Here is a 60948-nt window from a genome sequence, read left to right on the forward strand (position 1 = left end):
GACACTACACCACTGATCCTGATCAAATGTACCGATGCATTTGATCCTTCAGTGTAAATGCACCTAATGTTGAACCCCTCCCCACCCTCTCCTCTCCGTCTTCTCTGTCTCCCCTCTTTCTCTCTCCCCCTTCCTCTCTCAGATGGACCCTCTGCCCAAGTCCTCCTACAGGCCCCCCCCGGTGGTGCCCAGGGAGCAGAACGGCTCCGGCACCAACAAGTTCTGCTACTTTGTGTGCAGCGAGCCGGGCCGGTCCTGGGTCCGCTTGCCACCCGTCACCCCAGCTCAGATCACCATCGCCCGTCAAGTGCGTCACCTGCTCACTGGCCGGCTAGACGCGCCTGTGGTCACCTACCCACCCTTCCCCGGCAATGAGGCCAACTTCCTGCGCGCCCAGATCGCCCGTATCTCTGCCGGCACGCAGGTCAGCCCACTGGGGTTCTACCAGTTTGGGGAGGAGGAAGGCGAGGAAGAGGAGGAGGGCGCAGCGCGGGATGGTTATGAGGAGAACCCCGACTTCGAGGGCATTCCCGTGCCTGAGCTGGCTGAGACCCTGTCCAGCTGGGTCCACCACACGCAGCATATCCTGCCACAGGTACCACCCCACACGCACTGGCCACTGACCACACGTTTAGAAATGTTTTTTTGCAATTCTTTTATTATTGTGATCACTATTTTATTATGATTTTGTAACTTTTAACTTTTCTGTGATTTTCTTCGTGCCTTTTTCTTGTTTTACTTTTCCCATCTCTCTACCTGGATTGTTTGTTAGCCTACTGGATTTTTGCTGGATTGGATACACGTTAAATACTTTTTTTCTGTAGTCCTACCAACACAGATACCTGAAAATACAGTTAGGTCCATAAATATTTGGACAGAGACACAATTGCCATTAGTTTGGCTCTGTACGCCACCAATGGCGTATGCAACTCCGTATTGAAACTCACAATTTAATTAATGGTAATGAAGCATGTTATGGCATGGGCATGTATGGCTGCCAAGTGAACAGGTTCCCTTGTATTTATTGATGATGTGACTGCTGACAAAAGCAGCAGGATGAATTCTGAAGTGTTTAGGGCTATTATGTGCTCAGATTCAGCCAAATGCTTCAAAACTCATTGGACGGCGCTTCGCAGTGCAGATGGACAATGACCCGAAGCATACTGCGAAAGCAACCCAAGACTTTTTTAAGGTGAAGAAGTGGAATGTTCTGTAATGTCCAAGTCAATCACCTGACCTGAATCCAATTGAGCAGCATTTCACTTGCTGAAGGTAAAAAACTGAAGGCACAATGCCCCAAGAACAAGCAGGAACTAAAGACAGCTGCAGTGCAGGCCTGGCAGAGCATCACCAGGGAAGAAACCCAACATCTGGTGATGTCTATGGGTTCCAGACTTCAGACAGTCATTGACTGCAAAGGATTTGCAACCAAGTATTGAAACTGTGGTTGCACAGACTTGCTCAATGAGCGAGTCAGCCCTGGGTCTTAAAGAAATGGGTTCCGCCAATTGGGAACCAATGCTCTAGAGACCCACTGGGCACTGTGTATGTACATTGTACTGTACACCCCTGTCTCTCCCCCAGGGCCGCTGTGTGTGGGTGAACCTGGCCCAGAAGCCGGAGGAGGATGTGGAGGAAGAGGGGGAGGAGGAAGAGAAGGAGGAGGAGCCCGACGAGCCCGAGCCTGAGGTGGGACCCCCTCTTCTCACCCCCCTGTCCGAGGATGCAGGTGAGACCCCCACAGTGCTGTCTCCAGTCTGGGCACTATGCAATAATAGGGTGATTGTGTTGAGTGATGTGTTAATGTGTGTCTCCTGTTTGTCAGAGGTGAATGGCACCCCTCCCTGGAGCACGTGTGTGTCGTCCTCGCTGATCCCGCAGTTCGCGATCGCCGTGCTGCGCTCTAACCTGTGGCCCGGGGCCTACGCCTTTGCCACCGGCAAGTAAGACAGCCCTCTGAATCCCCGTCTGTCCCTGTCTCTCACTGTGACTCTCCCTCTGTCTCCCTGTGTCTCTCTCTGTCACCCTGTTCTTATCTCTGCACCTCCATCCTATCCAAGAGCCTGATCCCCCTCTCCCTCTCTCAGGAAGTTTGAGAACTTCTACATCGGCTGGGGTCAGAAGTTTGAGGGGGAGAGCTACACCCCCCCGGTGCCCCCGCCCCCCCAACGAGAGTACCCCAGTGGCCCCGAGATTACGGAGGCACTCGACCCCACTGTGGAGGAGGAGCAGGCCCTACAGGCCGCACTGGAGGAGCAGAGAGCAGCGCAGGAGGAGACCGAGGAGCTGGAGGGAGAGGAGGAGGAGGAGGAGGAAGATGACTGAGAGGGGCAGAGGAGGAGTAGTAGGATTGAGGGGGAGAGGAGAGAGAGGGAGGGTGTGGTGGGAGAAAAGAGACAGAGAGATGAGAGATAAGGACTGAAACTGTGCACGGTCCTGTGAACATCATTATATTTTACGGAACAAATAAAATGAAATAAAAAACACCTCTCTCTCTCAGAATTTGCTTCACATGCTCAACAAGGAGCTGAACACAGCTTACACAGGGTAGACTGCCGTCACCTCACAACATTGACCGAGTGACACTGAGACCACACCAGTCTTTTGCGTTGTGTGTAATTCCCCAGGTCTAACAGCAGAGGGCAGGAGAGTGCTACACCGCCCTTCCGTGTTCTCTTCACCGTTCGCCTCCTCCGTTATTACTTTCTGTCCCCTTTCTTTCCTATATTTCAGTCGCTGTGCAGCACATATTATGTGGGGGATGAATGCATTTTGTATTTTGCTTTGTTTAGGTCGTGTGTGTGCGTGTTTTCTTATATTTTCTTATATTTTATTACTCCCGGCCTAGAATTAGAAACAAATTAAACTCCAGAAGCATTGTAACAAAAACATTTCTCCCTCCCTCCCTCCATGCTGCCAGTGATGAATTATAGAGCAGTGTTCATCCTCTCTCCCTCCCTCAGTAAATCGCAGCACGCCTGGCTACCGCTCTCTCTCTTTCTCCCCCATCCCTTCCTCTCTCCCTCTCCCTCACTCACCTTCACCTCCTCTCTCTCTCTCTCTCTCTCTCTCTCTCTCTGTGTCATAAATGATTCAGTCCATCAGTAGAGCATGACTGTTAGCATCAGACTCATCTCTCCATCATTCCCCCTTCTCTCCCTCCCTTCCTCCCCTTCCCCATCTCTCTCCCTCCCCCAACCCCTCTGCCCCTTCATTCTCTCCCTCTGTATTCCCACGCCCCCTCTCTCCACCATATCCCTCCATCTTTCTCCGTATCTCTCTCTCTCTCCCTCTTCCTATCTCTCTTCCCCGCTTCCCTGTTCTCTCAGGTGTGCACTACATTCCTCCTTCCCAGGTGTGGGCCTTCCAGCTGCAGAGGTTTTATGGCATAATTGGCTCCAGGTTCAAATCCATTAGTGACACCAAACTCACTCCTTCCCTCTCCCTCCCTCTTTATCTCCTCTCTCTCTCCATCTCGCCATCTCTCCTACCTCCTTTCTATCTATTCTCCTTTCTCCCTCCAACCCTCTGTTCCCCCTCCCTCCCTTCCCTCTTCACCCCCTCTTCTCTCTCAGCTCAGTGTGTAATCAATTTGCCAGTACATTACTCTCCCACTGAGACCTGGGGCTTCTTTTCCATTGCACTCTCTCTCTCCCTCCATCATTCTCTCTTTCTCTCTCTCTCCATCCATTGCACTCTTCCACAGCCCCTTCTGTTTCTTTCTCTTTCTATCCAATCCCCTCCCTCTCTCTCTCTCCTGTCATTGCCTTTACTGCTGAAAATAAAATTAACTTGTTTTGCCACAGTCATTAACAATAACCATTAACACTAATGCAACACATTCAGACCTGCGCAGCTTAGAGGGAGGGCTGTGTACGTGTGTGTGTGTGTTATGGTGCATGTGTGTTTAACTGACCGTGATTGTGTGTCTCTGGCCGTGCGTGTGTTGGTAACGATTCGGCAGTGAGGGGTTAAACGTGTCTGACTTAGATCTCACTACTGAGAGAGAGAGACAGAACGCTAGAGAAAGAGGAACAGAATACTTAAAGTCTGCAGAGACCATTAAAGAGAGAGAGGGAGGGAGGAAAGGGGGGTGGGCAGAGGGATGAGAGAGTGGGGGAGGGAGAGAAGGAACAGGCAAAAAGGGAAAGGAGAGAGAGAAGGTGATAGAGGGAGAGATGTGCGATGGGGAGAGAGAGAGAGGATATACTGACCGACACACTGACAAACAGATACTGACTAAACGATACATTGATCAACAGACGCACTGACTGACTGAACCCTCCACCCAACCTATACTGTCCGGCCCTGTCGTCCCTCTGTCCGCCTGTCTCAGTGTGTGCAGAGCAGTGTGTAATTGTGCTGGCTCAGTGTGAGAGGGCTGCCCGGTGCTGGTCTGTGTGTCTGGAGCTGTCAGTGCTGTGCTGAGGTCAGTGTTTATTGGCAGGGGGGTCTGGCACAGCAAAAGAAGGTGGGAACCATGCCAGACAGCACACTGGACTACAGCAGCTCCCACAGTCTGACACACACACACACACACATGCGCATACAGACACTCATATTCTGACACACACAGCAAGCACATGTACTGCAACTTATTTTAGTTCATGTCAGTTTATGCAGTCGCATTACAGTCTGTGTGTGTGTGTGTGTTGGCAGATTATCATTCAGTAATCAGCTCAGCTTTTGTGAAGAAGTTAATTACAGAGGTTGCCTGCTTTCTCCCTTTTCCCTCCCACCCCCTCTGTTCATCTCTCCCTCACCCTCTTTCCTACATGTATCCCACAATCTCTCTGTCACCCTGTTTCTCCCTCACTTAAATAGTAGTAGTAGCAGTATCATCAGGCAGTACAATCTTGCAGCCTGTAAACACATTTTTGCCACCTTTATCAAACTATGAAGGAACAGAACAAGTTATTAAAATAATTATAATATATGCAGCTGTTTTGTGCAGGGAAAACCCTGACCATTCCTTACCCCACCCCTTCCCCATCCAACCTCACCTCTGAAACCATTACACCCCACTAGAAAATACAAAAAAGACATGAATCCATCAGTCTTACATTAAAACAAAAGCCTGCAACCCAAACCCCACTAAAACCCTAAACTCCCTCCCCAGTAAACATCATAACACCCCATTAAATACCACTGTACTTCAGCAGGCTCTAGGACCCAGATCTGCAGTCCTGACGAGCATAAAAAGACGGAGCACAGTTAAGGACAGGGAGGGAGGGAGAGAGAGAGAAAGAAAGAAAAGAGAGCAGCAGTTTTTCTTCAGTCAGTGCAGCGTGTGAATGTGTGTGTGTTGTGTGGGGCTTTGTGTGGATGGGCTGGCGTCAATGCTGGTGGTATAAATCCACTTTTCTTTAACTGGATTACTGCCCTTAACCTGCTACTCCTGTAACTGCTGCTGCTACTACTGCGGTGACACCTAAGGAACAGAGCACCCAGGACAGAGGGAGTGAGCGAAGGAGAGAGCGAGAAGAAAAGAGAGAGAAGAAGAAGGATGGGAGAGAAAGAAAACACTTATACCTGACAGCAGTACAGATAGGCACTCTTTTCAGTACTGTAACTGTAAGTGAGGGACGCCCACAGATTTCTATGCTTGTAAACAATATAATCACACTATTGTGTAATATACCGATTAACGACAGAGAGACACACACAAGCCTATCTGTCATAGACTTGCAGCCAATACAGACACACACATATTTATATACACACAGGTAGACCAAAGCAAAAAAGAGACACACACACTCTCTCTCTCTCTCTAAAGGAGCCAGATGTCACTGCATGTGTCTGTGTCAAGTCTCCCCCTTCCTGGGAATGTCATACTGGGATTTTTGTATTTTGGGATAGTTCAGATAGGGACGGTGTACAGCGCCCCCCCACCTCCTCAATCTGTACTAACCCCCCAACCTCCCTCCCTCCCTCCTCTCTCTCTCTCTCTCTCTCTCTCTCTCTCTCTCTCTCTCTCTCTCTCTCTCTCTCTCTCTCTCTCTCTCTCTCTCTCTCTTTCTCTGTGGTATGGGCCACAGTACAGTAGCAGTGTGTGTGTCTGTGTGGAGAGGAGCTGAGCAGTGCAGTCACACTCTCAGCGCAGGTAAGACCAGCATTATACCGTCTCAGAAATGTCACGACTTACTTAATGGCTTTGTTTGTTAATTCACTTATACATTTATTTATTTTTATTCTTCCTTTCATGTTCCATTTATTTGCATTTAATTTTCCTCTTTCTCGAACAATCGCTTTTTTCCGCGCTCTTCTCGTTCTCCTTCCTTCTGTTTTCTCACCGTGTTCCATCTGCTTTCTTTGTTCGTCCTTTCTCGCTTTTTGCCTTTTCCTCGTTTCATTTTTCCAGTAGTTTATTTTTCTCTTCTCTTTCCTGCCTCCTTCCCTCTGTCCTGTTTCTCTTGTTGTTTTCTGTCCATCTGTTCTGTGTGCTGTGCTTGCCTGTCCTGGGGACGCTGAGTTTCTGCCATGGGCACACATCACAGGCTCTGTGTTTTTAAATAGCCCAGAATGGAGGGGGAGAGAGTGACACAGAGAGAGGAAGGAGGGGTGGGCAGGGAGAGAGGGAAAGGGGGATAGGGAATAGGAGGTGAGAGGGACAAGGAGAGAGAGAGAGAGGACAGAGGAGCCAGTAGAAGAGGGAGAGAAGGAATCAGGTAGGGAAAGAGTGGGAGAAAGGGACAGGGAGAGTGTGGAGAACAGAGAAAGCGAGTGAAGGAGGGATAGAGGGAGGGAGAGTGAGAGAAGGACAGTGAGAGTAAGGGACAGAGACCCAGGCACAGGGAGAGCAGAGTGCCTGTTCTCTTATATTACCAGGTGTGTCTGTTTCTGTGTGGGTCTCATTTTGTTTGAAGCAGACTGTACAGTTGCTGTACTGCTGCTATGGAGTCACTGTACTGCTGTAGAGCCACTGACTGGACTGGACTGGGCTGAAAACAGTACAGTGACATCACCATAGGGTATTAAATTGTATTTTGAACTGTTGTCATTTTCAGTTTCTGTTCCTGGACTCACTCTGACACAAGAAGCTGACCGCACTGCAGCCCTGCCACCTGGATATACACAGACTGTGAGTAATAACAATGACAACTACCATAGCAATAATAACGTCCATTCCATAACAATAATAATAATAATGACTACATAGTGTGCTCCCCCCCATCCAGAGAGAGGGAGAGGGATAGAAACAGAGGGAGGGAGAGAGAGCAGTCCAGGTTAGCGTGGCAACCCGCAGACGTTACAGGATCAATAAGGCAATCACAGACTGATCAATTCCAATCACAGACTCATCAATAACGCAATCACACTGCCATTACCACTGAAACCGACAGCCTGACTCAATCACACGGTCCCCACAGCGCTGGCTCCAGTCTGGACTCTGTACTATACTATAGTCCCCACAGCGCTGGCTCCAGTCTGGGCTCTATACTATACTACAGTCCACACAGCGCTGGCTCCAGTCTGGGCTCTATACTATACTATAGTCCCCGCAGCGCTGGCTCCAGTCTGGGCTCTATACTATACTATAGTCCACACAGCGCTGGCTCCAGTCTGGGCTCTATACTATACTATAGTCCACACAGCGCTGGCTCCAGTCTGGGCTCTATACTATACTATAGTCCACACAGCGCTGGCTCCAGTCTGGGCTCTATACTATAGTCCACACAGCGCTGGCTCAAGTCTGGGCACTATACTATACTATAGTCCCCACAGCGCTGGCTCCAGTCTGGGCTCTATACTATACTATAGTCCCCACAGCGCTGGCTCCAGTCTGGACTCTATACTATACTATAGTCCCCACAGCGCTGGCTCCAGTCTGGGCTCTATACTATACTATAGTCCCCGCAGCTCTGGCTCCAGTCTGGGCTCTATACTATACTATAGTCCACACAGCGCTGGCTCCAGTCTGGGCTCTATACTATACTATAGTCCCCACAGCGCTGGCTCCAGTCTGGGCTCTATACTATACTATAGTCCCCACAGCGCTGGCTCCAGTCTGGGCTCTATACTATACTATAGTCCCCACAGCGCTGGCTCCAGTCTGGACTCTATACTATACTATACTCCACACAGCGCTGGCTCCAGTCTGGGCTCTATACTGTACTATAGTCCACACAGCGCTGGCTCCAGTCTGGGCTCTATACTGTACTATAGTCCACACAGCGCTGGCTCCAGTCTGGACTCTATACTATACTATAGTCCCCACAGCGCTGGCTCCAGTCTGGGCTCTATAATATACTATAGTCCCCACAGCGCAGGCTCCAGTCTGGGCTCTATACTATACTATAATCCCCACAGCGCTGGCTCCAGTCTGGGCTCTATACTATACTATAGTCCACACAGCGCTGGCTCCAGTCTGGACTCTATACTATACTATAGTCCTCACAGCGCTGGCTCCAGTCTAGGCTCTATACTATACTATAGTCCCCACAGTGCTGGCTCCAGTCTGGGCTCTATACTATAGTCCCCACAGCGCTGGCTCCAGTCTGGGCTCTATACTATACTATAGTCCCCGCAGCGCTGGCTCCAGTCTGGGCTCTATACTATACTATAGTCCCCACAGCGCTGGCTCCAGTCTGGGCTCTATACTATACTATAGTCCACACAGCGCTGGCTCCAGTCTGGGCTCTATACTATACTATAGTCCCCACAGCGCTGGCTGCAGTCTGGGCTCTATACTATAGTCCCCACAGCGCTGGCTCCAGTCTGGGCTCTATACTATACTATAGTCCCCGCAGCGCTGGCTCCAGTCTGGGCTCTATACTATACTATAGTCCCCACAGCGCTGGCTCCAGTCTGGGCTCTATACTATACTATAATCCCCACAGCGCTGGCTCCAGTCTGGGCTCTATACAATACTATAGTCCCCACAGCGCTGGCTCCAGTCTGGGCTCTATACTATACTATAGTCCCCACAGCGCTGGCTCCAGTCTGGGCTCTATACTATACTATAGTCCCCACAGCGCTGGCTCCAGTCTGGACTCTATACTATACTATAGTCCACACAGCGCTGGCTCCAGTCTGGACTCTATACTATACTATAGTCCACACAGCGCTGGCTCCAGTCTGGGCTCTATACTATACTATAGTCCACACAGCGCTGGCTCCAGTCTGGGCTCTATACTATAGTCCCCACAGCGCTGGCTCCAGTCTGGGCTCTATACTATACAATAGTCCACACAGTGCTGGCTCCAGTCTGGGCTCTATACTATAGTCCACACAGTGCTGGCTCCAGTCTGGGCTCTATACTATACTATAGTCCACACAGCGCTGGCTCCAGTCTGGACTCTATACTATACTATAGTCCACACAGCGCTGGCTCCAGTCTGGGCTCTATACTATACTATAGTCCACACAGCGCTGGCTCCAGTCTGGGCTCTATACTATAGTCCCCACAGCGCTGGCTCCAGTCTGGGCTCTATACTATACTATAGTCCACACAGCGCTGGCACCAGTCTGGGCTCTATACTATACTATAGTCCACACAGCGCTGGCTCCAGTCTGGACTCTATACTATACTATAGTCCACACAGCGCTGGCTCCAGTCTGGGCTCTATACTATACTATAGTCCCCACAGCGCTGGCTCCAGTCTGGGCTCTATACTATACTATACTATAGTCCCCACAGCGCTGGCTCCAGTCTGGACTCTATACTATACTATAGTCCACACAGCGCTGGCTCAAGTCTGGGCACTATACTATACTATAGTCCCCACAGCGCTGGCTCCAGTCTGGGCTCTATACTATACTATAGTCCCCACAGTGCTGGCTCTAGTCTGGGCTCTATACTATACTATAGTCCCCACAGCGCTGGCTCCAGTCTGGGCTCTATACTATACTATAGTCCCCACAGCGCTGGCTCCAGTCTGGGCTCTATACTATACTATAGTCCACACAGCGCTGGCTCCAGTCTGGGCTCTATACTATACTATAGTCCACACAGCGCTGGCTCCAGTCTGGGCTCTATACTATACTATAGTCCACACAGCGCTGGCTCCAGTCTGGACTCTATACTATAGTCCACACAGCGCTGGCTCCAGTCTGGGCTCTATACTATACTATAGTCCCCACAGCGCTGGCTCCAGTCTGGGCTCTGTACTATACTATAGTCCCCACAGCGCTGGCTCCAGTCTGGGCTCTATACTATACTATAGTCCCCACAGCGCTGGCACCAGTCTGGGCTCTATACTATACTATAGTCCCCACAGCGCTGGCTCCAGTCTGGGCTCTATACTATACTATAGTCCCCACAGCGCTGGCTCCAGTCTGGGCTCTATACTATACTATAGTCCCCACAGCGCTGGCTCCAGTCTGGGCTCTATACTATACTATAGTCCCCACAGCGCTGGCTCCAGTCTGGGCTCTATACTATACTATAGTCCACACAGCGCTGGCTCAAGTCTGGGCACTATACTATACTATAGTCCCCACAGCGCTGGCTCCAGTCTGGACTCTATACTATACTATAGTCCCCGCAGCTCTGGCTCCAGTCTGGGCTCTATACTATACTATAGTCCACACAGCGCTGGCTCCAGTCTGGGATCTATACTATACTATAGTCCCCGCAGCTCTGGCTCCAGTCTGGGCTCTATACTATACTATAGTCCACACAGCGCTGGCTCCAGTCTGGGCTCTATACTATACTATAGTCCACACAGCGCTGGCTCCAGTCTGGGCTCTATACTATACTATAGTCCACACAGCGCTGGCTCCAGTCTGGGCTCTATACTGTACTATAGTCCACACAGCGCTGGCTCCAGTCTGGGCTCTATACTATACTATAGTCCACACAGCGCTGGCTGCAGTCTGGGCTCTATACTATACTATAGTCCCCACAGCGCTGGCTGCAGTCTGGGCCCTAAACTACTGTCCACACAGCTTTGTGTGTCTGTGCTTATGTGTCTGCCTGTGTGTGTGTGCATGCAGGGATTAAGCACTACACACAGAGACTATAAATATTTTGCTAGAGCACACACTGCAGTGAATCAGTGGAGATTCAGAGGAACACCAGTTTGATAAATGGTCTGTGTTTTGTTTCAGAGAGAGGGAGAGGGAGAGGGGGGGTGAGAAACTGGGGGGTAGAAGGACATTTTTTATGTAGAAGGGTGCAAAGAAAAAGGGTGAAAACAGAGAAAATGAAGGAGGAGAAGAGTGACGAGATGGAGAGAGAAAAAGAGGGAGGGAGGTGGAAATCAGGAAAATGGAGAGAAGGAGTCAGTGAAAGGGTGAAGGGGAGAGTGATGATGTGTGCTATGATTGCTTTGGCAATTCTTCAGAGAGAGAGAGAGAGAGAGAGGTGATAAAGAGGCAGAGAGAGGGAATGGGAGTGAGAGAGAGAGAGGGGTGATAAAGAGGAAGAGATAAAAATGTCTGAGAAAAACCAACTGGAACAGAAAGGACAGAGAAAGGAGAGAGATGGATGGGTTAAGGATGGAGAGAGAGAGGGAGAAGGAAGGACAGAAAGATTGATGTGTTAGGGAGAAGGAGAGAGTGAGTTTGACTGCGTGTGAAAGAGAGGAGAGAGAGAGTGGATGGGTTGTGCAGAACCAGAGTGCATAAAGAAAGAAATAGGGAGATGAATTTGTTCGAAGCAGGGAGAAGCAGAGGAAGAAAGAGAGAGACAGAGAGATGGGGATGGGGGGAGGAGAGGTGCTCTGTGGAGGTGTCTACAGTGATTTGTTGTTCTTTCCTTCCTGCTGCTGTTCTGCTGATGAGCTGTGGGGGGGTGGGGGGTGGCACAGTACAGCTGACAGGGAGCTTTTCATGGAGAATGAGCAGAGAGGGGGGGCTGTAATAAAGCTGAGTGCTTCTTTCAGAGAAGGTAGCGAGGGAAGGAGGGAGGGACCAGGGCCCAGACTGGAGCCAGCGCTGTGGGGACTATAGTATAGTATAGAGCCCAGACTGGAGCCAGCGCTGTGGGGACTATAGTATAGTATAGAGTCCAGACTGGAGCCAGCGCTGTGGGGACTATAGTATAGTATAGAGCCCAGACTGGAGCCAGCGCTGTGTGGACTATAGTATAGTATAGAGCCCAGACTGGAGCCAGCGCTGTGTGGACTATAGTATAGAGTCCAGACTGGAGCCAGCGCTGTGTGGACTATAGTATAGTATAGAGCCCAGACTGGAGCCAGCGCTGTGTGGACTACACTCACCTAAAGGATTATTAGGAACACCTGTTCAATTTCTCATTAATGCAATTATCTAACCAACCAATCACATGGCAGTTGCTTCAGTGCATTTAGGGGTGTGGTCCTGGTCAAGACAATCTCCTGAACTCCAAACTGAATGTCTGAATGGGAAAGAAAGGTGATTTAAGCAATTTTGAGCGTGGCATGGTTGTTGGTGCCAGACGGGCCGGTCTGAGTATTTCACAATCTGCTCAGTTACTGGGATTTTCACGCACAACCATTTCTAGGGTTTACAAAGAATGGTGTGAAAAGGGAAAAACATCCAGTATGCGGCAGTCCTGTGGGCGAAAATGCCTTGTTGATGCTAGAGGTCAGAGGAGAACGGGCCGACTGATTCAAGCTGATAGAAGAGCAACTTTGACTGAAATAACCACTCGTTACAACCGAGGTATGCAGCAAAGCATTTGTGAAGCCACAACACGTACAACCTTGAGGCGGATGGGCTACAACAGCAGAAGACCCCACCGGGTACCACTCATCTCCACTACAAATAGGAACAAGAGGCTACAATTTGCACAAGCTTACCAGAATTGGACAGTTGAAGACTGGAAAAATGTTGCCTGGTCTGATGAGTCTCGATTTCTGTTGAGACATTCAGATGGTAGAGTCAGAATTTGGCGTAAACAGAATGAGAACATGGATCCATCATGCCTTGTTACCACTGTGCAGGCTGGTGGTGGTGGTGTAATGGTGTGGGGGATGTTTTCTTGGCACACTTTAGGCCCCTTAGTGCCAATTGGGCATCGTTTAAATGCCACGGCCTACCTGAGCATTGTTTCTGACCATGTCCATCCCTTTATGACCACCATGTACCCATCCTCTGATGGCTACTTCCAGCAGGATAATGCACCATGTCACAAAGGTCGAATCATTTCAAATTGGTTTCTTGAACATGACAATGAGTTCACTGTACTAAACTGGCCCCCACAGTCACCAGATCTCAACCCAATAGAGCATCTTTGGGATGTGGTGGAATGGGAGCTTCGTGCCCTGGATGTGCATCCCACAAATCTCCATCAACTGCAAGATGCTATCCTATCAATATGGGCCAACATTTCTAAAGAATGCTTTCAGCACCTTGTTGAATCAATGCCACGTAGAATTAAGGCAGTTCTGAAGGCGAAAGGGGGTCAAACACAGTATTAGTATGGTGTTCCTAATAATTCTTTAGGTGAGTGTATAGTATAGTATAGAGCCCAGACTGGAGCCAGCACTGCAACATTAATCTCTGTGTTGCTTTGCAGGAGAGCATGAGGGACAAAGAGAGAGAACTGCACTGCAAGAGAGGACAAGACAGCAGAGGACCGCAATTGGGGCGATAAACTCCATCTTTCAGATCTGCAGTTGGGCAATAACTGTGCAAGCTCCACTGGGCTGCAGACACAACACACATACACCAATCAACAACAACAACTACAACTACTACTATTACAGACAGACAGCATCCTGAGGAACACTCCCACTGTCACACCCCCCCACCCCTGGGGCTACAGAGAGCCGGCGGTGGCCAAAAACCACAGGCATTTGACAGACACTTGAAAAAAGAGAGAAGGAGAAAGAGAGACAGAGAGAGAAGAGGAGACGGAGAGACCGAGAGAAAAAGAAACAGAGGAGTACAGAGGATTTGGTCTCTGCTCTCTTAGTAGGCCCTCTGCGAGGGAGGGAGGGAGGGAGTGAGGGGGGCAGAGGGGGAATTTTAGAGGTTATTAATGCCCCAAGAAACTGCCCTCCTAAATCCAAGGGTGCTTCACTGACACACTGCATCCATCTTCATTATTATTATTACTATTATTAAACGACAGAAACATCTAATTTTCTGTAACCCTCTTTCTTTTTCCTCTCACTGCCCTCCATCCTTGTCCCCTTCTCTACATCCCTCCATTCATCTCTCTCTCTCTCTCTCTCTCTCTCTCTCCCCCCCCCCCTCCAACTCTCAGCTCCTGACTCCTAAGAGAGCTGGACGCAGGCTGGCTAGTGTGTGTGTAAGCGCTTTGTCTTTCTGTTTTGTGCTGAACGAGGGAACAGTATTTATAGGATAGGCAGGTAGGTTTAACACTCAGCTCCTCTGACAGATACACTGACTGCTGCACAATTCTGGCCTAGCAGTCTGTCCTGCCTGCCTGCCTGCCTGCCAGCTCAGAGCTGCTGGGACAATCTGCTATTTAGCAATTGTGCACTGTCCCTTCTGATCATACACTGCACAACACAGGGTGACTAAAATCTACATGACACATTAATTTTATATATATAAGATAGAAGCAAGGTTTAAATGATGTATGTAGTATTTGTCCTTTTCTCTCTCTAAGTTTGTAGTTTTGAGTGGCAGTCCTGGTCTTCTCCTGTCCCGCACAGCTATTGAGCAGACAGAAAAGCGCTATACAAATTAATTAATTGGTGAATTGGTTAATTGCAGTTTTGTTAGAATACAAGCACACTTGTCTTGGCTTAATTTGTTTGATTGTTTTGTTTTGTTTTGATTTGTTAGTTTTTGTATTTACATTTCAGTTTCCTGCAGCCCACTCTGCTCCGGTTTAAATTGGGGGCGACTCGACTTGCGTTTTTGAAATAGATCAGAAACTCAAGCCAGGGAGAGGGGGAGAGGGGGAGAGGGAGAGACAGAGAGCGAGAGAGAGGGAGAATGACCGAGAGAGAAACGGAGAGAGAAATGGAGAGACACAGAGAGAAGCTTTTCCAGGAAACCGCAAGGCTGTATTTCTCCGTTTATGTTGCAGTGTTTGTGTGGCTGTGCCGTGCATGTGCAGGTCAGCGTTGACTGTGCGCTCAGCTCTGTGGGGTCAGGGTGAGTGAGGGGCAGTGGTCAGCACTGTCATGCCCGCACTGCAGCCTCCCCAGGACACAGCCACCCACAGTCTTTCCACATGGCTGCACTGGACACTGCCAAGCCACTGCAACACCCAGCCTGCTAGTATGGAAATAGTTACCTTTCATTGACTGTAACTAGTTCTCCATCTGTCTATCTGTCATTATATGTTCCTTCTTTGTTTTCCTCAAACCTCTATCTTGATCACATACTAGTATTATACAGGTGTACATTAACAATAATATAAATATAATTAATAATTTAAAACAATATAGAGAGAGAGATTTGCGGACTGATTTAATATCATTTTCTTTATATATTCTGTGAGATGCGGGCAGGGCAGTCCGTGAGCCGTCCCTGGTCCTGAGTGGTGGGAGAGGACAGGATGCATGCACCGTCCACAGCTGCTGTCTCACTGCACTCTGAGGGGGGACAGGCAGGGGGTTGCACTCAGCACTGAGAGAGAGGACGAGAAAGAGAGGGGGAAGAGATAGAAAGAGAAGCTGACTGTATCCTGTCTGCTCTGCCCAGCTGCGGGGAGTGGGCTGGCCTAGTTGTGGATTATTCTGTTGGTTTTGTGTTACTTTTATTTAATCTGGGTACCTAGACCTGCTCAGGACCAGGGACAGCTCATGGACAGAAGGACAAAGAGACAGGTCCCCAGAAGGACAGTCCCCCAGACAGACAAACATTCGGATAGTCCCGAAGCTGCATAGATACAGTGAGGGAAAAAAGTATTTGATCCCCTGCTGATTTTGTACGTTTGCCCACTGACAAAGAAATGATCAGTCTATCATTTTAATGGTAGGTGTATTTTAACTGTGAGAGACAGAATAACAACAACAAAATCCAGAAAAACGCATTTCAAAAAAGTAATAAATTGATTTGCATGTTAATGAGGGAAATAAGTATTTGACCCCCTATCAATCATCAAGATTTCTGGCTCCCAGGTGTCTTTTATACAGGTAACGAGCTGAGATTAGGAGCTCTCTCTTAAAGGCAGTGCTCCTAATCTCAGCTCGTTACCTGTATAAAAGACACCTGTCCACAGAAGCAATCAATCAATCAGATTCCAAACTCTCCACCATGGCCAAGACCAAAGAGCTGTCCAAGGATGTCAGGGACAAGATTGTAGACCTACACAAGGCTGGAATGGGCTACAAGACCATCGCCAAGCAGCTTGGTGAGAAGGTTGGAACAGTTGGGTGCGATTATTCACAAATGGAAGAAACACAAAATAACTGTCAGTCTCCCTCGGTCTGGGGCTCCATGCAAGATCTCACCTCGTGAAGTTTCAATGATCATGAGAACGGTGAGGAATCAGCCCAGAACTACACGGGAGGATCTTGTTAATGATCTCAAGGCAGCTGGGACCATAGTCACCAAGAAAACAATTGGTAACACACTACGCCGTGAAGGACTGAAAACCTGCAGCGCCCGCAAGGCCCCCTGCTCAAGAAAGCACATGTACAGGCCTGTCTGAAGTTTGCCAATGAACATCTGAATGATTCAGAGGAGATCTGGGTGAAAGTGTTGTGGTCAGATGAGACCAAAATCGAGCTCTTTGGCATCAACTCAACTAGCCGTGTTTGGAGGAGGAGGAATGCTGCCTATGACCCCAAGAACACCATCCCCACCATCAAACGTGGAGGTGGAAACATTATGCTTTGGGGGTGTTTTTCTGCTAAGGGGATAGGACAACTGCACCGCATCAAAGGGACGATGGACGGGGCCATGTACCGTCAAATCTTGGGTGAGAACCTCCTTCCCTCAGCCAGGGCATTGAAAATGGGTTGTGGATGGGTATTCTAGCATGACAATGACCCAAAACACACAGCCAAGGCAACAAAGGAGTGGCTCAAGAAGAAGCACATTAAGGTCCTGGAGTGGCCTAGCCAGTCTCCAGACCTTAATCCCATAGAAAATCTGTGGAGGGAGCTGAAGGTTCGAGTTGCCAAACGTCAGCCTCGAAACCTTAATGACTTGGAGAGGATCTGCAAAGAGGAGTGGGACAAAATCCCTCCTGAGATGTGTGCAAACCTGGTGGCCAACTACAAGAAACGTCTGACCTCTGTGATTGCCAACAAGGGTTTTGCCACCAAGTACTAAGTTGAAGGGGTCAAATACTTATTTCACTCATTAACATGCAAATCAATTTATAACTTTTTTGAAATGCGTTTTTCTGGATTTTTTTGTTGTTATTCTGTCTCTCACTGTTAAAATACACCTACCATTAAAATTATAGACTGATCATTTCTTTGTCAGTGGGCAAACGTACAAAATCAGCAGGGGATCAAATACTTTTTACTTTTTTTTGTAGACAGTGGGAGAGCAGACAAGTTCCACAGAAGGACAGAAGGTCGGACAGACTGTGGGACGGTTCCACAGACAGTCCCTCAGTCAGGGGGCTGGTGCGCGGCCCCCCCCAGGCGCTGTGGCGGATGGTGCACTGTGTGTCAGCCAGCAGGGGGGGGGAGCCTAGCAGCATGGAGGAGCACGAAGAGCTGCAGTGCCCCCTGCTGTCAGGAAGCCCTCAGCATGGCGGGGGTGGGCTGTTCAGGGGCGTCCTGCCGTGGGTGGAGGAGCAGAACAAGGAGAAGGAGCAAGAGAAGCAGAGGGACAGAGAGAGAGAGAAGACGACACTGCCCACCCTGCTGCCCCCTCTGTCTTGGAGGAGTAACTGCCCCCCCCAAGAGCTGCTGGACCCCTGTGCCCTGCCCAGTGCCCTCCAGCCCTTCTACCCTCCACCCATGCTCTGGGGTGACCCCCACACCCTGGGGTTACACAGGAAGGAGTACCTGGAGACGGCCTTTGTGGACGTGCCGCCCCCCCCCTCGCCACTGGGACATGGACTGCTGCTGCGGGGGGGCGGAAGCGTGGCAGGGACATCGGGGGCAGACGTGGTCAGTGTGTCCTGCAGTCTGGAGGATGAGGATGATTTGCTGCCAGACTACGAGGTGAGAGAGGCCAGCACTGACGAACTGAGACGCACACTAAGATTATTATTATTATTATTTATTTTTTAGCAGATGCCCTTACGACTTACAAAATATAAGCACAATACAAAGTGCAATAATACAGTGTAATGCAAGGCATAATACATTTTACATTAAGATGCATGCTGACACAGTCTGACGCATCTTGACACACTGAGAGTTGCACTGAGATCCACAATGAGACACACTGACACATTGAGACACTGAGGTACACTGACACACTATTATTAGTATCAATAATATTATTGCAGAAGAACAAGGCAAGAGAATTATGTAACAGAATTCCTTCTTTGTGTGTGTCTGTGCGTGCACCTGTGTGTGTTTTTTTGTGCAATCTTAACTGATGAAGGGAGGGAGGGAGGGAGGGAGGGTAAAACATGATGTTACAAGATGTGAATTATTCATAACTCACATCTGCCTGAAAATACAAGCAGGAGAAAGGGAACGCAATTATCACAGAGATAATGTCTGTCACTGAGTTAGTGTGTGTGTGTATGGGTGGGGGGGTATCTCTCTCTCTCCCTGACACTGTGTGTCTTTCTCTGTCTGAGGATCTCTCCCTCTCTGTCTCTTGGTGCTCTTTCTCTGTGTATTGTCAGGACTCCTCTGGTCAGTGTCCCTCTCTCTCTCTCTCTCACTCTCTCTCGCTCTCTTTCTCTGTGTTGTCAGGACTGCTCCAGTCTCTGAGTCTCTCTCTCAGTCACTCAGTCTCCCCTGCTCCCTGCCTCACTCTCTCCCTCTCTCTCTCTGTGTTGTCAGGACTCGTCCAGTGAGTGTCTGAGTGACTCTGACAGCGAGAGCAGCTTCTCCCTGCTGATCCCTCAGGACCACCTCGGTCTGGCTGTGTTCTCTATGCTCTGCTGCTTCTGGCCGCTGGGCATCGCTGCCTTCTACCTGTCCCAGAAGGTGAGCCTGTCGGCACCCAGCCAGTGCTCAGCCAACACACAGTCAGTAGTTATACAAAAAAACTAAAAAGACCAATATAGTACAGTTCAGTGCATTAATATTCATCCTAGTTCACTACAGCAACAGTACAGTCTAGTCCAGTCCAGTCCAGTCTCTCATTGGTCAGGGGAAGTTGTATCTAACTGGAGTTATTCAGTACTGGAGGGACCACTTGTGACGGGGTCCGTCACTTAACTGACGGACCCCTAAATACAGTCCAGAACAAAATGCACGAATTAATCAATCAATCAAAAAATGATCCTTTAATTAAATCAAGCATATTCTAATTTGTAAGTGTAATACAATATTTTAAGGAAATGATTATAATTTCACATTACCAGTGTGTGTGGAGGAGGCAGATGGGAATGACAAAACTCTTTTTAAATTGGAAGTTGAGTTTGAGAGGGAGTTAAGGGGGAGAGGAGAAGGAAGGAGATCAAAAGATTGTGAGAGAGGTAGTCAGTCCATGTGTCAGTGAATCTCTCAGTCAGTGTATCTTTCTCTCGCTCTTTTTACTGGTGTTTTTATTGTCAGGCATATTTCTGTGCTGTGGACATGTTTTTATTGTTGCTTGAAGGGGTTTATTGTAAATTATATATTTTTGTAGAGTTTTGTGGGAATTGTATAGTGTTGGGAGATGGTTATTGGGGTGTTTTTATGGTTTTAGTAGAGCTGGTTCTGAGAGATGGGATCTTCTAATCTGTTCCTTGTCTTTGATCAATAAAGGGGTTAAAAAGTCTCTCTCTCTTTCAGACTAATCGGGCCTCAGCGCAAGGTGACTTCGGGGGGGCGAGTGCTGCGTCCCGCCAGGCCCTGTGGCTGGCCGCTCTGTCCATCCTATTCGGGGTCGTGACCTACGCCTGTGCCATCGCTGCCCTCATCTCATACCTGTCCGGCAAACCCCCCTGAGCACCCAACCCCCTCACTGACCAGCCGACTGACCAACTGACCACTGACTGTCCACCTGACTCATTGACCTAATACACGGACTGACTGACTGACCCACAGACCGAGCAACTGACTGATGGACAATATACACTGATTGACTGACTTAGACACTGACCAACTAACTGACCTCCCACACATCCTTGACCCCACCAACTGCACCGGACTGGAGTGCACTGGACCCATATGGACAGGCCTGGATTAGTCCAGACTGAACTGGTTTGGACTGGACTGGACTGGACCAGACTGGTCTGCACAGCACGTTCTCTCACATAGCCAAACCATGAATGTGCAGCACACTCAACAACCATAACAGCAATGCAAGTAACACAGAAAATGAAGACGTGATGAGACAGCGCCCCCCCACTCTGCTCAGGCACAGCAGGGAAACCGCATCTCCCAGCAGCTCAGGAACACAGTCACAGAGACTCGGACATTCGCTCTGGCACAGCTGGGGAGGACTGGTAGAGAGGGATACACAGGCTCCACAACCAGGAGCAGGAGACAGGGACACACTTCAGGAAAACCGATTGTGGAATAACCTTGGAATAAAAGCAAGGTGATATTCTGGTAATACTGGGAGAGAGACAGACCGAGAGAGAAGGCTGCCAATGTGCCACACCTTCAAGGATGCTACAAACTAATAATGTGAATCTGTCCAGGGGTCAGCGAGAGGTGAGCTCTGTCACAGCTGGCGCATCTGGACTGCAGTGAGTCCAGGTCAGAGCCCTTGAACCCCGGTCCTGCAGGGGACAGTGTCCCATCTGCTCTGTACCTCTCATTCTCTCTCCCGCCCTCATAATTACTCAATTAACCTTGTTAATGTATCAATTAAGACACCCAATTTTATATCACATTGTTTTAAGGCAGGGGTTTTCAAACTGGTCCTGGAGTACCCCCTGCCCTGCTGGTTTTGTTTTAATTACTTAATTTAATGGTATATTGCTTTGTTAGGGCAATTAAGGATTCAATTAAGCAATTAAGACCTCAGTTGGAATAAAAACCAGCAGGGCAGGGGGTACTCCAGGACCAGTTTGAAAACCACTGTTTTAAGGTCTTAAGGTCTCTTAAGGGCCATGGATAGCTTCAGAGTTTGTGTTCTGATGCTGGTGCTGTGCACTACTAACCTGTCAGACAGTTTGCAGCCTGTAAGACAAGCAATGGAATTCATTTACTTTTCATCTTGATCAGACCTATGCAGCTGCTGAGAGGTGGTGGGGGTTTTCGGTTTGGTTTTTGCTCCAAGTTGACCTGAGCTTTTGAAAAACAATCTTTCGCACTTCCCAGAAAAGAGCCTGTTTGCATAATTATTTTTTATGGCAATTGAATTTAAAAGCCCACCCTGCTTTTGCTGTGCTATACTGTACTGCTGCACAACAACAATAATGATAATGATAGTAATAATAGATAAAAACACGATATTACACTGACAGACACCTGCCTTGGGTTTCTAATGAGAATGAGCATCTAAAGAACGGGGGTGGGGGTGGGTAATAGAAATCTTAATACACACAGTTGGACAGAAGAGAGAGGGAGGAAATGACAGAGAGACAGTGAGAAAGGAAATACACACTATAGGACAGGAGACGGTGGGGGGAGGGGAGGGATGGGGGGTGGCACGCAGCTATACAGTAAGAGTTTTGGTGTCAGTTTGTGTATCACACACACACACCCCACCCCGCTGTTAAAGTGTATGTAAATATGCAATTGAGGAGTAATGATACAAATAAAAAGCACTTGATTAAACCTGCTAATTTTCCACAATTATTTCCAGATAATTGCCTTAATATGTGTGTGTGTACAGTAACACACACATGCTCTCACACTAACACAGGCTGTGAACCTCACTCATTTTTCATATTTTTTTTAATTTTAAACAACATACAAAGAAGGGATGGCATGGGGGGACAGAGGGATGGAAGGAGAGGGGGGACGAGATAAGTGAAGGGGTGATAGAAGTGAGGGAGGAGGGATGGGGGTTATAGTATCTTGGAGTATCTCCTCTTTACTGACTCTCTGTAGAAGTTGAATATCTTCTCTGAGGCTCTCTGACTCACTGCTATACACTGCTGGAGCTGGAGAGAGAGAAAGGGAGGGAAAGAGGAGATGATTAACAGTACTGTACCCTGCTGGAGAAAGAGAATGTGAGAGAGTAATGGACTGATAGAGAGGGGAAAAGTCACTGGACTGACCTCGCTTACTGAGAACGACCCCTTGGTTGATGACATCATCACTCTGCACTCAGCACTGTCGATGGCAAATGTCATCACCGCGCGACTCTCCTGCGGGGAGGGAGAGGGTGTCAGTGTCTCAATCTCTCAATTTAACCCAGTTTGTCTCAGTATGAGAGGTGTATCTGTGTGTCAGTGCGTGACACTGTCTCTCGTTGGGTCAGTCAGTGTGTCACAGCGTCTCAGTGCGAGTGGTCAGTACCCTCTCCTGGCTGGCCGTGGGGTCTGTGTGGATGTGGCCCTGGGAGTCGATGGCACAGGTCACCCCACAGAACAGGCAGCGCATAGGCAGCCCCGCGTCCATCAGGGCCATACAGGCAGCGTTCAGAGAGCAGGACAGGAGCTGGGGTCCTCGCTAAGGAATTACACCAACAGAGAGAGAGAGAAGCAGAGAAAGGAGAGACATGGGGCAACCGAAAGAGAATCACAGAAAACAAGACCAAGAAGCAGAAACAGAAGGAGGGGCCGATGGAAGGATACAGAGCCGTCGTCATGAACAACCTGCAGGACGAGAGTGAGGGACGAACGCGGGTGGAGGGAGGTGAGGAGAGCTGCCGCACATGTCTCTCTCACATACTGCTCCTGAGAGCGCTCCCTCACTCCTGCAGAGAAAGGGAGAAGAAAAGAGATGGGGGGAGAGAAGGAGAGGTTAACACTCACAGCATTGGACTTCGCATTTATCATTGTAACCTGCTGCCACCTTGTGGGTAGTGGCACACAGTACACCTATAGTGAAATGTAAACATGAGTTCATCAGTTCTTTCCTTCCATCCCTCTCCCTCTCTCTGACCTGGTAGTCCCACGCTGGGCTGTATAATGACCTCCGTAGTGGCACGATTGTGGATCTCCTTACTGACCTTCACTTCAGCTGGCCCGTACACCCCGGCCAGCACACTGGTGTCCCCTGCAAACACACAAACTCTGTAACACACAATGTAATGCTCTGTACACCCTCACCAGCACACTGCTGTCCCCTACAGACAGACACAAACACACACAGTGTAACACTGTACATCCCAACTAGCTTATTGCTGTCCCCTACACACACACTGCACACTGTTGTACCTTACAGACACACACATACTGTAACACACACTGCCCACCCCTGCCAGCACACTGCTGTCCACTAGATACACAGTGACACACCTCACCAGCATCTTGAGAGACTGAAAGGCACACAGATTATTATTACTATTAATATGATTAATAATATCGTTGTCTAAATATGTATTATTCTGTCTGTCTGACATCAATGAAATACTGCAGGTGGGTCAACAGTGCAGTACCAATACCAGTACGAGACGGAGGGGAGCGTGTTGTATCGTACAGTATAATACCAAGAGCCGGAGCGGTCATGAGGAGCCTCTCTCTCACCCTGGACAAACGAGGCCGAACCATCGGGTCGCGACAGCAGGTTCTGTTCGCAGCCGAACTCACGCAGAACCGCGATCGGCTGCGTCGAGTTGCCGTCCACTTCCATCGTGCGTGTGAGAGATATTTTCCGTGTCGCAGGTCCTTGACGTCATCCAGATAGACCACTTCCACAATCTAGGACCTGGACACTGAATTATGACGTCTGGAGCTCCCGGGACGCCATTAAGGTGCTGAATACGCTTGTTTCAGGTAACATTGCACATAATACCGCACCTGTGAGAGTGTGATTTTGTGCTTTAAGGGGATAACATTATTATTATTGGTCGTAGTAGTTAAATCATCATTATAATATCCTGCCTACTAAACGTTTTTGTACACAATATTACAAATATAACAATATAACTACTATGTACCGTATAAAATATCACGTATATATGGTCGTTTCTTGTATCGCAGATTTAGGCGGTTCTGCACAGATCTGCAGAATCCCACCGATCCCGTTGGTGGAGCCGCGCAGATCCACGCAGAACTGCGGACATCTGCGCTACAACAGCGCGTCCCGTATTCCGTACAGCGTTGTGCTGCTGCAGATACAGCGTTTCCAGACGCGCAGGGGTCCACCCGTTTCAGCGCTGAATGGAACAGTAGGGCTTTGAGCTGCCTACATTAAAATACACAAAATAACACCACGCTTTTACCAATATTTAGGAAAATACAACCAAAGAACGTGAGATATCCACATTTACAATTAATCGAATTAAGTCGTATTTTATTTTCAGTATAAAACATATTTTTCTTGATACAGTATATTTGAACACACTCATTAACGAAGGACCCTGTGAGTGCTTGGCTCTATGGCTTTCTCTGTATCTCAGGCAACATCAACGGGCAGACCTGATATTCAAGATGGCGGCGGTCGCCAGTCTGCGGAGTTTCTGCGGAATTGGCGTCGGTACAGTCCGTCAGCATGCAGGCCTCTCTGCCCGGTACCGGCTGGGACACTACAGAACCTTCCGGGTCAATGTGAGTATCTGGGGAGAAGAACCGGGCATAGATGAGCGGAACCGCATCGTGGCGTTTCTCCCTGCCGAGCTCGCTGTAATTCTGATAACCCAGTGAAAGTCAACACAGGATTTTAAAATAAACATATACAATATTATTATATAGTATTATAATAATTATGACGATCCTTTCCATTATGATTACTACAGTTATAAACGGTGCATTTGGTATTTTTAAAATTAGCTGTTGTTTTGCACAGGAATTATTGCTGTTATTAATTGCATTCTTGCAGTTGTTGCTCCTGCTACACAAATTGCAGTAGTAGCGGTGTAGTACTTAAATACTAGTGCATTGCGCATTTGATTTATGTTAAGGGATCGTGTTACTCTGTAAGAGCTGATATCAACACTGCAATCAAAACAAATAAGTATGCCATCAGAACTGCAGTATTTATCATGTATACATCGTGTTTGTATATACATCGCCATAGGTGGGCGCTGTGCATGAAGGAGACACAGCGGTGTGTGGTGCGTCTGTGTTTTCGGACAATGTCAAAATGATACACTGTGCGCGTCACTGCCAGCTGGGCGCTCCTGGCCGCCGATTGGTCGATTACGGGGGCGGCGGCGCTTTATTCTGGCTCTGATCTCAACCGCACTTCTTGGGACAGTCATTCGGTGTGGGACAGCTGACGTTGTTATTGTTATGATCATTTCAGTTGACAGATAGTGACATGGTGCTGAGGCTACACAGTGTAGAGTGGTGTACAGTGCTGACAAAACACTGCAATCTACTCTAGTACAGCTAAAACAAATGACATTCTACAAAGCTTTATTGGCCTGACTAAGTTACATCAGTGTTTCCAAAGCATTGACACACAGGTCCAGTGTTCAAGAACTGGGCAATTTGAAGCAATAAATACAGTACATGTATAGTTAAGACTAATACATAATTACAGACATTTTTACAGAAAATATAATTAGATATGAATTGTTGAATACACAGTTTACACAGTGTCATGTGTCTCTCACACACTTCTCTCTCTGTCTCTCTCTTTCTCCCTCCCTCCCTCTGTAGGCATGTCTGTCCCAGCAGACCTTTGACTCGGTGGAGGAGCGCCCACAGTTCCCCGGTGCGTCGGCGGAGTTTGTGGATCGCCTGGAGTTCATCCAGCCCAACGTGCTGTCGGGCATCCCGGTGTACAGAGTGATGGACAGGCAGGGCCAGATCCTCAACCCTGATGAGGACCCCAAGGTACCCAGCACTGCACACTCTCTCTCTGCACAGCACACTCACACACTCCCTTATTCCCTCTGCACACTCACACACTCCCTCTCCCCTTCTCTCAGCTATCGAAGGAGCAGGTGTTGAACTTCTATCAGAAGATGACTCTGCTGAACACCATGGACCGCATCCTGTACGAGTCCCAGAGACAGGTCTGACAACACTCCCTCTTCTCCGTCCTTTTTTGCCTTTGTGCCGTGTTGCATTGATGCTGTGTCTGGGAGTGGTGTTGTGGGGCGGAATAGTGTGCCTGACAGTGTTGTGTGTTGTGAGAGCAGGGTCGGATCTCTTTCTACATGACGAATTATGGAGAGGAGGGGACACACATTGGCAGCGCCGCCGCCCTGGACCCAACAGACCTGGTGTTTGGGCAGTACAGAGAGGCAGGTATGACCTGTTGACCTCTGACTGTCAGTGCGACTCAGTGTGTCTGTGTCTGTGTCTGTGTCTGTGTCAGTGTCAGTGTCAGTGTCAGTGTGACTCAGTGCTGCCGCCCTGCAGGAGTGCTGATGTATCGCGGCTTTCCTCTGGACCTGTTCATGGCCCAATGCTACGCCAATGCTGATGACCTGGGCAAGGGCAGGCAGATGCCCGTCCACTACGGCTGCAAGGACCTCAACTTTGTCACCATCTCCTCCCCCCTCGCCACGCAGCTACCCCAGGGTGAGCCACCGTGTCTTTGTGCATCTGTGTGTCTCTCTCTCTCTCTCTCTCTCGTGTATGTCTGTGTGTATTAATTGCCCTCTCTCTCTCTCTCTCTCTCTCTCTCTCTCTCTGTCCCTCTCTCCCACAGCGGCGGGCTCAGCATACGCAGTGAAGCGTGAGAATGCGAACCGCGCTGTGATTTGTTACTTCGGGGAGGGCGCGGCCAGTGAGGGCGACGCCCACGCCGGCTTCAACTTTGCTGCAACACTGGAGTGCCCCCTGCTGTTCTTCTGCCGCAACAACGGCTACGCCATCTCCACGCCCACCAACGAGCAGTACCGCGGCGACGGCATCGGTGAGCATTGCTCCTCTCCTCTTTCTCTACTTCTCTTGTTCTCCTCTCTCCTCTTTCTTTCCAACATCAGTTTCTCTCCCTCTCTTTCTCTTTCTGCTCTTTCCCCCCCTCTCTCTATCTCTCTCCCCCGTCTCAGTGCACTGTTTAATTATATATAATCTAATCCCCCCCCCTTCCCCGTCTCTCTCTGTCAGCTGCCCGGGGCCCCGGCTATGGCATGCCATCTATCCGTGTGGACGGCAATGACGTTTTTGCCGTGTACAATGCCACGCGTGAGGCTCGCCGCCGCGCCATCGCCGAAAACCAGCCCTTCCTCATTGAGGCCATGACCTACAGGTGACCTCTGACCCCTGACTCCTGATCTCTCACTCCTCACACACATACATGCTGAGGTTTGCCTGAGCCAGCCCTCTTGCTGTCTTTCTCTCTCTCTCTCTCTGTCTCTTTCTTTTCCCATCACTTCTACTTTATACATGTGTGTACATTTTATTAAGTTGGTCAGCAACTATCCAGAGTAATTCATTTTGGCTCCTACAGGGCCTGTGTGTATCTGCCTTTCTGTCTGTGTGCAGAGACACTCAGTTCTCAAAACATCTAATTTCCTTTGCCTTGACACTTTCAGGGGATGAGGTGAACGTGGTTATATTGATAACCAACCTTCCTGTTGTTTCTGAGAGTCGTCACAGAAGTGGAAGTGTTGGAAATGTACCAGAGGGTTTGACATATCTATGCATTAGCTGTATTGTTCAGTAGCCAGTATAATCTGTTAGCTTTGCATATTAATCAGTATTTAATGCATATTCATTGCTTCTTCCAAACTATTCCCATATACAGACTTTTTTTGGATCGCTAAATAACCGCACCTGTTTTTCTCAGGACTCGCAGCATTCGCTGAGTCTGGGGGATCCTCTGTATCTCCTTCACCTCTTTCTCTATATGATTTTATTATTATATAATTATAATATAAATAATTATATAATTAACATCTTTTTGATTCACTGTGGGCCTGTGGATTCCTTACACATCAGATGTCTTACACACACTGATCCCTCTTCCCCCTCGCACAGGATCGGCCACCACAGCACGAGTGACGACAGCTCGGCCTACCGCTCGGTAGACGAGGTCAACTACTGGGACAAGCAGGACCACCCCATCTCGCGGCTGCGGCACTACATGGCGGCGCGCGGCTGGTGGGGCGAGGAGGACGAACGCGCCTGGAGGAAGCAGTCCCGCCGGCGCGTCATGGAGGCCTTTGAGAAGGCAGAGCGGCGCAAGAAGCCCAGCCCCGCCCTGCTGTTCACAGACGTGTATCAAGACATGCCCCCCGCCCTGCAGAAGCAGCAGGAGTCGCTGTGGAGACACCTGCACTCTTACCGGGAGCACTACCCTCTGGGGCAGTATGAGGAGTGGGTGGAGGGGACGGGAGAGGGGAAGTAGAGGAAAGGTGGTCAAAGGGGGGAGAGAGAGAGAAGGAGAGAGGAAAGGCAGGGATGGGAGAGTAGTGGAGTAGTTAGGGTGAAGGGGACAGACACACACATGCACACACACACACACACACACACACACACACGTGCAGGACAACATGCGTGTCACAGCCTGACAGATGGACAACGGTTACATGTGTGTTCAGCAGGGCATGCGTAGTTGAACACGCACAGCGATAGCACACACCCAGGCAATAACAAATATACATGCAGATTTGTACTCACACTCTCACACATAACAGACAGATACTCTCACACACACTGTATATAGGACAGGAGTTCAGTTCACTTGAATTAGGTGTGTTTCTAATGATGGATTTCCAGGGGTCTTTCCCAGTGGACAATGTAAACTTCCTGCGCTCTGACTCTCAGGGGTCTCTAGTTGGACAAATTACATCATCAATGCAATGTTGATCAATAGGTAAGCCCATAACCGGATTAGAATCTCGCTCGACCGATCGTAACCTGATTGGATCACAATAGGTCAGGTTGGGAGATGGAGTTGTAAATGCTCTTTCTTTAGTTTTTTGAAGGGTGTGACTCTGTCTGCTTGTGTTTGTCTGTATTGAAATGCCTTATATTTAAACCCTGGGGAACGGGGGACTGACGGAGGCTGTAATCACTACACTAGTGGTCTGTACACCATTAAAACGCGCTCCGAGTCCTGCAGAGCTGCAGTACGGTCCGGTACAGCATGGCAGGGAGACACTACAGTACTGCGCTGTCTGGTCCAGTGACCTCAAACACAAAGTGCAAAATGAGTGGAGGACGAGGGGGCTGTATGATTTAGTTTTTCTGAGGGGGGTATTTTAAAGGATGATATCTTAAATAAAACATGGAAAAAAGGAAATATAGAAGTTATATGTAACTTTTTTTTTTTTAATTAAATCATAGACTTGGTGTTCAGGAGATGGTGACAAGATGTGACCTCTGTCTGTGTATCTGTCTGTGTATCTGCCGTTCTGTGTGTGTGTGTGTGTGTACTGTATAGTTGAATGGCCTGTGCTGTACTCTGCCATAGTTGACTGTGCTGTGCAGTGCAGTATTGTGTGTAGTTTGCAAGACTGGCCACTAGAGGGCATATTTCCTCCACTGTCATGCTTCTGGAGTCGGCAGCACAGACGCACAGAGGTCACTGGGAGAGACAGGTGTTAATCTAGGTTAAATAAAAGATTTGTTAACAGTGAATATGTATGTGTTTTATTAAGTAGGAACTGAATAATTTGTTTATGAATGGTTGTGAGATTGCTGTAGAATCAATATTGATCATTACTATAACAGTTCTAGTAATTATAATGATTAAACACTAAATAACTACACAAATAATATATCAGAACAATGATATACAAATATGAATAATACAAACCAACACTAATAATATTAAAGCTTTATTCACAACACTAATATACACATTTATTAAAAAAAAAAATAATAATGTAAGGAAAGGCAGTATAACTACCTTGTTTTTTTCTCTTAAATTAAAGTGGTCAAGCTCTTGCAGCTCTTAACTCCAAAGTCCTTGTAGAAAGTACCCGCTCCCCCCCAAGAAAAAAAGCCAGAGCAAAACAACAAAAACACAGAACCCCAAAGGAAATGTTCCTATTCACATTTGTTTTCCATTACCCCCCCCCCTTAAAAAAACGAAAAATATTATTGCAGTTTATTGTCCAAAATGTTGTTGCATTCTCTTCAGTATTGAGGAACAATCCTGTTCTGCCCGGCTGCTTCCCCCCAAGGCAGGAACAGGTCATCGCGCACACTGGCGGCTTTCAACTCGCTTTCAAAGGGGCCGGCCAACGGGATGCATCACCCTTTCAGATTCGGTGCCTTGTAATCCACTGCGCTGCCATGCATTCACCGCACCACCACTCAGAAGTCTCTTGCTTTGTGCAAAATCAGCTAGTGCACTGCTGCTGTTCGATCAGCAGGATCAAAAAAATAGATTTAAAGGAAACGACAAAAGCATTTTCTAAGTAGGTTTTGAGGTTTTGTTTGTTTGGTTATCATCTGTGGAAACAGTTTTACAACATATAAGTAATCTATGGGTGTGTGTGTGAATATCGCTCTCTGTGTAGGTTGGTGCAGTGCACAGTGAGGATTTAGCTGGAAGCCCTGAGAGGTGAAGACCTGAGCACAGGAATAAGACCGTGTATTTCAGTATGATTATTGTGTAAACAGCACCTTCTGTGTATTGTGTGTGTGTGTGTGTGTATTGAGTGTCAGTTGGTGGATAAATAGGTGTGCATGTGTGTATCGAGTGTCAGTTGGTAGATGAGTAGATGTGTGTGTGTCTGTGTAGGGGTGGGTGTCAGTTTCCCAGTCTCTCACCCACTGTATCAGCATTGGAGGCTGGTGTCCTGGATTCTCCTCCAGAGCCGCAGTGTCTGCTGGGGGGTGCGGTGGTGCACCACCAGCAGGTCGCGGTGGATGCAGGCATCTTCACGGTCGCGTTCCATGATATCAAAGGTCCGGAAGCCGGAGTGGGAGGTGGGGACCACATGCAGCGCCTGCATGCAAATGCCCGTGAAGACATCGTCGATGGGGAAAGGCGGCAGCAGGCGGGAGAGCAGCGAGAGCGGGCGCAGCAGGGAGCCCGAGAACAGGAAGCCGCCCCCCCCAGCGTAGGGAGGGTACACACCGTCGTAGTAGGAGTGCGGGATGTAGTACTTGTTCTTGGCGTCCCGGAAAGGACTGGCCTGCTCCACGATTTGCCCGGTGTACAACTTGGCATCCCCCACGTGCTGCAGGTATTTGAGCATCTGAAAGGTGTTGGCGAACACGTCGTCGTCGCCCTTGAACACGAAGCGTGCGCGGGGGCAGTGGCGCTCGGCCCAGCGCAGGAACAGCCCGTCTTTCAGCGTCAGGTTGAAGAAGGAGTCCCTGAAGTCCCACTGCAAGATGTCCCCATACCGCCCCGCCTCCGCCGCCAGCAGTACCCCCAGGTCAGGCTCATCTGTGGCGGCGGAGGAGCCCAGCAGGAACACGGTGCGCACCTCCAGGTCGCCCCAGTGCCGCCCCTCCCAGCCCCAAGTCTGTCTCACAGCTTGCCGCTGCTGGAAGTTGTGCGGGACAGACTTGATGGCGAGGAGGAGGAAGGGTCCGTGCTCAGGCTCGGTGGTGTCCTTCATGGGGGAGCTCTGGTTTCCAGTTTGAGCTCCAGTCGGAGTTTCGGTGGGGCCCCCGCACTTCCCCGGCTGATCGATGAGCAGGGGGTAGTCGTGGCAGTGTGCCCCCTGCAGCAAGTCCTTGTACAGCGGCGAGTACGAGTCGAAGTCCTGGATCTGGCCACGCAGGGTCTGCAGCGGCACTGGCTGGCAGTGGGGGTGGTCCGGGTCCTGGCTGGTGTGTGGGGAGCCGGGGGATGAGGTGGTCAGCTGCTCCAGGGCTGTAAGAGCGCTGTGGACCTGGCGGTTCCAGTAGGCATTGCTCTGAGGGACCAGTTTGCGGAGCTCCTTGGAGACATAGACGGGGAGAGCGGTTGGGGGCCCTGGGGGGGGCGGGGACGTGGACGGCGGCCGCGTTGTGTTTTTCAAGTGGGTTCTCGGTGGCGTTTTCCCCTTTGCGTGTTCCTGCTCCCGTGCAGGGCTGCCCCTCCAGACCAGCAGAGTGGGGTGGGGCAGCCTGAGCAGGGAGGAGAAGTTCAGCAACAGCAGCACACCGGCCCCCAGGAGGAGCAGCACCACATGCTTAGTCAGTCTCATCAGCCTGAGATAGGAAGGGAGGAGGAAGAGAGAGAGTGTTGGAGGAATGGAGAGAGAGGGATGTTGTTTTTTAATGAATGTTTAATTTTGATAAGAACCTAACATTTATGTATTTATTTCTGTGTCCCTCCAGGGTAGCAGCTTCCTTCTGTTCCTGGAGGGTCTTTTAACTTTTAACCTTTAACCTTCTAGACCCACAGAAGGTGGGTGCCACTTCATCCCACACCCCCGCCAGTCTGACAGACTGACACACTTATTGAAACTTAGCAGCTGCCTAGCTAACTCATTCAGAAGAGCATGAGACCCTTAATCTCAGGGGCATAGGTTTGAGCCCCACGGTGGGCTGCTAGAGACAGGCCTACATCACCAGATGTTTTTTAATGTGCTGCTAATTTTTAGACTTTACTGTGTGAAGCTGGTAAGATAGATAGGGTCAAGTTTAGCCATCGTCAATACGTTAGTAGCCATCTTTATTGTTCTGTTTGAAAGCAAGCTATCGAGAGATTGGCAGTTCAGATTGGCTTGAGTGCGTAAAAGGGAGATGTGGGTTAGCCAGTAGTGTTGTATATATTACCCTATTGTGTTGTCATGTGTTTTTTGTTTATTTCCTGTTGCGAACGGGTGTTTTGGGTTGGCTAACTATATAATCCTCTTCTCACAGACAAGTTTGTGTAGTAGTAGCAGGCTCTGTTTTTTTTCATCGTTATGTGACCATGATTCGTGTGTGTGTGTGGTTGGTGTCTGACTATCTATTCTTAAGCTCCAAACTGCTAAACACATACACATTTTTTAAATGAAATTTAACAATGCTTTAGCAGGACTGATGTCCATTAGTCATGCTAATACATCTTTTTTTAATTGAATTGACTGAGTAACTGAATAAATAATACAATGACTGAAACACTGATCTTTCGATAACACACAACACAAAACACAGAACTTCCTTTGTGTTTTTTCAGGCAGGTGTTCACAGAACTGCTTTTTTGCATAAAGAGCTATATCTTCCCTCAGGGCTAATTTACATCTGATTTTGAAAAGGATATTAGCAAAGAAAATGTGTATTTCCATCTCTCTCTCTCTCTCTCTCTCTGTCTCTGTCCTCTTGCTTTCTCCCTCTCCTCTCTCTCTTCCCCTTTAGCTCTCTCATGCTCTCTCACTCTCAACCGCAATGTCTGAATCCACACATTCTTATCTGTTGCAACCATCAGTAACTTGAAGAGAAGGTTAAGTATTATTTTATTTTCCATGGACTTTAATTTGTAATTCCTGCTTTACAAAATATATATAAACTTTCCCTTACAGACTTGTTCCAAGCTGCCCAGCACCCTCCCACACCTACAGGCAGACCCCCCACTGCAGAAGACTAGACCACATCAGAACAAAACTGCACAGCATCAACACAACACAGCCCCCCACCTCCCCTCAGTCTTGCATGTTCTCCAGTCAGTTCTGGCACCCTGTTATATCCTGTCCTCTACTGCTGTGCCTTTCCTGTACTGGGCCATACATTTCCTGTACTGGGCCCTGCTTTCCTTACTACTGCATCCACTCTAAAATGGACTGAACTTATCCTGTACTGTATTCAACACCGCCTGAATAAGTTGCTAAATAGACCCGGCGGTGCTGACAAACAAAAGCTTACCTTGCGTGTGCTGTGTGGAGGGCAGGGAGTACACCAGCTTGTTTGAGCTAGGAGCGAGGAATTACACCGTCTCACTCCACCAGCTCCTCCAAAGCAAACTGGTCCAGCAGGACAGAGGGCGTGACTGTGTGCGAGCCTCTGTGTGTGTGTATGTGTGTGCATGTGTGCGTGTGTGTCTGGATGATCTGTGTAAACATAGGAAGTCCTCAGGCTGTTCTTCTGAAAAGAGTCGTGGTGCCGGAACCATAATCACACATGCTTGACTGCTTTTAACAGGGTGATGATAGCATTTCAAACAGTTCCTCACCCCCACACACACACACACACACATATGTACAGCCATTCACACTCAGACACATACACACACACACACACAGCAACACACCCATACACCCACTCATTAACAGACTGATGTAATTTCCCAAACTGGTTTCACAGACAGAGACTGACACACACACAGGCATCACGAAACTGCACTGACCTTCCCAGCTGTATTGTTATTCTGGTTGTGTCGGGTTGTATTTTGGGTCTAACAAATATGACATAAAAAAAAAACCTGTAGGTTATGTATGATCCCTCTGTGCAGGATGTCTGGCCTTTGAGCACTGTGTCATTGTGTTGACTGTGATGGTAAGAGAAAACTTTCCTATGCGTGAAGAGCAGTATACATAGGATGCTCAGTTTTGGGTGAAGGTATGTGTCTCTGGCCAGTGTGCAATTGTATACTTTTCCTAATAAATTACAGTATATTTTCTTATTTCTTTTCAATTAACTTAAAAGAAACCTTTCCAGCCTCTGTATTTGGTTATTTGTGAGCTTTTCTGTAGAATGCAGTTTTATAAATGTAAGTTACACAATAATTTCATGATAACCCCCTGCAGTTTACACTGTGCCATGGTCTTGCTTTATTCTGCGTTCACTTGGTTACAGTGTTGCCACAGTGTCACTTTGTTCTGCGTTCACTTGGTTACAGTGTTGCCACAGTGTCACTTTGTTCTGCATTCACTTGGTTACAGTGTTGCCACAGTGTCACTTTGTTCAGCGTTCACTTGGTTACAGTGTTGCCACGGTGTCACTTTGTTCTGCGTTCACTTGGTTACAGTGTTGCCACAGTGTCACTTTGTTCTGCGTTCACTTGGTTACAGTGTTGCCACGGTGTCACTTTGTTCAGCGTTCACTTGGTTACAGTGTTGCCACGGTGTCACTTTGTTCTGCATTCACTTGGTTACAGTGTTGCCACAGTGTCGCTTTGTTCTGAGTTCACTTGGTTACAGTGTTGCCACGGTGTCATTTTGTTCTGTGTTCACTTGGTTACAGTGTTGCTATGGTGTCATTTTGTTCTGAGTTCACTTGGTTACAGTGTTGCCACGGTGACATTTTGTTCTGCATTCACTTGGTTACAGTGTTGCCACAGTGTCGCTTTGTTCTGCGTTCACTTGGTTACAGTGTTGCCACGGTGTCATTTTATTTCATTTTATTCAAACGGGTACAATGTTTCTCTGGTGTATTTTATGTTTTCATGAATTCTAAATGGAATGGAATGGAATGGAATATATAGATGATTTGACAGTGTGGGGGGTATGTTCTGCACTGTCGGGGCTCTCATGCGGGGTTTAAGGAAACACAAGTTGGGTTACGGTGCAAAAGTGCAGGTTTATATATATATATATATATAGTGTGCGAGTGATCAAAACAAAAGGTCATACAAAACCCTAGCTCGTCTCTTACCTAAACTAAGTATGTTGAACAGGTCCCTATCTACACAAAGAAGTAAGAACTAAAAATAAATACAATCGCGACAACACAGCAAACCATCCAGAGTCTGTAATCCAAAGTTGTAATGCACAACAAAGTCCCGTTACTAGTGCAATACACTATACCTTGGTGTGGCGATTGTAACTTGATAGATATGCAAGGTGAACTTCATTCAAGATATGTAAAACAACTGATTAACAAATCTTTCTAAGAGGTACTCAGATGCTCACTTCCCCTTCTGGTCACTGTGGTGAGTCTTGGCAAATAAAATCCCTATGATGTTGGTGGTATTAATGTTATGGCTGATTGGTGTATTTTTCTATGGGAAATTCTGTCCTATCTGGTTCAGTACAGGAACAGACTTCTTCCATTTCTAGTATCTAGTTCCCTACATTTTAAGGAGGCCCTGGTAGACCCTGGCTTATCTATATGTCTAGAAGCCATTGTACCTGTCCTCTGATTGACTCCTAGTCAAATTCCAAAGACCCCCACTTCTAAGTTACATTAGCATCAACCACCCAACTCATGGTGGTGACAAAATGTGATTGGTTGAAAGTAAACCTTATAAGATTAAGGGACAAACAAAGAGAAGTTTAGTTTTTTGGGAGTTCGGGAGATCAAAGAGAAGACAACGACAACAGAAGAGCAGGAGGAATAGAGAGAGAGACACCGCTGCCTGCCTGACCAGACTGACCTAAGCTGCCCTGTGAGGAGAAGAGGAGAAAACGGGTATTATCTGTTTCTTTCTGTAATCCAGCAGAAGCTTAACATTACTTCTTTAGTAATATCATTGAATGATATTAGTTTGCTCTTTTTGTCACAAATAAATTATTATTGCACATCTGTGATTTGACCGCATCTTCCCTCTAAAAAGAATCTTAAAAGAGAAACCAATTGACCTATGACTTTTCAGTTCAACTATTTATTTAGATTGACTGAAAAACCAACCATATCAAAATTCTCTTACAAAGGGAACGTAATCATCACAGTAAAACACCAAGTCAATTAAACTTCAGGGATATCAATCTGTCCAGTTAGGAAGCCTAAGCGATTGTGAATCAATGTCACCTGTTTTGGTGCAAATGAAAGTGACAACAGGTGCACTGGAGAGGCAACAGCAAGACAACCCCCAACAAGGGAATGGTTTTGCAGGTGGTGGCCACAGACAATTGCTCTCTCCTTATCCTTCCTGACTGATTCTTCTCTAGTTTTGCATCCTCCAGGATGGCACATCCCAGTGTAGTCTCAAGAGCATAGAGGAGATACCAAGAGACGGGCTGTTACATGAGGAGAGCTGGACAGGGCCGTAGAAGGGCATCAATCCAGCAGCAGGACCAGTATCTGTTCCTTTGTGCGAGGAGAAACAGGAGGAGCACTGCCAGAGCCCTACAAAATGACCTCCAGCGGGCTACTGGTGTGCATGTTTCTGACCAAACTGTCAGAAACAGACTCCATGAGGGTGGCATGAAGGCCCGACGTCCTCTAGTGGGACCTGTGCTCACAGCCCAGCACTGTGCAGCTCGATTGGCATTCGCCGCAGAACACCAGAATTGGCAGGTGCGCCATTGGCACCCCTTCTCTTCACAGATGAGAGCAGGTTCACATTGAGCACATGTGACAGAAGTGAAAGAGTCTGGAGACGCCGTTGTGAACGTTATGCTGCCTGCAACATTATCCAGCATGACTGATTTGGCGGTGGGTCAGTGATGGTCTGGGGAGGCATATCCTTGGAGGGTCGCACAGACCTCCACGTGCTAGCCAACCTGACTGCTGTTAGGTACCGGGATGAAATCCTCAGACCCATCATCAAACCTTATGCTGGTGCAGTGGGACAGTGTTTCCTCCGGAGAGAACGCCCACCCTCCCAGCTCGGGGCCCCAGGCAATTGCCTGGGATGCCTAACCCCTTGTGACGCCACTGTATATATATATATAAAAAATATAAAAGAAACATTGATTTGTAGCCGCACTCTCACTTCGGTATTTAGACAGGTTATACACTGATCAGCCATAACATTATGACCACCTGCCTAATATTGTGTAGGTCCCCCTTTTGCTGCCAAAACAGCCCTGAGCCGTCGAGGCATGGACTCCACTAGACCTCTGAAGGTGTGTTGTGGTATCTGGCACCAAGAGGTTAGCAGCAGATCCTTTAAGTCCTGTAAGTTGCGAGGTGGGGCCTCCATGGATCGGACTTGTTTGTCCAGCACATCCCACAGATGCTCAACTGGATTGAGATCTGGTGAATTTGGAGGCCAAGTCAACACCTTGAACTCGTGATTCATCAGACCAGGCCACCTCCTTCCATTGCTCCGTGCTCCAGTTCTGATGCTCACGTGTCCATTGTAGGTGCTTTCGGCAGTGGACAGGGGTCAGCATGGGCACCCTGACTGGTCTGTGGCTACGCAGCCCCATACACAACAAACTGCGATGCACTGTGTGTTCTGACACCTTTCTATCAGAACCAGCATTCACTTTTTCAGCAAATTGAGCTACAGTAGCTCGTCTGTTGGATCGGACCACACGGGCCAGCCTTCGCTCCCCACGTGCATCAATGAGCCTTGGCCGCCCATGACCCTGTCGCCGGTTCACTGCTTTTCCTTCCTTGGACCACTTTTGATAGGTACTGACCACTGCAGACCGGGAACACCCCACAAGAGCTGCAGTTTTGGAGATGCTCTGACCCAGTCGTCTAGCCATCACAATTTGGCCCTTGTTCACTTGCTGCCACCCACTGACAGGTGCCATGATAACAAGATTATCAGTGTTATTCACTTCACCTCTCGGTGGACATAATGTTATGGCTGATCGGTGTATATATACACACACACACACACAAACACACTGTCCCCACACCCCTTGGCCCCCTCCCTTTAGCACACACCCAGGACTTCAATGTAACATGTCCACACTTGTTACCTCTTTGAACTAGTTGAAGTCAAAAGCTTGAGTATACTTGCTGGAAACTTTTTTGTTTTTGTCATAACTGACAATGTTTTACATCGTATACTTTTCTGTAAATTCTTGAAAATGAAAGCATGTGTTACATTGTACAAAACATAAGGAGTATCAAAGCAATGTTCAAGAACATTGAACATTTTCTCTAAATCTTGGATTCCTCAAAATATCCCTTTGCCTTAAAAGCAGCCTCACAAACACAAGGCATTCGGTTAACAAGTTTCAGCAGCATGTCTTCCCAGCTTTTCTGCAGCAGTTCCCAGATATGTAGGGCACTTGTGGGTAGCTTTTCTTTGACTCTTCTCTCCTGTTCGTCCCATACAAGTTCTATGGGATTGAGGTCTGGAGACTGGGAAGGCGTGGGCATTAGGTTGAGTACCCTTCAGTTGATGAAACATCTGTACTTCTAGTAGCATTTAGCTGAGCTGGTATTTCAGGGGCAGTTAATCGCCGGTTTCACAGACTTGTGGCTGGAATGAGCTTGTTCTCTGATTCTGAGGTTACCCTTGGCCTGCCTGACCACATCCAGTCCTCACGAGGGCCAGTTTCTGCAAATCATTTGATGGCCTTGACCACAGCAGTTATAGAAAGGTCATGTGCAAAGATCTTGTGATTTATCTTTTGACTTTTTAATTAGGCTCTTTTCTTTGCTGAGTGTACTTTGCCATTTTCTGCTCCCTTACATTCAGGAATGACAAACTTGTGCCTATGCTACCTAAATGTATAGTAATCATGGACCCTCAGAGGTTAACAATAATAGGTGAGAAAGTTAATTAGGTACCATGCTAGTTACCTCAGAGTACATCTAACAAGTACACTTTTATACTTAGACCAGTGTTCACTGTTATACACAATTCAGACTTAATGGACTTTACTTCGTATCAATGCTTAAATTGAATTTTTTATTGAATTGTAATACTGCACTTTAGTCATGCTTTTGTAAACTGTAAGGCTTTCACACACAGAGACAGTCACTGCGTTTTACCATTAGCTTCAGCCCACTTCTTAGTACAAAGCAACAATGTCACTGCGACAAATCTGTAATCAAGGAAGGACCCCAAGTCAGACTGCAGCTGCTTCTTTGTTTATTCATTTTTTGGAAAAAGGATTCAGAGATGAAGATGCAACTGTAAATACATAAAAACCATACAGAAGATAGAAGCTTCAACATACTGGCTTGTTAATTATATATAGGTTCTATACAGGCAGGGGTTCATATGCTGGTGATGCACCCCCTAGTGGCACACTGAGAGATTGCAGCTCTGTCTCTGTAAAAGGGTCCGGGGGAAAGCAGACGTTACTGTCTTTGAAGTAAATTTGGTCTCTTAAAAAAAAAAGATATATCCTAATTACATCTGATATACATCAGGGCAGCCTCCAGCCCTGATCCTGAAGAGTGACAGTACAGGGGAAAGCAGTATACTGGTATGACGTTGGGGGGTGGTATGGGAATGTGATTCTTGTACAGACAGAACATAAGCAGGACAAGCAGAGCAGAACACTAATAAGAATATAAATATTAAATTATAATAAATACAAGATTTTTTGCCTTTGCAGTTTAAGCTCTGAGACTTGCAAGAACAAACTGCCAACATCGTTTATTACTCATTTATTGAAATAATTCAAACCTGTTTAAAGAGAGAAAAAACAAACAAGCAAGACAAACATGATATATATTAAAATAAAAGGCAAAGGGATTGAAAAAATACTGGGAGAAAAAGCTGAATAAAACAAGAGAGGGATAGCATTCCCATGATAAAAACATCCTGGGTGTGTCTGCCAACTCAGGCCTGCTCTGCACAGCAAATCAGTCATCATACTACTACTACTACTACTACTACTACTACTACTACTACTACTAGTAGTAGTAATAAGTCATAATAATAATAAACAATAATAATACATGATAATAATAGTAGTAGAAGTAGTAAAAGGAATGGCATATCAGAGCTCTCTCCATACACAGCAGTGGCTTAAGTCTCAATATTCATGAGAGAGCAAGAGAGGGAGAGAACCCACAGATTGACCATCCCCTCCCAGTCTTTGTTCGATCTGTCCCCTCTTCCCTAGTCATCACCCCCTCCTGATCCCTTCTTGCCTCCCTCCCTTTCACTATCTCTCCCTCTCTCTCTCTCTGTCCTGCTCTCTCTCTCTCTCCCTCTCTGCATTTTCCTCTCCCTATCCCACTCTCCTCCTCTCCCTCAGTGTGCAGTGTGTATAGTGTTTCTTTGGGGTTGGCTCACGGACCGTTATTGCTGGATCGCGCACTGGGAGAGAGGGAGATGATGGAGGGAGGGGGTGGGGTGTTGGTTTGCATTGGGAGTAGCTTGTTGCTTATGTTGGCTTGATTTGGGCCAAGGTGATGGCTTGGCGAGAGAAAAGGGTAAGCAAAGGGAGGGCGTGGTGGAGCAGAAAGGTGAGTAGGGTGTATGGATGCAGGGAGGAAGGAGGAGGAGGAGGAGGGAGGCCAGAGGGAAGGAGGTTAGCGCAGGTCACTCTCCTCGCCCTCTATGGTCTTCTTAATGCGCAGCAGCATGGTAGTCAGCCACTGGTCCAGCCTGGAGATTGTGTCATATTCCTTCACCTGAGAGAGAGAGAGAGATAGATAGAGGAAGAGAGGACGTCAGGTTCAGTACTCTCACACAGACAGGTATATGGGACTAACAGGCAGACAGAGACACAGGGAAGTCAGGCTCACCGAGTCTGTGTAGGCCTCGATGTTCTGTTCCTCATAGGCGTCCAGCAGTTTCTGTCACAGCAGGAGAACCACCATCACCACCATAGCAATAATCACCATCATCGTCATCACAGCAGCAACAATAATTATATCAGAAGCATCAATTGTTAAAAAAATATATATTCTGAAGACAAATGTATACACAACATGTAAAGTGTTGGTCCCATGTTTCATGAGCTGCACTGAAAGATCCCAGACATTTTCAAAAAGCTTATTCTCTCAAATGTTGTGCACAGATTTGTGGACATCCCTGTTAGTGAGGATTTCTCCTTTGACAAGACAATCCATCCACCTGACAGGTGTGGCACATCAAGAAACTGATTAAACAGCACAATCATTACAAAGCTGTACCTTGTGCAAGGGGACATAATAAGGCCGCTCTAAAAAATGCAGTTTTGTCATGCTGATGCAGGAATGTTCACGCTGGTGGTACAACATTAGGGCCTAATTTATTTGTTGCATGTTGCCTTTATATTTGTGTTCAGTGTATAATGACAATCACAATAAATATTAGCATTAAGATTAGAGTTAGGGCCCTCTTCAAAAGGACAGAGGAAAAGGAGAAAGAAAACAGAGAGGCACACAAAGAGAGGGAGACACACAGACACTGACCTTAACCAGTTTGCATTCTCTGGAATCTGAAAAGGCTGGAAACATTTCCTCATATTTCTGTAGAGCCAGCTGGAGGAGACGGAGAGAGAGTCAATATACATATATATACACACACACATACATACATACATACATACATACTGACCACCTGAGACAATGACTGGGTTCCTGCCTGACATACTGAATGACTGCATTGCCCAACCTGGAGATACTGACCTTGGCATTGAGCATGTCCACACAGAAGTGGCACAACGCTGCCTTGAAGAAGTGCTCCTTGGCACTGTACTTCAGCAGAGTGCTGTCCATGGCATGGGTGCCAACCTACACACACACACACACACACACACACACACACACACACACACAGTGAGAGAGAGAGACAAAATAATTTTACAGGTCAGATAGAGGATTACAGCATTACATTTGAAGATACTATGCTGAAGTGTGCTGTACTGTTGACTATGCAATACTACACCGTACTGTACCACAGCTAAACTCTAAATATGTAAACCGTGCATTCTTAAGATGTGCTGCTCAATACAGTAATAGTGCAAAGGTTATTCGAAGTATTCGAATATTCGAATAGTAAAATCCCGTCCAGTATAGAAAATAATATTCGTGTATTCGCCAGAGTTTCAAAATGGCGGAAGGTGCACAAGCAGCACGCTCCTCCGCAGGAATGAAACCTAGAAACAAAACTTCAGTAGTCTGGAAATTCTTCAAAAGGCCATCCAACAACACAGTGTCCTGTCTGCTGTGCAAGAGCCAGCTGTCTTTTCACAACAGTACGAGCTCGATGCTGGAGCACTTAAAGAGAAAACATCCGCGCGGCGAAAGCGATTCGGAGGAAGATCTTCCAAGTAAGTTTAACTTCTGTTCGTATCATAATTACTTTCGCATTGGTTTTAACTAAGGATATATTTGACTATGTAACCTAATGTCCTGATATCACACAGGCGTCTTACAGCACACACAATGAGACAGTTCAGGCTCGTAAAGCAAATGGAAGCGCTATCTCCTACCTTCCCGCGGCGGCCGTGTTTTGCCAGAACATTTCATTTTGTTGTTGTTGTTTGCCCCAAAACCAGCTATTGCCACCCTTCTCTTTACTCGTGTTTGTGTCAGATAATCGTTTAAAATGACCCGGGTGTTCTCACTTTGTGCTTTCCGATACCGGGACATTTGAGCGATTTATCCGACAATTATCTGGAAAATAATGAATTACAATGCAAGACTGGTGATCGCCCTAAGAGTGACACAGCAAAACATGAACGGGTATTTAAGAAACATAATGCATTTGTGTTTCCACAGTAAACCATACAAAACCGCGAGTGCTGTATTATGTACTGTATTCCCAATTGTATTATTCAAGCTAATGTTTCGGTTGTTCAGCCTGCATCAGAACTGTGACTAAGGTTGAATGACCAAAACACCACACCTCCGCGTTTAAACAGAAAAGTGGGGCTTTTAAATGTGCGGTGCAGTTTTCCGTTTTTCATACGAACACTTTACTGAGCTACCGAGAGACTTTGTTTGTATTGCGAGCTTGCGGAGCTCCTCGCATAGCGTGGTGCAGGTCGAGCGCAGAGCTTCCTGTTGTTGTTGCGCTGCATTGTGGGAGTTGGAGTCTTTTTGGGCATCAATGTAGTCCCCTGCGTGCGCACTTCTGCCTTTCCCAGCCCCTCACTCCTTTAGAATATATTACAATGATGAAGTACAATATTTAATCTATAGCAGATTTGTGAGGTAGGACATTGAAAACAATTTACTTACAAAACAAAATATTTTGTTTACTACAGCTCCAATTAAATAACTGTACAATCATAATATGAAAGAACAGGATATCACCGAGTTGCAAAAACAATAATTATTCTTATTTGTAACTTCATTCTGACTTTTTCTCCACTTGCACTAAATCAACCAACTGCTTGAACACCATGACAAATTAAGACAAATATTGAAAGAGCCATTTAGGCAAACTAAAGTCAAATGTAAAATGGTCAAACAGTCGTATTCTGTAATGAATTAAACATTTCAAATTCCTAAAGGATTTTGGTTGTATCAGAGAATGTAGAAACGGTCAATCTTTGAGATGAAATTGATAAAAATGCAGACAGGTCAAATTATACAAAAACAGAAAATGTTTCCTCAGTGGAGGAGTTGTTTTTTTGTTTGGTTTTTAATGTTGAAGTGCAGAGCAGGCAAACTTTTCCGTGCTCCAACTCTGGGCAAAAACCTGTTGCTCCAGTGCTTGCTGCTACTCACTACACTACACTGTGCCATGCCATGCTACTCTAGACTACACTACAGTGTGTGGTGCCAGACTGTGGCTGTGGTGCCCACCTGCTCGTAGATCTCGATGGCTTTCTGATACTGCTCCAGCTGGGCTGCGTACGTGGCCACCTTCAGCAGACACTTATTGGCAGAGCTGAGGGGAAACAGAGCGTTACATACTGCACACACATTATTACTGCACAAAAACACACACACTACTAGTGTTGTCATGACACCAGAATTTTGACTTCGATACAGATAACAGGTTTAGTATCACAATACTTGATACTGGGAACGATACCAGGAGAAAAAAATAAATAATAATAATAATATTCTCTCTTAGTACACATGTTCTGCAGATATGTGTATTGCTGTGTGGTTGGAAAAAAAAATCTAGATCTATCCTTCTAGAATTGTGTTATTAATTTTTTAGTATTTTTTACAGTGATTATTTAAGTACAAATAGGCCCAGTTATTGTAATCTAATCTACACTTATACTTGCGTGCATCGCATCGCAGTGTACCTGTTAGACTCCTCTCCCTTGTAGTAGTCAGCCGCCTGTTCGTAGTGTGCAATGGCCTGCACATCGAGACAGAAAGAGGGATGAGTTCCCCTGCCACCACTGCAGGCACACTCATAAGCCACCGCGCTGACTGGACACGCCAGAGACACAATACACCCCCCCACCACCCCCGGGCAGACACAGACAGACAGGTCTAACCTTGTCGATGTCAACCAGCTCAGTCTCGTAGATCTCGGCGATGGAGATGTGGTGCTTTGCTGCGATGGTGAAACGACCCTGCAAGAGCCAGCAAGATCTCAGACAGAGGCAAACAGACTGACAGACACAGTCAGTCAGGCAGTCAGGCAGTCAGGCAGTCAGGCAGTCAGTTGAGTAGTGTATCAGTCAGTCACTCAATTGTGCCGAGAGTCAGTCAGTGTATCAGTCAGTCAATCGGTCGAGCAGTCAGTTGAGCAGTGTATCAGTCGGTCAGTCGGTCGGTCGGGCAGTGTATCAGTCAGTCAATCAGTCGGGCAGTCAGTTGAGTAGTGTATCAGTCAGTCACTCAATTGTGCAGAGAGTCAGTTAGTGTATCAGTCAGGCAGGCAGGCAGTGTAGCAGGTCAGTTCTCACCATGTCAGTGTAGATCTCTATGGCTCGGTTCAGACAATTAATAGCCTCTGTAGAGACAGAGAGCAGTAATAAGTAAATATGTAAATAACCCATAATAATAACAGTAGTGACAACAGTGACAGTGTGAGGGGAGGTGGGGCACCTTGGGGGTCGGCCTTCTTGAAGGCATTGCCGGCGTCGATGAAGTTGGTGGCGGCGTCGTGTTTGCTCTGCAGCTGCAGGTGGAGCCGCGCTGCCTGGGAGAACGCATTGCCCGCCGCTATGGAGAGAGGGACAGAGACTCTGTAATACACTGTGTATAAACTCTATTGTGCAAACTGCAATATATACAGCATCCCTCCCTCCACTCCTCCTCCTTCTCTCCTGGCCTCTTACCACTCCAGTTCTTGGCCATCTTGAACATGTTTGCAGCTCGAGCGTACATCTCACATGCTTCCTCCACCTTGGATGAGCCCCTGTGCACACAACACAACAACAGAGAGAGAGAGAAAGAGAGGGTACAAAAATGGAACTGTAGCACAATACAACAGCACAGTTACAATAGGGGGCTGTAGTAACAATGCAGTAGAATAGTCCTATTACAATAGAATAGGAAAGTACAGCAGACTACAACTACAATTAATAACCAGATTTATTAATATTAATATTATGTATGGCAGAGTTGGTCCGGTGTCGTTTATATTAGAGTTCAGGGGATCAGCTGATCGACTACAGACCACACATGCCCGGGGTAGGGCGAACTGGCTGCGTCCACCACACCACAGTACCGGAACATTTCACCAGTAAATATTGATCAAACACGGGCAAAACCACCGCGGTCCGAAACTGATGACTATGCAAGTCTTAAAAAAACACAGACAAACAATATACATGCGCTTGAAAAAGCACGAATTGTGATTTAACTTCTCTCCAATCAGACACCTCGAAAGTAGTGTTTATTAACTGTTTGTGACGAGCCTTTCATGTTTAGAGGTAGAACTCAATGGGAGAGAGAGCGAGAGGCCTACCCGCACTAAGCCCACAACAACACACATCCCCGGGTTTTCCTGAGCAGCCTGGTTTGTGAATGCATTACCCATCCCCCGCAGCCTCAAAACTCACCCAAATAGCGTCCCGAAGAAGGACGTGGAAGATTTAACTTTCTTTTCGGCCTCGGCAATGAGAGCCAGGGCCTCCTTCTCTTTCCCGGAGTTGTCCATATCTGCTTCCCCGCTGACAGTGCGCTGTGCTCCGGAGCGGTGGCGGGTCTGGGTGGCTGCGAGCTCCGTCAGCACCTGACAGATCGCACTGAGGCCGCGCAGGCGGAGACCAGTGTCACATGTGAGGGGCGCCTCAGTGTAGTGGGCGGTCAGGCGAGGGAGCAATGCCAAAATAACAGTAGAGCGCATGTAATAAATTTGCATTGCATTGACAATGTACACACCAGGGCGACTGTAGTAACAGTTTAGTAGAATAATAGACGGTTACCATTCAGGGCTACAGTATCAGTGCAGCAGAATACTGCAATAGAGGGACTGTCCTGCAGAAACAGTACATTAGAGCTGTAGTAACAGTATAGTAGAATTGTATTGTTACAATAGGGGACTGTAGTAAAAATGCAGTAGAATAGTCCTGTTTCAATAGGGGGCTGTAGTAACAGTAGAGACGTTGCTCCTGTTACAATAGGGGATTGTAGTAACAATACAGTAGGATAGGTCTGTTACAACAGGGGGCTGTAGTAACACTACAGTACAGTAATATAGGCCTGTTACAATGGGAAGATAAAGAAGTGCAGTACAATAGAATAGCCCTGTGATAATAATGGGCTACAGTGATACTGCTGTACAACAGTCCGGTTTCAATACAAAGCTTCAGTAAGAGGTTAGTAAAATAGTACTGTTGCAATTAGGGGCTGGGGTAAAAGTACACTGGGACAGACATGCTATACTTAACAGTACAATTACGTAGTCGGTAGTTGGAGTACTGTACAAATGGATAGTCAAAAAAGGGCTCTGCTGAGATTACACGTAGAGTTGTTGTATGTTGTATTATTTGAATATAATAATACATCTAATCATCATCATCATCACCACAATTATTATGAATAATAATAATACTAACATCATATTTTCGTTTTTCAAGTGGTCGAGAACATTAGAGCATGACCCTGGATGTCCCCGAATCATTTCCCGTTGAAAGGTGGTCGTGTGTGCGGACCTGTTTACCCCGAAATGGACGCGTTCGGACCCGGGCTGTGTTACTGCGGGCTGGTCTCGGTTACATCTCTATTGATGTATTAATTCGAATATTCGTTTACTTATTGATTTATTTATTTTCGTTTGAAGGAGCCCGCCGTGACCGGGTGAGTTGACACCGCTGACTTGCCGTAACCATGATCTCGTGTGGATAGGTAATGTTATTACTCTACCGGAGCCGCTTTTCAATGATCTAGTTGCGAGAAGACGGGTGCCACTAGATTGGTGATATATATCCCTTCCTGGTACACGACCAAACTGTGATGTGACTATTATTATTATTATTATTATTATTATTTGTCTATGATGAGGTGGTGTAAGTTGTGCGAATGTCTTCCAGACGGCTGCACTGCAGGTGTTCGATTGTTTCTGCAACAATAACAATAACAATAACAATAACAATAACATCTAGAATGTGATGTGTCCGAACATGCGTAGTGTGCATCATGTGACAGTTTCGGTGCCACGACTTTCAAAGGGACTACGACCTAAAGAAAAACCTCGTAGAAAAATTAATACATTAATCAGTTAAGTTGAATCAGTGTTTTCCTTCATCTAGGTAGTCAGTACCGCCGTTATGATGAGAGAACTGGATCTTGTTTTGGTTAAACTGAAATAAAGCAAACTTCGTGATTTATTTTTAAAAGGATGGAAATCTGGACATTTAGGACGAAATAGAGGTTGCTAGTTGGGTTCGATAGATAGGTCTTCTCCTGGGCTTTTAAATTAATCTGAATCTCACTGAACTGTAAACCACTAATTTGTATGTTAGCAAATTAATGAATTGTGTTTTAACTATTTGGGTCATACCTTTAACTCGACATGGTGGGCTACTATGTAGTACGGAAACGTATTAGGGAACGTTTCTTGAAAAAAATCAAATCAGGGTGAAATCGGGGGATTTATATTATGAGAAAAAAAGTCAGAATTTCTGCAATCGTTAAAGCATTAATTTGATCCATTTTGAAGAAGTTCCAGTTAATATTAGAATTTCAGACTTATTTTTTCTCAGAATATAACCCCCCTACCTGCTCCAGGGCATAACACGGCTACCAATAAGAGCACTTTTTCTTTCGCTGTCCTTTAGTCGTAGTCTTAGTAAGGTTGAATAAAATGTCTATGAGATAAAGTCACATTTTAGTCATGAACTTTTCTTTATTTTTAGTCTACTAAAAAATACCAAAATCTTTGTTTTTAATTTAAGTCGTTCTATTTAAAATCTGCATACATTAGAATTAAGACAGTTCTAATTTGTTAGCATTTAAATCCATACAATAATTGTGTGGCAACTTATTACTTACCAAAACATTTGAAGCAACGAACAAATTAATAAAACAGATAAGGAATCTTAACACTTACTCAAAGAATCATGGACTAACTTACATTACACATAATTTTGACCTCCAAAGGCTTTCCAGGTTTGTCTAAGAAAAAAATAAACACAAAAATCTTAATGGAATTTAATTTACTTCAAATTTGTTGTATTTTTTCCAGTCAGATTGTAGCCACATTCGGTTTCGTTTCCTGCAGTTCATATCTTACAAGGCGTTTTCTTATTTTTCTCATCGTATTTTAAGTGCTGCCAGATTCCAGCTTTCTTTCTTCCAAGTACTGAATGAGTGGTTACTCACAAGTTAGGAACTAACCAGTTGTATCGACTTTGCCAGGTAGTCTAGCTGCTAAAAAAGAAAACATGTTATAGAAAATATAACTAGCTTTTATCGAACACTCTCTTTTTGATCAAATATTTGTATTTATTTTGGAGGAAATGTTCCTACTCTCAAAACTCTTGACTCTCCTTAACTTTTCCAGCTCCTCCTTCACTAGCCCATGCTGTAGATCCAATTAGATCCAATTAGCCAATGATAAGCATGCACTGCAGGGCTGCCTAGGATTGGGTGCTGCTGTTTGACAGATAGGCAGGCGATGCAAAAGGTGAAGGAGAACGATTTTTAGTCACTTTTTCACAAACGAAAATGCAAAAACATGTAGTCATCGTAATTTTGGATAATTTTACTCGGATTTTTGTCTTCGTTTACTAAAATGAAAAACAATTTGTTGATGAACATTGTCATCATCAATTTCATACAAAATGTACACTACTCTCTCCTTCTCTCCCTCTGTATCACTTTGTCTCTCTCTGCCCATGTCTCTGTAACATGTACTCATTCATTCACTGATGCCCTGTCTAACTGGTCTGTGTATGTCTGTCTGCCTGCAGGTCCGCGCTCCCTCACTCCTTCTCCCGCCTCACGACCTTCCAGCCGTCGGTTGCTGACGATGGATTTCCCAACCTACACGCTGTCCTCCAGTCTGGGTGCTCCCCTGAAGAGGCGCGGGGAGCGAGGGGGGCCGGCGGGAGGTGGGGGAGGCAACATGTCGGGGAGGCCGCTGTACTGCCCCTCGGCGGACCGGCGCAAGTCCAAAGTGTGGAACTACTACACCCAACTGAGCGAGAGCCACGTGGAGTGCAATGTGTGCAAGAAGCAGCTGTCCTTCCACAACAGCACCACCACCATGAGGGAGCACCTGGTCCGCAAGCACAGCATCCGGGACAACGGCCCCGCCGCCCCTGTCCCCCCCATCGGACAGCCGCCTCCCCCCTCCGCCCTGCTGGCCCCCCCAGCCCCTCCCCCGGCCCCCAGCGTCTTCCTCTCCCCCAGTAACAGTGCAGGGACCACGGCAGCTGCTGCTGCTGCCACGACGACCATGCTGCAGGCAGGGGGGGTGTCGGTGAAGGAAGAGGCGCAGGAGGCGGAGATCTCGGCAGAGGGGGGCGGCGGTGCAGGAGTCGGGGGGGGCGAGGCCAAGCGTCCACGCACCAGCTGCTCTGTTCTTCACATGGGAGCGGGGGGTCTTATTTCATCAGATCCAGACCTGTTGCATCCTCCTACTCATGCCCCTCCCCCCTCCTCCTCCTCCTCCTCCTCCTTCCCAGGCCTGCTGTGCCCGGATGGCGGGGGGGCCCGGGGCGGGGGCAGTAAGCGGGTGGGGCTGCTGACAGAGCTGCTGCTAGAGATGGTGTTCCGGGACCTGCAGCCTCTGTCGCTAGTGGAGGAACGGGGGTTCCGGCTGCTGCTGGGCTGCCTGGAGCCACAGTTCGCCCCCCCCTCTCCATCGCAGCTGGGCAGCCTGCTGTGGCACCGCTACCACGGTCTGAAGCAGCTGCTGGAGACGCATCTGCAGAGCAGCCTGCCCTCCCGCAGCCTGGCACTGTGTGCGGAGCGGTGGCGATCGCTAGGTGGGGGGGGCACGGTGGGGCGGCTGTACCTGACCGTCAGCGTGCACTTTGTGGATCGGGACTGGCGCCTGGCCCGCTGTGTGCTGGAGACCCGGGCCCTGCCAGAGCTGGGGGAGGCAGGGGGCGAGGAGGGGGGAGGGGCCCAGCTAGGGGACATCCTGCGCTCGGTGCTGTCAGAATTTCGGCTCCCTGAGAGTTCTGTGTTCTGTGTCGTCCATGACAACGTTCTGACCGGTGACTTGGGCAGAGAGGGAGGCGAAGGGGGAAGACAGGAGCAGGAGGAGCCTCCCCAGGACAAGCACCCCCCCTCCCCACTGCTTGCGCCTCCCCCTGCCCCACCCATGCTGCCGGCTGGCTGGGCGGGGCTGTGCTGCGTGGGGGCGGCACTGGCGCAGTGTGTGCGGGAGGGTCTGGCAGCTGAGCCTGTGAGGCAGGTGCTGGCGGCCGCGAGGCGCATCGTGTGGCACTTCCAGCAGGATGCCCGTGCCGCCGCTGCGCTCAACCCCAAGGCCGAGGCAGCCAGCAAGGCAGGGGCGCGATTGGTGCTGGACGAGCCAGGCCGCTGGGCCTCGGCGCTGGAGATGTGCGAGAGCTTGCTGGAGCTGAAGTGGGTGGTGAGCTCGGTACTGGAAGAGCAGGAGGCGGGACCCAGCCTGGCTGACCACCAGTGGCGGCTGCTGCAGGAGCTGGTGCCCGTGCTACGGACCGTGCGCATCGCCTCCGCCTTCCTGAGTGAGGAAGCCAATGCGCCGCTGTCTGCCCTGCTGCCCTGCCTGCATGGCGTGGCGCGGCTGCTGGCCCAGCGCATGGCGGAGAGCTGCAGCCCGGCGGCACGCACCGTGATGACACAGCTGCGCGCACAGATGGAGGAGCGCTGGCGGCTGGGCGAGGAGGATGAGGGAGAGGGCGGAGGGTTGGATAGTCCGGCCGTGCTGGCCTCTTTCCTGGACCCACGCTTCAAAGAGCTGCGCTTCCTGAGCCCTGCCGCACGCAGCCGCCTGCATGACCGTGTCAAGGAGCTGCTGTCCACCCAGCGCCAGCCGCCTGAGGACAGGGGCAGGGGGAGAGGTGGGGGGGAGGAAGAGGACAGACAGAGGGAGGGCGAGGGGCTGGAGGTGGAGCTGGGGTTAGGGTTGGGGTTGGGTTTGGGGTTGGGCGCATCCCTCCCACCTTCCACGGTGCCCCCTCTGGACTCGCCAGTCTCCTGCGGCTCCGGGGAGGAGGGCGAGCTCATCCTGGTGCAGCAGCAACAGGGGGGAGGTGGGGGTGGGGCTCCCCAAGTAGCCGTAGCAGCGTCGCCCCGACTGGCGGACAAAGCTCTGGGGTTGGGGGGGGCGGTGGTGACGGGGAGGGTGGGACCCAAGGGGGAGCTGCAGCTGCTGCCCCCCAGCCCGGCGCCCCAGAGCCTGTACGACCTGCTGCTGGGTGAGGACCCCACAGAGCGCCGGCCCGAGATCCACACACAGCTGGAGAACTACATCGCCGAGCCGCTGTGCCGCCGCAGCCTGTCGCCGCTCGACTGGTGGCGTGCCAAGGAGCACCGCTTCCCCGCGGTCGCCCAGCTGGCCAGGCAGTACCTCGCCGTGCCTGCCACTGCCGCCCCTGCCACCCTGGCCCTGGCGCCACGAGACCCTCCCACCGCCCTACGCAGGGCCGCCTTGGGACCAGAACACCTCGACCACATCCTCTTCCTGCACCAGAACTGTGACTACCTGGAGCGGCTGCGGGGGGGCGGGGCTGGAGGGCGGCGGGAGGGCGGAGGACACAGCGGGCACAGCCAGCAGGCCAGGGAGAGCCTGTACCAGACGCTGGTGTCCTATGAGAACAAGACGTGGGGGGCTGGGGAGGAGCTGTGAGGGAGGGAGGAGAGGAGCTCTCTGGGCCATTTGCTTTATATCTTCCTCTCCCCTCTGTCCAGCCCTGGGAAGCCCACCACGATGGAGACAGTGAGAACAGTGACTGGCACAGGTAGAGCAATGACTGTGTGGCGTTATTTATTTGGGGGGGGGGACGGCAGACCAGCAGGGACCCACAGAGCGCCCCAAGCCCCAACACTGACTACGAACGGTGATGACTGACTGTTAAACAGCATCCCTCCAGTCCTCCTTGCTCCTCTAACAATAACCCCTGCCCCCTTTCCTGTCACATTGTGTACAAGATTAACTGGCTGCATAAAGAAACAATAAAATTAAATAATGTGCTGTGTTTAAGATTCTGTATATGTAAATATTTATATTTGTGTTGATTTGAATGTCTGTACATAACATTACATTGTGGAAACAAGGATATATTTGGATATCTGGCAATGTATGCGTGCACTGTATATAATGTATAGACACCTGGATCTAGTGGTTTACAGTAGAGGGGCCCAGACTGGAGCCAGCGCTGTGGGGACTATAGTATAGTATAGAGCCCAGACTGGAGCCAGCGCTGTGGGGATTATAGTATAGTATAGAGCCCAGACTGGAGCCAGCGCTGTGTGGACTATAGTATAGTATAGAGCCCAGACACTCAGACTCGGGGATAGTTCAACTCTTTATTATAGTGATGTTTTTTAACAATTGTAATTTGATACATCAAATGTGTTTTAAATCTGGATCAAGTAATAAAAAGAGAACAGGAAGACAAGATAAATGTGACAGACAGAGTTTGAAATGCAGCGCTCCTGAGACAGAGCCATGTCCAAGTGTACTGTACGTATACTAACCCTTTAACCCTTAGTGGAGTCTGACATAAGAGCATTTGTGCAGTGAACCGATCACAAACTGATTTGAATGAAAAACTATAGGTGACATCTGCACACTGATACATGGTCTCGTCCTTCAAGCTCAGACAGTACCTGGACACACAAATCAGTACAGTACAGTGAGCTAGTTAAGGGAAAAAATGTTATTTAACACTCAAGATACTTTAAAAGATTTTATGCCACTGGCAAAAACAGGACTGATTAAAGTTAAACATTTTCCATTGATCCATTAAGCAAGGAAAGACCTCTCTGTGACGAGTCTGATCCAGTCCAGTCACTCATTAAGTGAGCTCTGGTCCCCCAGGAGCTGAGGGGTATACCAGCTGCTTGTTTCAGGTGATCTCTGATTGGCTGAAGTGACCACAATGGCCAACCTGTTCAGCTGGCCAGACTCCACCCCCGGGCAGAATGCTGCCCTTCCTTCCTCCTTCAAGTCACTGATTGGCCCGTGCTTCTCAGGAGGCTCCACCTTGACTGCCTGCTGCCGGTGAGTCTTCATGTGAGCATTTCTGCTCTTGATTTTTCGAAACACCCTGAGAGAGAGGGTTAGAGAATACATATACAGATATCTAAATATACATTAAATACATAGAGAGAGGTTAATGGATGTATATATATATATATATATATATATATATATATAGAGAGAGAGAGAGAGATGTATGGTTAAAGCAGGATGAAGGCGACGGGATACACTCAGGTGGTTCATGGTAGAGAGTTGTGTAGAGAATACAATGTGAGGTTTCAATACAGAGACAGACACTACAGTACGAGATTGTCATTTTTGTGTGAAGCTTCAAACACAGAGAGTTAATGATGGCCCCTCTCCCCCAGTAGCCTCTCACTTCCTACAGTCCTGGCAGGTGTACTCCATTGCATCCTCAGTGCTGGCCTGGTCCTGTCTCCCCAGGGACCGCCTGGTGCCCTCCGTCTTCAGCGCCTGCTCCTGGGGGACACTGGGGGACTTGCCGCCCTGCAAGTGCACACTCTGACAGACAGACAGTTTGAGTAATAGCATGTGTGTGTGCCTGCATGAATGTGTGTGTAGCGGGGACACACTCACGGGCCCGGCTGTGTCCTTGGTTTGGGCTGCCTGGCTGAGCTGCTTGAATTTCTTCAGCCTCTTCATGCTGTAGTAGTACTCCACACACTGAGACACACTCTTTCTCTGCAACTGACACACAAGACTCAGGAGCACAGCAGCCATAGTACCATAGTGGACCCCCCCGGTCCAACATTACAGAGAGACACAAAGACACGCACTGATGTGTAGAGACACAGATAACGCACTGCTATGCAGAGAGACAGACAGACGCGCATGCACTGCTCGACAGACACTGACACTGTCTCTGTGTGAGTGTGCGTTTCAGTGTATGTGTGCTTCTGTGTGCCAGTGTGAGTGTGTATGTCCTCACCACCCATTGTATGAGCTGGAAGTCCCTGTGGTGCTTCACCAGTGCCCGGCTGAACAGACGCTGCTCCTTGGGGCTCCAGTGGTCCGAGCCTGTGGCGGGGCACAACCTGAATAATCAGTCCCCTTTAACGTGGTACAGGCACTGTTAACACAGAACAACTACCACAGTTTTATCAATGTGCCCATGTATTGGTAGGAGCGTGTGCGTAAATCAGCTGTGATTTCTAAATTTGAAGTAGAAAACAATACAGTACCATTACGCTTCCATTACTGTAGTGTGTAGCAGAGCAAAGTACACAGACCAGCACAGCCCAGCAAAGGCCACAGTACTACACACAGTCCCAGTACAGCCCTATACAGTTATACCACAGCACTGGTACGCCACACTGCTCTCATGTGTGTGTGGTTATTCCAATGTATGTAGTTGCAATCTATATATGCTGTACACTGTTCCAGTCCATTATACTAAAGCCCAGTCCAGTGTACCTGCATAGTGGTAGTCCCGCTGGGGGTGTGAGGGCCAGCCCCTTTCATCAGCCCCTTTCATCAGCAGCAGCTCCAGAGCAGCCTGCAAAAACACACACTCTGTATTTCCAGTACACACACCGTGTAATGACTGTATGTGTAACACACGCAGACAGAGACCGTGTGCTCACCAGGACGTCCCCCCGTGTTTCGTGCAGGCAGTGCAGCGCTAGCTCCGTGTTAGTGCCCCCTCCTGGCATTGCACTGGAACAGCACAGGTCCAGCAGCTCCTCCACTGAGACACGGAGGCACAGAGACACAGAGACGTACAGAGAAACATAGACAAAACCTCAAAGAAAGAGTGACTGTGGGAGTGGGGGCTCATGAAGGCTAGACTAGACTGCATGTCGTGTCTGTTGTCTTTGGGCTTATAGTGTAGCAGGGACAGGCAGTGTGTGAGTGCGCAGCAGTGTGTGTGAGTGTGTGTGGCTCACCCCGGTGCTGTGTGTGGGCGCTGGAGGCCAGGTCCCCCCAGGGAGCCCACATCAGCTGGGCTGGGTGTGGGTCGTAGAGAACCAGAGCCGTGCTACGCAGCAACGGCAACTCCGCCTGGAACCGCCGGCCCAGATTGATCCGCCTGCAATACACGGAGCACACTGAACACACAACACTGCTCTCACTAGACGCACTGCAAACACACATGCACTCATACACACTCAGTCACAATAGTGGACACTCACGGCTCTATGTTGATCACTGTGTCGTCCATCACCAGGGAGATACTATGGCTGGTGTCTGAGGGGCAGAGAGAGGCAGGCAGTGAGACACAGACAGACAGAGTGCAGTCCAGAGAGAGGCAGGCAGTGAGACAGAGACAGACAGACAGACAGTGCAGTGAAGAGAGGCAAGCAGTGAGACAGAGACAGAAATTTTGATTCAGACACAGGGGGGGAAAGAGACGGGCAGTGGCCCACAGACCCATGGTGGCGGTGTACGTGCTGAGGGGCTGGGGGCCGGGGTGGGCCTGTGCGCAGGTGCTGAAGTACAGGCCGGTGCCGGGGCGCAGGGGGCTTAGCATGGGAGGAGGGGTGTAGGGGGGCGGCTGGAAGTCCGGGTTCAACAGGTGGTCGGCCAGGTAGACTGGGGAGCGCAGCTGGCTGGAGTACCCCCCCGGCATCCTGAACCAGGGCCTCCCTCCCCGCCAATCTCCTGCCTCTTTCTCCTCCTCCTCCTCCTGGTCAAAGGCGGTGGGCACGGGGGGGGGAATGAAGAGTGTCTTCATTAACTCGAGCTGGCGACTTCTCCTGCTGCCCCCCGCCTCCCTCTCGCCTCTCTGTGCCTGGGGGGGACGGGACACAGGACAGCCAGAGAGGAGGGTGTGAGAGACGGCAAACCTGACCAGACCGCCCACCTTCCTACCACTCCCTACCTCCCTTCCTCTCTTCCACTCCCTCTCTCCACCACCCTCTCCACCTCTGCCTACCTCTCTCACTGTATGTGGGGACAGCGGTGTGGTGCCGGGGGTCTGCTCTGCTGGTCCTGGAGGCTGTGGGACCGGAACAGACACCGGGAGGACCAGTGGAGGCAGGCCCAGCGCATCCAGACTGGACCAAGCCGCACCAGGAGCCCCGTGGCTGGCCTGGCCCTCTGTCTCTGGAGAGGGTCGCTCCTCTTTGATGCTGGAGCCACTCTGGGGTTGACCCCAACTCTGCCCTCCATGTGCTGACTGCTCACACTGCCCCCTGCAGGACAAGACACAAATACATTGAGACTGACACACCTACACTACTCTATCACACACACAGACACATTTACAGTGACACATATATGTGTAAACTAAAACACACACACATTTACACACTACTGTTTTCATCACTTCTCTGCATCTCTCTCTCCGTGTGTGTGTGTGTGTGCGTGGTGCTACGATGCTGGGTGCAGCCCAGTCTTACCCTAGCATTGTACAGTGAGCTCTTGCTGCCTCTCCCTGTCCCCCCTCTGCTGTACCGCTTCCCTGAGCCTCCACTAGCTGCATGGACACACACAGGCTTCTCTCTCAAACACAGAAACACAAATCTCTCTCCCCACTCTCTCTACTGAACCAATCACCTCGCTGCTTTCTAACACAGCCCACTCTACTGGACCAATCACCTCTCTCCGTTTTACCCCACCCGACCAATCCTGCTATTTTCTGTCACTACACAATTTATCTTCCAATATACATCTTGCGTGGACCGGTTGCAGTACCTGTTGGGGCTGGCAGGGGGAGCTGAAAGAGGCCATGGCCACCTGGCTGGGTGACACCAGGCTGGGAGGGAGGCGTGGTCTGTGTCGCTGGGAGGTGAGGCGTGGCAGGGGCAAAGGAGGGGCTGGCTTCTCTGTCCCCTTGGCCTTCTTCCGTGCTCTCTTCTTCAGCTCCACCCTGAGAGGAGGAAGAGAGGGAGCAGGCCGGGCGGGGCTGCTCTGCACATAGTGTGTGGGGCCTGTGCGGGGAGGGGTGGGGTTAAGAGTGAAGGCAGGGCTAGAAAGGGGGGTGGGGTCAGGACTGTAGCTCTGGCTTGGTTTACAAATGGGGTTTAAAGGGGAGGCAGGGTTAGGAGTCAGGCTGGGACTGGGATTAGAATTTAAATTTAAATTACTAGGGGAGTGGCTGTAACTGGGGCCAGGGTGGGAAAGAGGGGCAGGGATAGAATAGGGGATGGGGTCAAAAGCTGGGATGGGTTCCGAATGGGTGTGGCCTTCGAGAGTGGGGGGCGTACACTCCGGGTCCAACAGATCGTGGATCAGGACCTTGGCCGGCTTCTCCTGGGCAAGGGTGGGCGGCTGGGAGGCCAGGTCGGGCTGAGCAGCGCCAGCAGGGGGGAAGGCCTGCGGGGACAGGATCTCATCCAGCGCCTGGAGCTCCGACACTGGGAACTCAAGCCCTGCCGCCCAGCTCAGACCACCCCCTGGAGGCCTGACACTGACCCTCGTACCGGTCCCCGCTCTGGCACTCGCACTGGGCTCGAAACCCAGGTTGGGCCCCCACTGTGGGATGGAGAGGGCGAGCGGCGAGGGCTCTAACTCGCTAGCTGGGTACACCCCGCCCCCATCCTCACTCCAGGGGTCCAGAAGCAGGAAGGAGTGCACCGGGGCGGGGGAGGGGATGGAAGAGCAGGAGTAGGAGGGCACGGAGGGGTATAGGGGGTACCCGGAGGCCTGGGTGTGAGAGGTACTGGCCGGACTGGGCTGGTTGGGCGCACTGGGTGGGGAGGGGGACAGGAAGATGGAGTGATAGTCAGACATGCTGCACAGGGGCTGCCCGGAGGGGGAGTGGCAGGTGGCGCAGTGGCGCAGCAGGGAGCGCCCGTCACAGTAGCTCTTATAGCAGCCGGGCTCCCTGCACGAGAACGGCCTCCTCTTCTGGTGAGTGAGCAAGTGGCCAGAGCTGCAGACATAAGGCACTGTTACTGGCACTGCTACTTATATTACTGCTTATACTGCTGCTATTACTGCTTATAATGCATACTGCTAAAAATGGAAAATAGAGTTACATTTGCTATACATATTTTAACTATTATGTGATGAGTGAGCGATATCAAAACCTGTTCAAGTTGATGATGTTCTGGTACTAGCAGAAACAGAGTATAACGATGGACTCACAGGTGGTCTTGCCTCTTGAAGGCGCGGGAGCAGAGTGGGCAGGGGTGTGGGCGGTCCTGGCGGTGGGTGAGCAGGTGCTTGTTGAGGGCGCTGGTGCTGCCGAACACCTTCTCACACAGACAGCAGGCCTGACCCGGCGTCCTCACCGCCCACGCAGGCGCCGCACCGGACCCACCCAGACACTCGGGCGAGACTGTGGGGCAGGGAGAGGCAGATATCACGTACACAGGGGAGAGACTGCGATTAAAGAGATGCAGTCTGGAGAGATAAAGTGCTTATCCTGTTACAGGGGAGCATGACTTATTCCTATTTTTATTAATGTTATTATTATTTGTTATGTCTTATTCATCTCCCCAGCTATACAGTTGAAGCAGTGGCTCATTCAGAAACAGACTGGCGATGTGTGCAGGCTCCCAGTGAGTCCCATCAGCCACTGCACTGTGGCACTCTCACCCTGGACTCCTGGCACCTGTATTATTTGGGCTATTGCACTTTTCTACAGATTGGTTCAGTCCCTTTCATTGCCGGGCACTAGAATTACCTCTCATTACCCTTTACCTTTTGTTGGTGTGCAGTTTTTGCTTTTATCACGTTTTGTTTATTTGATTTGAGCACGTTTATTTTAAAGTTAATTGTTTTAGTTTTGTTAAAAATCACAAGATTTTAAAATTTTTTAAGTGATTTTAAGAACTGATATTTTAAACGATTTTAATCATAAGTATTAAAATTGGAATTGTTTTTATTCATGCAATGTAAAATACTTAACCCAATAAACAGTATCTCATTACCCTGTGCTCTAATCTGCTGTAGATGTAGGTCCTGTATCTAGGGCACTCCCTATAATTTGTGATATTGCAGAAATTGTGTATCCAGCAAATGTAGGTGTCTGTGGCAATATTTACACCAAAGGGTCATCGTCAGTCACTGTGTTTAAAAATCATCTGCAGATATAATTTAATGACATTACCCAATTTTATTAATGTATACAATCTTGTTCATACAACTACTGTATGTACACTTCCAATCTACTGTGCGCTTGTAGCTAGGAGATGGTTGATTACTAGGGGTAGTATAGTTTAAGACTATATTTAAAGAGTCAAACAACACTGAATACATCAGTGTGCTTTAGATCGTGCAATGGTGTCCTAAGGGATAACGTGCAGAGGGAAATTGTTCTATACAGCCCACATCACAATTGCAAGGGGAACGCTGATGGTTTTTAAATCACAGTAGCATAATTGTGCTTTCTTTCCTGCAATGTGGTCTGTTTTGTCCACCACTCGGCCGTGCTTTTTAAATATACACTCACCTAAAGGATTATTAGGAACACCTGTTCAATTTCTCATTAATGCAATTATCTAACCAACCAATCACATGGCAGTTGCTTCAATGCATTTAGGGGTGTGGTCCTGGTCAAGACAATCTCCTGAACTCCAAACTGAATGTCTGAATGGGAAAGAAAGGTGATTTAAGCAATTTTGAGCGTGGCATGGTTGTTGGTGCCAGACGGGCCGGTCTGAGTATTTCACAATCTGCTCAGTTACTGGGATTTTCACGCACAACCATTTCTAGGGTTTACAAAGAATGGTGTGAAAAGGGAAAAACATCCAGTATGCGGCAGTCCTGTGGGCGAAAATGCCTTGTTGATGCTAGAGGTCAGAGGAGAATGGGCCGACTGATTCAAGCTGATAGAAGAGCAACTTTGACTGAAATAACCACTCGTTACAACCGAGGTATGCAGCAAAGCATTTGTGAAGCCACAACACGTACAACCTTGAGGCGGATGGGCTACAACAGCAGAAGACCCCACCGGGTACCACTCATCTCCACTACGAATAGGAAAAAGAGGCTACAATTTGCACAAGCTCACCAAAATTGGACAGTTGAAGACTGGAAAAATGTTGCCTGGTCTGATGAGTCTCGATTTCTGTTGAGACATTCAGATGGTAGAGTCAGAATTTGGCGTAAACAGAATGAGAACATGGATCCATCATGCCTTGTTACCACTGTGCAGGCTGGTGGTGGTGGTGTAATGGTGTGGGGGATGTTTTCTTGGCACACTTTAGGCCCCTTAGTGCCAATTGGGCATCGTTTAAATGCCACGGCCTACCTG

At 48.6% G+C, this 60948-nt stretch overlaps 8 protein-coding genes and 1 long non-coding RNA gene across 10 annotated transcripts in view; 5 read left to right on the forward strand and 4 right to left on the reverse strand.

Annotated features, from left to right (window-relative positions):
* LOC136749444 (radial spoke head protein 6 homolog A) overlaps positions 1 to 2486 on the forward strand; it is a 6932-nt gene extending 4446 nt beyond the window's left edge. The window contains exons 4-7 of the mRNA XM_066703748.1: positions 143 to 595; positions 1585 to 1729; positions 1826 to 1943; positions 2088 to 2486. Coding sequence (XP_066559845.1) covers positions 143 to 595; positions 1585 to 1729; positions 1826 to 1943; positions 2088 to 2325 — 954 coding nt within the window. The 3' untranslated portion in view covers positions 2326 to 2486. The remainder of the gene's footprint in view (positions 1 to 142; positions 596 to 1584; positions 1730 to 1825; positions 1944 to 2087) is intronic.
* A 2767-nt stretch (positions 2487 to 5253) lies between these two features.
* LOC136749445 (uncharacterized) lies at positions 5254 to 13844 on the forward strand. The gene is made up of 4 exons (XR_010816750.1): positions 5254 to 5574; positions 6039 to 6103; positions 7008 to 7081; positions 13445 to 13844. It is a non-coding gene; the product is annotated as an uncharacterized LOC136749445 (long non-coding RNA).
* A 3433-nt stretch (positions 13845 to 17277) lies between these two features.
* On the forward strand, positions 17278 to 21485 carry tmem91 (transmembrane protein 91). Its single transcript, XM_066703752.1, has 3 exons — positions 17278 to 17978; positions 18777 to 18923; positions 19716 to 21485. Exons 1-3 carry the CDS (start codon positions 17463 to 17465, stop codon positions 19869 to 19871), a joined length of 819 nt encoding a protein of 272 aa, XP_066559849.1. The 5' UTR covers positions 17278 to 17462; the 3' UTR covers positions 19872 to 21485.
* A 270-nt stretch (positions 21486 to 21755) lies between these two features.
* On the reverse strand, positions 21756 to 23689 carry exosc5 (exosome component 5). The gene is made up of 6 exons (XM_066703753.1): positions 23513 to 23689; positions 22929 to 23042; positions 22619 to 22740; positions 22341 to 22481; positions 22100 to 22189; positions 21756 to 21982 (listed from the first exon to the last, which is right to left on the reverse strand). Exons 1-6 carry the CDS (start codon positions 23616 to 23618, stop codon positions 21887 to 21889), a joined length of 669 nt encoding a protein of 222 aa, XP_066559850.1. The 5' UTR covers positions 23619 to 23689; the 3' UTR covers positions 21756 to 21886.
* A 691-nt stretch (positions 23690 to 24380) lies between these two features.
* On the forward strand, positions 24381 to 29470 carry bckdha (branched chain keto acid dehydrogenase E1 subunit alpha). Its single transcript, XM_066703749.1, has 8 exons — positions 24381 to 24535; positions 25592 to 25768; positions 25864 to 25950; positions 26077 to 26185; positions 26300 to 26461; positions 26592 to 26798; positions 26993 to 27134; positions 27866 to 29470. The coding sequence occupies exons 1-8, from the start codon at positions 24419 to 24421 to the stop codon at positions 28233 to 28235; spliced, it is 1371 nt and encodes a 456-aa protein (XP_066559846.1). The 5' UTR covers positions 24381 to 24418; the 3' UTR covers positions 28236 to 29470.
* Positions 29471 to 29654: 184 nt separating this feature from the next.
* On the reverse strand, positions 29655 to 34005 carry b3gnt2l (UDP-GlcNAc:betaGal beta-1,3-N-acetylglucosaminyltransferase 2, like). 2 transcript variants are annotated; one of them, XM_066703751.1, is made up of 3 exons: positions 33626 to 34005; positions 30611 to 31987; positions 29655 to 30289 (listed from the first exon to the last, which is right to left on the reverse strand). In XM_066703751.1, exon 2 carries the CDS (start codon positions 31981 to 31983, stop codon positions 30619 to 30621), a length of 1365 nt encoding a protein of 454 aa, XP_066559848.1. In that variant the 5' UTR covers positions 31984 to 31987; positions 33626 to 34005; the 3' UTR covers positions 29655 to 30289; positions 30611 to 30618. The 2 variants fall into 2 exon arrangements, with proteins under 2 accessions (XP_066559848.1, XP_066559847.1); XM_066703750.1 differs by having other exon boundaries at positions 29655 to 31987.
* Positions 34006 to 39405: 5400 nt separating this feature from the next.
* LOC136749451 (alpha-soluble NSF attachment protein) lies at positions 39406 to 46495 on the reverse strand. Its single transcript, XM_066703754.1, has 11 exons — positions 46198 to 46495; positions 45472 to 45551; positions 45239 to 45355; positions 45097 to 45143; positions 44683 to 44760; positions 44485 to 44540; positions 44030 to 44114; positions 41903 to 42007; positions 41687 to 41755; positions 41036 to 41086; positions 39406 to 40921 (listed from the first exon to the last, which is right to left on the reverse strand). Exons 1-11 carry the CDS (start codon positions 46482 to 46484, stop codon positions 40820 to 40822), a joined length of 1077 nt encoding a protein of 358 aa, XP_066559851.1. The 5' UTR covers positions 46485 to 46495; the 3' UTR covers positions 39406 to 40819.
* Positions 46496 to 47242: 747 nt separating this feature from the next.
* Positions 47243 to 52427, forward strand: zbed4l2 (zinc finger BED-type containing 4-like 2). Its single transcript, XM_066705701.1, has 2 exons — positions 47243 to 47437; positions 49552 to 52427. Exon 2 carries the CDS (start codon positions 49611 to 49613, stop codon positions 52425 to 52427), a length of 2817 nt encoding a protein of 938 aa, XP_066561798.1. The 5' UTR covers positions 47243 to 47437; positions 49552 to 49610.
* A 676-nt stretch (positions 52428 to 53103) lies between these two features.
* On the reverse strand, positions 53104 to 59383 carry znf541 (zinc finger protein 541). Its single transcript, XM_066705702.1, is given in 13 exon segments — positions 53104 to 53850; positions 54163 to 54552; positions 54611 to 54821; positions 55218 to 55299; positions 55388 to 55491; positions 55691 to 55833; positions 55937 to 56361; positions 56364 to 56472; positions 56689 to 56938; positions 57201 to 57222; positions 57441 to 58620; positions 58836 to 59028; positions 59377 to 59383. Coding segments are annotated over 13 exon segments (3375 nt in total). The 3' UTR covers positions 53104 to 53591.
* Positions 59384 to 60948: the final 1565 nt, after the last annotated feature.

Source organism: Amia ocellicauda, chromosome 5 (genome assembly GCF_036373705.1).
Source record: "Amia ocellicauda isolate fAmiCal2 chromosome 5, fAmiCal2.hap1, whole genome shotgun sequence".
Taxonomy (NCBI): Eukaryota; Metazoa; Chordata; class Actinopteri; order Amiiformes; family Amiidae; genus Amia; species Amia ocellicauda.

Bases quoted from the DNA above. Each gene is read 5' to 3' on its own strand.
- tmem91 (XM_066703752.1), top strand. From the start codon at position 17,463: ATGGTGCACTGTGTGTCAGCCAGCAGGGGGGGGGAGCCTAGCAGCATG. The intron at 17,979-18,776 runs GTGAGAGAGGCC...CTGTGTTGTCAG, and splicing joins ATTTGCTGCCAGACTACGAG to GACTCGTCCAGTGAGTGTCT. The intron at 18,924-19,715 runs GTGAGCCTGTCG...TCTCTCTTTCAG, and splicing joins CCTTCTACCTGTCCCAGAAG to ACTAATCGGGCCTCAGCGCA.
- exosc5 (XM_066703753.1), bottom strand. From the start codon at position 23,618: ATGGAAGTGGACGGCAACTCGACGCAGCCGATCGCGGTTCTGCGTGAG. The intron at 23,043-23,512 runs GTGAGAGAGAGG...GTGTGTTTGCAG, and splicing joins TTCGGCCTCGTTTGTCCAGG to GGGACACCAGTGTGCTGGCC. The intron at 21,983-22,099 runs GTCAGTCCAGTG...CTCTCTCTCCAG, and splicing joins GGTCGTTCTCAGTAAGCGAG to CTCCAGCAGTGTATAGCAGT.
- bckdha (XM_066703749.1), top strand. From the start codon at position 24,419: ATGGCGGCGGTCGCCAGTCTGCGGAGTTTCTGCGGAATTGGCGTCGGT. The intron at 25,951-26,076 runs GTCTGACAACAC...TTGTGAGAGCAG, and splicing joins TGTACGAGTCCCAGAGACAG to GGTCGGATCTCTTTCTACAT. The intron at 26,799-26,992 runs GTGAGCATTGCT...TCTCTCTGTCAG, and splicing joins GTACCGCGGCGACGGCATCG to CTGCCCGGGGCCCCGGCTAT.
- b3gnt2l (XM_066703751.1), bottom strand. From the start codon at position 31,983: ATGAGACTGACTAAGCATGTGGTGCTGCTCCTCCTGGGGGCCGGTGTG.
- LOC136749451 (XM_066703754.1), bottom strand. From the start codon at position 46,484: ATGCGCTCTACTGTTATTTTGGCATTGCTCCCTCGCCTGACCGCCCAC. The intron at 45,552-46,197 runs GTGAGTTTTGAG...TTGTGTGCACAG, and splicing joins TTCTTCGGGACGCTATTTGG to GGGCTCATCCAAGGTGGAGG. The intron at 44,115-44,484 runs GTACACTGCGAT...GTTTCCCCTCAG, and splicing joins AAGGGAGAGGAGTCTAACAG to CTCTGCCAATAAGTGTCTGC.
- zbed4l2 (XM_066705701.1), top strand. From the start codon at position 49,611: ATGGATTTCCCAACCTACACGCTGTCCTCCAGTCTGGGTGCTCCCCTG.